We start from the raw sequence: 72,089 nt of genomic DNA on the forward strand, positions 1-72,089 counted from the left end.
CCTTTGTTGTTGTTGTTAGCTGCGAAGTCGTGTCCGACCCATCGCGACCCTATGGACAACATTCCTCCAGGCCTTCCTGTCTTCTACCATCTTCTGGAGTCCATTTAAGCTCACGCCTACTGCTTCAGTGACTCCATCTAGCCACCTCATTCTCTGTCGTCCCCTTCTTCTATTGCCCTCGATCTTTCCCAGCATTAGGCTCTTCTCCAGTGACTCCTTCCTTCTCATTAGGTGGCCAAAGTATTTGAGTTTTAGCTTCAGGATCTGGCCTTCTAAAGAGCAGTCAGGATTGATCTCCTCTAGGACTGACCGGTTTGATCGCCTTGCAGTCCAAGGGACTCGCAGGAGTCTTCTCCAGCACCATAGTTCAAAGGCCTCAATTCTTTGGCGCTCAGCCTTTCTTATGGTCCAACTTTCACTGCCATACATTGCAACTGGGAAGACCATAGCCTTGACTATACGCACTTTTGTTGACAGGGTGATGTCTCTGCTTTTTAGTGTGCTGTCTAGATTTGCCATGGCTTTCCTCCCCAGGAGCAAGCGTCTTTTAATTTCTTGGCTACAGTCCCCATCTGCAGTGATCTTGGAGCCCAGGAAAACAAAATCTGTCACTACCTCCATTTCTTCCCCATCTATTTGCCAGGAATTGAGAGAGCCAGATGCCATGATCTTGGTTTTCTTAATGTTAAGTTTCAACCCAAGTTTTGCACTCTCCTTCTTCACCCGCAACAAGAGGCTCTTTAGTTCTTCTTCACTTTCTGCCATTAGAGTGGTATCATCTGCGTATCTTAGGTTGTTGATATTTCTTCCGGCAATCTTAATTCCAACTTTTGATTCATCTAGCCCTGCCTTTCTCATGATGTGCTCTGCATATAAGTTAAATAGGCAGGGCGACAGTATACAGCCTTGCCGGACTCCTTTCCCAATTTTGAACCAATCAGTGGTTCCATGTCCAGTTCTCACTGTTGCTTCTTGACCCGCATATAGGTTTCTCAAGAGACAAATAAGATGGTCTGGTACTCCCATCTCTTTAAGAACTTGCCACAGTTTGTTATGATCCACACAATCAAAGGCTTTAGCATAGTCAATGAAGCAGAAGTAGATGTTTTTCTGGAACTCCCTAGCTTTCTCCATGATCCAGCGTATGTTGGCAATTTGATCTCTAGTTCCTCTGCCTCTTCGAAATCCTGCCTGTACTTCTGGTAGTTCTCGATCCACATACTGCTGAAGTCTAGCTTGTAGGATTTTAAGCATGACTTTACTAGCATGAGAAATGAGTGCAATGGTGCGATAGTTTGAACATTCTTTGGCACTGCCTTTCTTTGGAATTGGAATGTAAACTGATCTTTTCCAATCCTGTGGCCACTGTTGAGTTTTCCAAATTTGCTGGCAAATTGAGTGTAGCACTTTTACTGCACTGTCTTTTAAGATTTTGAATAGCTCAGCTGGAATACTGTCACCTCCACTAGCTTTGTTGTTGCTCAGCTTTTCTAAGGCCCACTTCACTTCACATTCTAGGATGTCTGGCTCGAGGTCAGTGACTTCTCTCCTTTACAGACCTGCAAAGGTCATAAATATGAAGATTGGTCATAAAGTTATTTTTTCATCACCGTTGTAACTGCAAACAGTCGCTAAATGAGGCAGTTGGTAAAGGACTCCCTGTAAACTAGTATGTTGTGTGAAAACACTATTCCTGTACTATTTCATTTACGGTAGTTCTTCTCTGATGTTTCCGCAAAAATAGGAAAAACATTACTCTGAATTGCATTTGGTTTCTATTCTTGGATGTGATCATGTATATTACTATTTTTATATAGGACATCCAGAGAGTATTGAGCATAAAGCAGACTAATAAGGTTGTGGGATGTAATGGTTGGATTCACACAAGCAGCAGTTATCCTGGTTACTGAATTAACCTGCTTTCTGGGTTCTCTCCGCACAAACAGGCTGAACCTCACATGTTAAGCTCTTAGTTTTAATAATGGATCTGTTTAGGCACATACCGTAATGTGTCAGAATAGTAAGCACATTTAGTCCTTGACTTACGTCCACAACTGAGCCCCAAATTTCTGTTGCTAAATGAGACAGTTGTTCAGTGACTGTTGCCCCATTTTACGGCCTTTTCTTGCCACACGAAGCGAATCACTGCAGTCGTTTCGTTAGTCACACGCCGCTTCAGTGAATCTGGTTTTGACTTTGCTTGTCAGAAGGTCGCAAAAGGGGACACGGTGACTGTCATAAGTGTGAGTCAGTTGCCAAGCGTCGGAATTCTGATCACGCGACCGCAGGGATGTTGCAACAGTCATAAGTGTGAAAAACGGTGCTAAGTCAATTTTTTCAGTGCCATCGTATCTTTGAACGGTCACGAAATAAACGGTTGTAAGTCGAGGATTAAAGGTAAAGGTAAAGGTTCCCCCGCACATGCCTGCTAGTCGTTTCCAACTCTAGGGGCCGGTGCTCATCTCCGTTTCAAAGCTGAAGAGCCAGCGCTTGTCCGAGGACGTCTCCGTGGTCATGTGGCCGGCATGACTAGACGCCAAAGGCGCACGGAACGCTGTTACCTTCCCACCGTAGTGGTCCCTATTTTTCTACTTGCATTTTTACGTGCTTTCGAACTGCTAGGTTGGCAGAAGCTGGGACGAGTAACAGGCGCTCACTCTGTTACGCGGCACTTCGGGATTCGACCCGCCAAACTGCCGACCTTCTGATCGACGAGCTCAGCGTCCTAACCCACTGAGCCACCGCGTCCCATTAAGTCGAGGATTACCTGTACAATATTTTTTTTAAAAAAAACACACACACCCTAATTAAAATCAGATTAAATCACCAAGCCTCAAGGGGTTACCCCAAGATAAGGCCACGGGCTGTTTCCTACATCTGGGCTGCATTCCTTTAGAGAAGTACCAGGAATTCGGATTGCAGAAGTGAAACAGGAGCAGCTGTTTTGGGGGGGTGGGGGAAACCCGGGTTGGCTGCTTCCAACTGGCCAAGATGGTTGAAGCTGCTGAGAAATCACAGATAAGGGAACCGAGTCCTTTTGCTTGTGGTGCGTGACCCCCAGGAGCCCTCTGGATCCAGCTGCAGCTCCGGGAGTTTGGCAAACCGCTTTTCTCTTTTACAAGCAAGTCTCCCGAGTTTCCTCAAACTCTTTACGAGCTGGGGATGTTGAGTGCGAACGGTTTCCTTCTGCAACGGACAGTTGAGGCTGACTTAATTCCTCCCTCCTTCGTTTCTTCCTTTCTCTTGCGCCAGTCTCCTCCTTTCCTTTCTCCTTCCATTCTTCCATTTCCATCCCCTCCCCCTCTCCCCTCCTCCTTCCTCCCTTTCTTCTTCTCTTTTCTTCCTCCCTCCCTTTCTCTATATTTTTTATCTCTCTCACCCCTCCCATCCATTTCTCCCCTTCTTTTCCCCTCTTCCTCCCTCCTTTCCTATTTCCTTCCTCTCATCCCCATCCTCTCCCCTCTCTCTCCTTCCTTCCTTCCTTCCTTCCTTCCTTCCTTCCTTCCTGCCTGCCTGCCTGCCTGCCTACAGAGGACTTGGCAGTCCCATCATCCCCAGCAAGAAAGACCCTGTTGTTGGGCTGGGAGATATAGAACCCAAACCAAGTTGAATAAGTCTTTTCTGACCTAGGTCTGACTTGACATTCTCTTCCTTCCTTCCTTCCTTCCTTCCTTCCTTCCTTCCTTCCTTCATATGTTCTTTTATGGCATAGATTTTAGGATAATAATAATAAAGTTTGAAGGGACCTTGGAGGTCATCTAGTCCAACCCCCTGCTCGGGCAGGAGACCCTAGACCATTTCAGGCAAATGGCTGTCCAATCTCTTCTTAAAAACTTCCAGTGTTGGAGCATTCACAGCTTCTGGAGGCAAGGAGTTCCACCGGTTAATTGTTCCAACTGTCAGGGAAGTTTCTCCTCAGTTCTAGGTTGCTTCTCTCCTTGGTTAGTTTCCATCCGTTGCTTCTTCCACCATTAGAGAATCATTCTTATACTGTACGTTCTTATTATGTTCTTAATTTTTTAATGTACGTATTTGTTCTATATTTCATTAATACGTGATGCATACAGTCTTGTTCCACCCATTTTACATGCAGGGTGACCACGTTCAGTGGTAGGATGACCCAGTGTTCTTATACTTTCTAGTTTTTCTAAACTTATTTTCACGTATTCTTGCCTTTAATTTTGCTTTTTCTTTGCTGCCACCTTGTGGTGAATCTGGTCTCTAAAGGCTCTGAAACTCTGAATTTTATAGCGGATTTATGTCGCAAAAATGCTGGTTGCTTCCTTAATCCTTCCCCTTAACCTCTTTGGTGAGACTGTTATGTGAGGACCCAGCTTCCAGGAGAAGACTCTCATGCTGGAAAAAATGGAAGGAAAGAGAAGGAGAGACACAGCAGCAAGGAATTGGGACTGAGTAACAGTGGTGGTGAGGCAGCTTTGGAAAGACCAAGTTGAGGGCAGAATAACAGAGTTGGGACCTTGGAGGTCTTCTAGTCCAACCCTATACCATCCCAAACAAATGGCTGACCAATCTCTTCTTGAAAACTTCCAGTGTTGGAGCACCTACAACTTCTGGAGGCAAGCTGTTCCGCTGGTTTATTGTTCTCGATGTCAGGAAATTCCTCCTTAATTCTAGATTGCTTCTCTCCTTGATGAGTTTCCATCCGTTGCTTCTTGCCCTGCCTTCTGGTGCTTTGGAGGGTCTTCATGGGGGCTTGAGGGACAAGGTTGGAGACAAACCTTCACGGAGAAAAATCTACCTATGCAATTGCTAAGAGTTGACACCAATTTGATGGCCCCACCATTATATTTTAGATGACTGACAGAGTGCAGATAGAATATAGGGCAGGGGTCTTCAAATTTGGCCCTTTTATGACTTGTGGACTTCAACTCCCAGAATTCCTGGCTGAGGAATTCTGGGAGTTGAAGTCCACAAGTCATAAAAGGGCCAAGCTTGAAGACCCCTGGTGTAGGGTGAAAACAGTAACAACAAACTATTAAAATTGCTCAAACTGGAATAAAAGAATCCCCCAGATCAGTTCCACACCATTTAAACAAAAATCAAATCAGGTCACAATCCTTAAAACGTGAACAATATGATCGTAGAACGAACAGAAGATTAACACGTCTTTTAAGACAAAAGAAGAACAAGTTTCTCTTCCGTCTAAAATCGCAAAATTAAAATGGTCTTGGAGTTCTTGTCCAATCTTGTGTCTTGGTTAGGAACCCAGCACGAGTATAACATTCGTCCTAAAATTCTGTTTAAACTCTTTATTTAAATCTGTCAGTAAATCTGTAAAAACTCCACCAATTTCACCTTTAAAAAAAAACACAAGTACAATCCATCTAATTTGTTCAAAACAGATGAGATTTTAATTTGGGGTTTCTTTTTGCAAAATTGTCAGGTATTTATTCTACAGGGCCATTAATTTAATTTTTCTTTTAACTTCTGTATTATTGTATGTTATTGTTGTTAGCCACCCTGAGTCCTTCGGGAGATAGGGCGGCATATAAATCCCAATAATAATAATAATAATTGCATATTACTAAATGGTTTTGAGGTTTCTTACTCCAGGCTGTCAATGTTGTTACTGGTCAAGCATATTAGAGTCAGTACAGTACATAAAACACATAAAAGTTAGCAAAAACATTCTCCGTGGTTCTGAATTTGTAAACCCACCCCCGAAAAAAATTCTTCTCCCACATACAGATGGATCTCAACTTACAACACTTCATTTAGTAACCGTTCAAAGTAACAGCGGCATTGAAAAAAGTGACTTATGACCATCTGTCACGCTTACAACCTTTGTAGCATCCCCCATGATCAGCTGATCAAAATTCAGATGCTTGGAAATTGACTCCTACTTATGACTGTTGCTGTGTCTCAAGGTCACGTGCTCCCCTTTTGCAAACTTCTGACAAGCAAAGTCAAATGGGGAAAGCCAAATTCACATAACTACCCGGTTACTAACTTATTCATTGCAGTGGTTCACTTCACAACTGTGGCAAGAAAGGTCATAAAACAGGGCAAAACTCACTTGACAAATGCCTCACTTAACAACAGAAATTTTGGGCTCAGTTGTGTGGTCGTAAGTGGGGGACTGTCTGACTTGTTAGTTGAGCTATTCCAACAGGCCAGAGAGGAAAATTAACAGAAATAGATAGTATAAGTCAGGGGTCTTCAAACGTGGCCCTTTTATGACTTGGGGACTTCAACTCCCAGAATTCCTCAGCCAGGCATGCCTGGCTGAGGAATTCTGGGAGTTGGTCCCCAAGTCATAAAAGGGTCACGTTTGAAGACCCCTGGTATAAGTAATCTCTGACTTACGAGCACAACTGGAACCAGAAAGCAGGGTGGTCATTAAGTGAATTGTGCTCGATCTTATGATCTTTTCTGCCATGGTTTTTAAGTGAATCATGGCAGTTGTTAAATGAATCACGCAGCCATTAAGCAAATCTAGCTCCCTCCCCATTAGGTTTGCTTGTCAGAAGGCCGCAAATGGTGATCACATGACCCTGGGACGCTGCAACCATCATAAATATGAGTCAGTTTCCAAGTGCCTGAATTCTGATCATGTGACCATGGGGATGCTGCAACAGTAGTAAGTGCGAGGACCTGTTGTAAATCACTTTTTTCAGTGCTGTTGTAACTTTAAATGGTCAGTAAACGGATGTTTGTATTGAGGACTATCTGAGGCAGGGGTCTTCAAACTTGGCCCTTTTATGACTTGTGGACTTCAACTCCCAGAATTCCTCAGCCAGGCACGCTGACTGAGGAATTCTGGGAGTTGAAGTCCACAAGTCATAAAAGGGCCAAGTTTGAAGACTCCTGATCTGAGGTATAACAAAGTCCTTTCCCAGATTAACAACCAGTTGCCCCAATGGTCAGTTGTCCTTTTAATTGATATAATTCCACTATTTTGCCGCTTGTCTGCAAGGGCCAGTGAAAAGAGACAAGATGGCGGCTGCAACAATTCGATCAAAACCTGAAGTAAAAATTGGATGATGCCATTGCAGCAGCCATCTTGACTCTTTTGACCACTCGGGCCTCTATCCTGTTAAATTTCTTCTGGTTAATCACAGCTTTGTTTAAATGACCAGCAGCCGCTTTTTTTTCCCTCCTTCCCAACAGTACATTTTTAAAAACCAAAGACGCCTTAAAAATAAGACAAAACAACAAACAACGATTAGAGAATCAGTGTTAAAAATCACGAATCCTGGTCAGTGTTTAAGGGTTCACAAGGAACACAGTAGCTCTGTGAACAAGCGACCTTTTCATATCCGGTGAGAAAAGATTTTAGGATTTTAGAACAGGTTAAAAGGAGAAGCGAGTTCAAATTCATCCTCAGCCAAGCAAATTCTTGGAGGTCAGATCAGCCCCTCCAAATCCAGCCTACCTCGCAGGGTGGTTGTTATTGGGGGGGCAGAATCAGATAAATGAGAATCAGGGACGCTCTTGGAGGGAAGAATAGGATATAAAATGGGTGAATAATTAAATGAAAAATAAATATTGCAAAGCAGGGGCACTGTATTCGGTTCCTGATGTTGCAGTCACTGCAATAAGATTCCTTCATGCTGGCTGTGTTCACAACCCAGGTTTAAAATGGTTAAAAACTTAACCAGGTCTCTGAAGCATGTTAACCTCAGATTATGTGCCTCCTATGTCCGAAAATCCAGAGCAGTGCGTGCAAATGACACTAACCCAATGCTGCCTGCATTCACACAACACCTCAAACCCAGGTTAACCAAACAGAATGAATTTCATTCACAGGCTACCTTGTACGAGTCTTATGGGGCAGGCCATTTTTCTTCTGGAAAAAGCCCATCTTCAACTGAACTCGGCTTCACACGCACATGCACGGCTTCAGTTTTTCACCAGGTCTGGTTTTGAAAGCGTTGTGTGAACCCAGCCTGCAAGTTGGGGCAGAAGGTATGGAAACGGCTGCCCTAAGGGGGTCTTTTATGGCTGGGAAAGGATGAAAATGAGAGTTTCCGGCACACCAAAGTTGCCGGAAAGAAAAGAAAAAAAAATCTCCTTGCAGGGTATTTAATAAACTGTTCCTTGGGAAATGGGGTTTTTAATGGCACTTCATTAAGCACTGTGATTTGCAACTTTTCTGCAAGAGTCGGCGCTGTTCAAGGTGAAAAGGAAGAACAGGTGCAAAGGTGAATTACCTGGTTCTACCTGTCCTGCTTATATAAAGCACTTAAATGGCCGGTCTTGGGTGTTTTCACCCGGATTGTAGCTGGCAGTTTGCAAGTGCAGGTGGTCCCTGACTTACGACCACAATAATAATAATAATAATAATAATAATAATAATAATAATAATAATAATAATAATAATAATAATAATAATAATAATAATAAAGTTGGAAGGGACCTTGGAGGTCATCTAGTCCAACCCCCTGCTCAGGCAGGAAACCCTGTACCATTTCAGACAAAGGGCTGACCAGTCTCTTCTTAAAAACTTCTAGTGTTGGAGCACTGAACCGAATGCCTCCTTAAGTAATCGCAGGCAGCTGGTGTTACTCCTTAAGTAATCGCAGGCAGCTGGTGTTACTCCTTAAGTAACACCAGCTGCCTGCGATTAGTGCAGGTTCGCATCCCACCAGGCTCAAGGTTGACTCAGCCTTCCATCCTTCCGAGGTAGGTAAAATGAGGACCCTGATTGTTGGGGGCAATAAGCTGACTTTGTAATAATGCCGCTTGGGGTGTGTGTGAAAGCCCTAATAAGCAGGCATATACATAGAATGAAGGCTACTGCTAAGCTTGTAAGCCGCCCTGAGTCTTTGGAGAAGGGCGGGATATAAATGGAATTAAAATAAATAAAAATAAATAAATCTTTGTTACTAAGCAAGACAGTTGTTAAATGAATTTTGCCCTATTTTAGGACCTTTGTGGCCACAGTCGTTAAGAGAATCTCTGCAGTTGCTCAGTTAGTAACATGGCTGTTAAGTGAATCTGGCTTTTTCCATTGATTTTGCTTCTCAGATGATCACCAAAGGGGATCACGTGACGATCGTAAATACGAGTCGAGCATCTGAATTTTGATCACGTGACCACGGGGATGCTGCAACGGTCGTAAGTGTGGAAAAAAGCCATAAGTCACCTTTTTCAGTGCCATTTTAACTTTGAATGGTCACCAAATGGATGGTTGTAAATCGAGGACTCCCTGTACTGGGCAAACTTTCCTGAATCAAAACTTTCCAGTGAAGTAAAAATTGATGTGAAGGGAGGTTTAGATCTTAAACCTTTAATCAAGGTTTTCTCAAACTTGGTAACATCAGAATAGGTAGACTTTAACTCCCAGAATTCCTTAGCCCACAGGTCGGCAACCTGCGGCTCCGGAGCCGCATGCGGCTCTTTGAGCCGTCTCTTGTGGCTCCCAGCCGCCCGGTGCGCGCGCACCTCTTCCAACGGGCAGTGGTGCGCGCGCACCTCTCCAAATGGAGAGTGGCACCGCCCGTTTGGAGAGGTGCACGCGCACCTCCCCGAATGGGCGGAGGTGCGCGCGCACCTCCCCAAACCTTTGGAGAGGTGCGCGCGTACCTCCGCGCGAATGGGCAGCGGTGCCGCTCTTTCAGGAAGCTGCCGCGGCCCGTCTCTGAAGCTGCCGAAAGCGGCAGCTTAGCAGACGGGCCGCGGCAGCTTCCTCAAAGAGCGGCGCCCCTGCCCATTCCGAGAGGTGCGCGCGCACCTCTCCGAACGACCGGAGTTGCGCGCGCACCTCCCCAAACCTTTGGGGAGTTGCGCGCGCACCTCCCCAAACCTTTGGGGAGGTGCGCGCGTACCTCCGCGCGAAGGGGCAGCGGTGCCGCTCTTTCAGGAAGCTGCCGCGGCCCGTCTCTGAAGCTGCCGAAAGCGGCAGCTTAGCAGACGGGCCGTGGCAGCTTCCTCAAAGAGCGGCACCGCTGCCCATTCGCGCGGAGGTACGCGCGCACCTCCGGTCGTTCGGAGAGGTGCGCGCGCACCTCTCGGAATGGGCAGGGGCGCCGCTCTTTGAGGAAGCTGCCACGGCCCGTCTGCAAAGCTGCCGAAAGCGGCAGCTTTGCAGACCGGCCGTCGCCGTCGGGCAACCGGGAACCGGTTACATCTCATTTTTAAAAAAATGGCAGCCGCGTGCGTCCGCGCATGCGCAAAAAACCTTTTTGCGCATGCGCGTGCATGGACACACACACGCGGCTCCCTCTTTTTTTAATTTGTGATGGAACCGGTTCCCAGTGGCTCTTTTTCTTTTTTAGGTTGCCGACCCCTGCCTTAGCCTGTATCTTGCCTGGGAATTCTGGGAGTTGAAGTCCACACATCTTAAAGTTGCCAAGTTTGAAAAAACTCCTTCTATTTTCCTTTCTACAGCTGCTTGGAAGCTGAAATGTTGCAGCCCATGAAAAAAATAATGCCATTAGTTAAAAATCTTAATTTTATGGACACATCAAGGGGGGGAAAAGTGTGTCTGTTAAAGCCAAATGTCCATTAAATCAGTAGGTAGATAATTAAGTAAATCTTTTCATAATTTGCATAGAGATTTTCTAATTCATATTCAGATTTTATAGAAAACATATGAATGTTGTCCAAGTGGATTTTCTCCTTTGCATTCAAAACCTGCTGCATGAAAGTCCATAAAATTGAGGGTTTAATGAATATCATGTATTATTGGTGCAATGCTTTATCAGTTAGAGTACAATATTAGAAATTCAGGTAACCTGTTAAAATCAAGTTAAGAGAAGTCAGTGACGATGCTCAGATCACATATTACAATGCCACAAATAAATCACATTGCCTGAAATCGACCCCAGAGCTAATTAGAATAATAGAATAGCAGAATTGGAAAGGACCTTAGAGGTCATCTAGTCCAACCCTTGGTTCAGGCAGGAGACCCTGAACCATTTCAGGCAAATGCCTGTCCAATCTCTTCTTGAAAACCTCCAGTGTTGGAGCATTCACCACTTCTGGAGGGAAGCTGTTCCACAGATTAATTGTTCCAACTGTCAGGAAATTTCTCCTTAATTCTAGGTTGCTTCTCTCCTTGATGAGTTTCCATCCGTGGCTTCTTGTCCTGCCTTCTGGTGCTTTGGAGGATAGGTTGACCCCCAACTCTTCTTTGGGGCAGCCCCTCAGATATTGGACGACTGCTATCATGTCACCCCTAGATTAACCTGGTGTAGTAATCTGCTTAGTTTAAGACAACACCTTTGGCTACCGAAAACTCAATCAAGGTTAATGCTAACCAAATTTAGCAAGTTGTATGAAGCTTTCCATTAGGTCTTTTCTTAACCGGGTTAAGCATGTTGTGTAAACTCAGCCCGAATGACTTAGCACGATGGCTTGCTTCACACAACACGTTAACATTGTAGGAGCACAGGCGTGTTTAGTCTATTTTAGCCAAAAATCAGCATCTAGTGGTATTTTTTTTCAGACTAACACATTTTATTTAAGAGGCCTATGCTTCCGTGGTTGAATTGCCACATCACAAACCTCAGAGGGTTACCATTACTGCTATATATTACTGGATTGGTACAACTGTTATTTTTATTCTGTTCCGTTTCTCAGAAGTAAAATCCTTCCAAAGAGTCTCAGAGGCACATTAATATAAGGGAAATTGTCCATAATTGCAAACACAGTGAATATTTACAATATTTAGGAACAAACAAGGGATAAGACCTCGGCGTCAGCTGTTACTGGCCCACCCTGGTCATTTGTCTTGCCAAGCCACATTTTGACCCTGTTTCTGCGTTGTGTGAACCCAGCCAATGTCTGATTTACATTAAAAATTTTTCCAAGAGACAATCTCTTCTAGTTATAGCCACAACTAATCTTCTGTGGTACAAGATACACCTTGGAAATTTAGATAAGTGCTTAAGAGCATTCTGTTCCTGTCTCTCTCTCTCTCTCTCTAAAAAAAAGTTATTTAAATAGTGATTTTTTTCCCCCACACGTTCTGTTGCACCATTTGTACCAACTTTGCTGGGAAACACCTTTGCAGAATTCGAGCAGATCTCTTTCCTCTGTTATCGGCCTCTTCCCATCAGGAAATATTTGCAGGAAATATTTGTCAGACATGAGAACAGGCTACGCTACCGTGTTTTTGGTTTTCATGGCTAAGTTGTTTCTGCCCCGAAAGTGGCAGTGGGGGACGGTGCTCGTCTCTGACTGGGTACCATTTTTCGCCAGGGTCTGAGGGCAAGCAAATTTGACAAACTTTTGCCCGGCCAAAAAGTACAGGATGGGGTCCAGGCAACTGTTGGTGCTGGCCAAAGGGCGGGTGAGCTTGTAGGCCAGGTTGATGGCGTTGAGCGTGGGGCAACTGAGGTCCCAGCTGCGGAAGGAGTAATACAACGTACGGGTGACGTGGAAGGGCAGGAAGCAGATGATGAAGACCACCATGACAATGATGATCATCTTCACCGACTTCTTCTTGGAACTGGACATCCGGCTGATGCCCCGCGTGGGCTGGAGAAGTTTCCGGGCCATCATGCAGTAGCAGATGATGAGAAGGAGAAAAGGGATGCAGAAGAGAAGGACCAGCATGACCGAACTGTAGATGAAGAACTGGTCAAAGAGTTCCTTGGCGGATGTGTCGTGGCAGGTGATGCTGTTGCACCTCTGGCTGGTGGTGACGAAGAAGAGGACCGGAGACTGGCAGGCGATCACCACCAGCCAGACCACGGCGGACACCCAACGGGCGTAGCGGACCTGGCCCCACTCCAAGGACTTCAGAGGGAGGCAGATGCCCATGAAACGGTGGGCGCTGATGCAAAGCAGGAAGAGGATGCTGCAGTAAAGGTTGGTGTAGAAAAGGAAGCGGACAATCTTGCACAAGCCCACGCTGAAGGGCCAGTTGTCCTCCATGGCGTAGTAGTAGACCAGCAAGGGCAAGGAGACCACGTACAGCAAGTCGGACACCGCCAGGTTGAACATGTAGGTGGTGGAGGCGTTCCAGGTCTTGATGCGGAAGAGGAAGATGTAGAGGGCCAGCAGGTTGAGGGTGAGGCCCACCACGAAGACGAGGCTGTAGGACACAGGCAACAGGATGTACTTGAAGTCCTCGTTGAACTTGCACTTGTAGGGGTGTTCCTCCTCGCCGCACTCGCCGTCCGAGGAGTTGGCGCTGGCGTTCATGGAGTACAATAGGGTGACGTTCGCCATCGTCCTTAGAGAGTCCGGAAGAAAAACAGAGGGAGTACAGTTAGCATGGGACAGGGCCAATATAATGCTGCCTCCACACAACAGGCTGCATTCACACAGAATACCTGTCCGGCTTTGGGTGGGCAACGGTCGTACGTACAAGGACCAGTCACAAGTCGCTTTTCCTAGTGCTGTGATAACTTTAGACAGATAGAAAACATATAGGGAGTCCTCAGCTTAAAACTCTTGGTTTAGGGACCACTCCAAGTTAGAACGGTACTAAAAAAAAAGGGACTCATGACCGTTTTTCACACTTACGACCGTGGCGGCTACCCCACGGTCATGGGATCGAAGTTCAGACGCTTGGCAACTGACTCATACTTATGATGGTTGCAGTGTCCTGGCGTCATGTGTGATTTCATTTTATGACCTTCCGACCGGCCAAGTCAATGGAGATGCCAGTCTCACTTAACAACCCTGTTACTTACTTAACAACTGCCACGATCCCCTTAACAACCGTGGCAAGAAAGGTCACGAAACAGGGCAAAACTCAATGCCAGCTGCCACCTTATGCTTGCGGTGCTTCGCTGTTATGGGGTGACTGACTGCCAGGCACTGGTCCTCGTACGTACGACCGTTGCAGCGTCCCCATGGCCACGTGATCAAAATCGGGGTGCTTGGGCCCCAGCATGGGTCCACAAGGGTTGCAGCAACCCGGTGTCCCATAATCCCCCATAGGGGACCTTCCCAGCCGGCTTCCAACAAGCCAAGTCAATATGGGAGGGGAAAGCCAAATTCGTTTAACAACCACGTTACTAACTGAAGAACTGCACTGATTCACGTAACGACGGCGGAAAGAAAGGTCCTGAAATGGGGAAATGGTTAATCCCACAGTCATTAAGTGAGTCCGGATTCCCACTTTGACTTTGCTTGTTGGGACGGTGGCAAATAATGATCACATGACCGGCGGGACGCTGCACTTGTCCTGAATGCCAAGCGCCTGAATTGTGATCACGTGACCAGGGGAACGCTGCAACGGTCCTAAGCACGAGGACCAGTCATTAAGTCACTTTTCCCAGTGCCGTTATCCACTTTATTCAGGCCCAAAGCCAATGGTCGCAAGTCAAGCACTGCCGGTATAAATCTGACAAATAAATAAATGCTGGGAGCTTGCTTAATGCTCTTCCACATTAATTAAGGCAGGGGTCTTCCATCTTGCCCCTTTTATGACTGGTGGACTTCAACTCCCAGAATTCCTCAGCCAGGCACGCGTGCCTGGCTGAGGAATTCTGGGAGTTGAAGTCCACCAGTCATAAAAGGGCCAAGTTGGAAGACCCCTGAATTAAGGTAATCCTCAACCAGTCAAAAATTATGGCGGCGCTGAAAACAGGGGCTTATAACCGTTTTTCACACTTAACGACCGTTGCAGCATCCCCGGGGTCACGTGATCAAAATCCAGCTGGGAACAGACTCATATCTATGATCAAAATTCGGACCCTTGGCCACTGACTCGTTTATACGACGTGGTCGCAGTGTCCCGGGGTCATGTGATCCCCTTTTGCGACCTTCTGACAAGCAAAGACCACGGGGGAAGCCCGATTCATTTAACAACCGTGTGACTGACTTAACAACCGCAGGGATTCCCTTAACAACTGTGCGGGAAGAAAGGTCGCAAAATGGGGCAAAATTCACTTAGCAACTGTCTCATTTAGCCACAGAAATTCTGTGCTCACTTGTCGTAAACGGAGGAGGAAAATTTATTTAAGGGGATACGCTCACTGGAAACATACCTATCGTGACTTTCTGTCCAAATTACTTTTCTCTTCTTTGTTTTGCTTAGAAGGAACTGGGGATCCCGTGGCTGTTGTTCTAAATCAGGATTTTTCAAAGTTGGGCCCTTTAAGACAGGTGGACCTCATCTCCCAGAATTCCCTTTGCTGGCTGGGGAATTCTGGGAGTGGAAGTCCACCTCTATTAAAGTGGCCCACTTGGAAAACCATTGGTGGGAATAAAGGTGCACCTGGTTAATATCTCCAGCTTCTTGGATGTTTCATGAGCAACAAGGAAGTTTGCAGGGAGAGGTCAAAAAAGTCAAGATGGCGGCTGCCACGGTGTGAACAAAGCTCTGTTTTTTGTGTGCATCACATGTAAAAACAGGCCCGGCTCTGATTCTACCAACCAGGGATATTCCCTAACACTTCCCAGTATAGATAAAAATAACGTGAAGGTGGTAGCTTTATTATTTAACCTTCATATTTATCTTTGGATTCATTTCCGTGAGTCAAAAGGCTTGCAAAACTACACAAAACCTATTGGATTACCGTCCCATAGTTGCTTTTGTGATTGTGGTTCTTTTATGTGCGAGGGAGGCCAACTTTACAGGTGGTCCTCGACTTACAAGAGTTCATTTAGTAACCGTTCAAATTTAAAACGGCACTGGGAAAAGGGACCTGTGACCGTTTTTCACACTTACGACCGTTATAGCACCCCCGTGGTCACGTGGTTCAAAATTCAGACGCTTGGGCAATTGACTCGCATTTACGACGGTCGCAGTGTCCCGGGGGTGTGTGTCACGTGATCCCCTTTTGCGACCTTCTGACAAGCAAAGTCAGTGGGGAAGCCAGACCCACTTAAACGACTGTGTGGCTATGTTAACGACTGCAGAGATTCACTTAACAACGGTAGTGAGAAAGGTTGTAGAATGGGGTAAAGTTCGCTTAACGAATGTCTCACTGAACAACGTAAATTTGGGGCTCAGTTATAGTCGTAAATCGAGGACGGCCTGTATTTTGGTAGAGAATTTGGGTTCTCCGGAGCCTTTGCTTTCTGAAATTCGGCAAGATCACAGCAAAACCCAAAATATGTTCAGCTTCTTTTTTGACCGCAGAAACTTCTGGCCTGTGTGTGTGTGTGTGTGTGTGTGTGTGTGTGTGTGTGTGTGTAGACCTCGCTGCCTTTGCACCACACACCAATGGTCACGGCGACAACATGACAAAGTCTCTTGTGCCCTCTAAGCAAGTTGCACAATTCACATTCCTGCAGTGTGTGCCATCCTGCCTTGAAATGCTTCTTTCCGGGTCTTGCGGTTTAATTATTAACTCTCAAAAGATACTTGACAGCTGTTTGCAACCTGTGAGATGATGCTAAAAGCAGAACAAAGGGTGCACGCACCCTCATTCCTGGAAGCAGCAGGCAAGCGGGAAAGGAGAGCAGGAGTAAACTATTTTATTCAATTCAATTCAATTCAATCAGAATAGAGCTGGAAGGGGACCTTGGAGGTCATCTAGTCCAACCCGCGCCCTCAAGCAGGGGACCCTATACCATTTCAGACAAATGGTTGTCCGGTCTCTTCTTAAAAACCTCCAGTGTTGGAGCACCCACAATTTCTGGTGGCAGGCTGTTCCACTGGTTAAATTGTCCTCACTGTTAGGAAGTTTCTCCTTAATTCCAGGTTGCTTCTCTCTTTGTTCAATTTCCATCCGTTGTTTCTTGTCCTTCCCTCTGGTGCTTTGGAGAATAATTTGACCCCCTCTTCTTTGGGGCAGCCCCTCAAATATTGGAATACTGCTACCGTGTCCTTCATTTCTCTAGAGTAGCCATACCCAGTTCTCCGTCTGTTTTAATCTCCAGGCCTTTAATCCTCTTAGTTGCTCTTCTCTGCACTTTTTCCAAAATCTCAACCTCATTTTTGTAGTGTGGTGACCAAAACTGGATGCCGTATTCCAGGTGTGGCCTTACTACGGTTTTATGAAGCACTGCTAATAATAATTTAATTTAATTTTAATTTTAATTTTAATTTATTATCATTTCTATACCGCCCTTCTCCCGAAGGACTCAGGGCGGTGTACAGGGCAAGAATAAAACACAGAAATTTACAAAAATTAAAAGATAATTAAATGCATGCCCGATTAAAATACAATTGATACATAGTAAAAAACCCCAATAAGAATGATAAAAAAACCCCCACCAATCCCCCCTCAGGCCAGGCCGGCTTGCTCGAACAAGTATGTTTTCAGATCGCGGCGAAAGGAGCGCAGATCGGGCGCCGTCCGGAGCTCAACCGGTAACTGGTTCCACAGCTCCGGGGCGCCCACAGAGAAGGATCTCCCCCTGGGGGCCACCAGACGGCATTCTCTGACCGGTGGCACCCTGAGGAGGCCCTCTCTGTGGGAACGCACAGGGCGCAGGGAGCTTGATGCCGGCAGCAGATGTTCCCTGAGGTACTCCGGCCCCATGCCATGGAGGGCTTTGAACACCATTACTAGCACCTTGAATCTCACCCGGAAGACAACTGGCAACCAATGCAGCTCACGGAGCAGAGGTGTCACGTGGGAGTATCGGGAAACTCCCAACACAACTCTCGCGGCTGCATTCTGTACCAGTTGGAGCCTCCGGGTGGTCCTCAAGGGAAGCCCCATGTAGAGAGCGTTGCAGTAGTCTAGACGAGAGGTCACGAGCGCGTGAGTGACCGTGCATAAATCATCCCGGCTTAGATAGGGCCGCAACTGGCGCACCAGGCGAACCTGGGCGAAAGCCCCCCTAGTCACGGCCACCATGTGATCTTCCAAGGTAAGCCGCGAATCTAGGAGGACTCCCAAGTTGCGAGCCCTATCTACGGGGGGTAATAATTCACCCCCCATAGAAAGAGATGGAATATCCGAATAGACCCGGGATGAAGGTATGCAGAGCCACTCGGTCTTGTCGGGGTTGAGTTGAAGTCTGTTCCTCCCCATCCAGACCCGAACCGCCTCCAGGCAACGGGACATCACGTTGAGGGCATCACTGGGGTGGTTTGGGGTAGAAAGGAAAAGCTGGGTATCATCAGCGTACTGATGATACCCAACTCCAAAGCCACGAATGATCTCGCCCAGCGGTTTCATATAGATGTTGAACAGGAGAGGCGAGAGGACCGACCCCTGAGGAACTCCACAAATGAGAGACCTCGCGGTCGACCTCTGCCCTCCTGTCAACACCGACTGCGAACGTCCCTGGAGATAGGAGGAGAACCACTGTAAAACCGTGCCTCCCACTCCCAATCCCCTGAGACGCCGCAGCAGGATACCATGGTCGATGGTATCGAAAGCCGCTGAGAGGTCCAATAGGACTAGAACAGAGGAATGACCCCTGTCCCGAGCCCTCCAGAGATCATTCACCAGCGCGACCAATGCCGTCTCCGTGCTGTGCCCGGGCCTGAAACCCGATTGGTACGGGTCTAGATAATCCGCTTCATCCAGGACCAAAGGGAGCTGATGCGCCACCACACTCTCAACAACCTTCGCAAGAAAGCGAAGGTTGGAGACCGGACGAAAGTTGTTCAATACAGCTGGGTCCAAGGCAGGCTTCTTGAGGAGGGGCCTCACCACCGCCTCTTTCAAGACGGCAGGGAAGCTACCCTCACTCAAAGAAGCTGATATAACTGCCTGGAACCAGCTGCGTGTCCTCTCCCGGGCTGCATAAATCAGCCAGGAAGGGCACGGGTCCAATAAACATGTGGTGGAGCTCAGTCTCCCCATAATCCTGTCCACTTCCTCCGGAGTCACAGAATCAAACTCCTCCCAAGTGATATCGACAAGACCACCCGCGTCCTGATCGCCAGACTCTGCCCAGTCGGAGTCCAGACCGGTCCGAATCCGAGTGATTTTGTCCGACAGATAATTGTTAAACTCCTCGGCACGACCCTGCAAGGGTTCCTCCCTCACCTCCTGATTAAGGAGGGAGCGAGTCACCCTAAACAGAGCGGCCGGGCGATTATCTGCGGACGCGATAAGGGTAGCGAAGTGATTAGACCTCGCCACCCTTATCGCAGCGAGATAAGACCTAATATGGGTTCTTAGTCGCAATCGGTCGGATTCGGATCGGCTGGACCTCCAACCGCTCTCTAGGCCCCGTCTCCGGCGCTTCATCTCCCGGAGCTCCGCGGAGAACCATGGAGCTCGACGGGATCTGCATCGGGTCAGGGGCCGCAAGGGTACAACTCGGTCAAGAGCCTCAGTGGCTGCCCTTTCCCAAGCTTCCACTAAGGCATCTGCCGAGCTGTGAGTGGGGGAGGCAGGTGGGGACCCCAGCGCTGCCTGGAATCTCGCGGAATCCATTAAGCGTCTGGGGCGGTACCATCTAACTGGTTCCACACACCCACGGCGGGGGGTGGCAAAACGGAAGACCAGCCGCAGGAGATGATGATCGGTCCATGACAGGGGCATAATAATTGGGGAGCCCCCACCAAGATCATCTAACCACCGCCCAGATAAGAAAACTAGGTCAAGGGTGTGGCCTCCCTCATGAGTCGGTCCTGAAATTACTTGCGTCAGGTCCATGGCCGTCATGGAAGCCATGAACTCCCGAGCCAACTCAGATGATCCTCCCAGAGATGGTAGATTGAAGTCCCCCAAAACTATAAGTTTCGGGAACTCAACCACCAACCCGGAGAGGACATCGAGAAGCTCAGGCAGGGCTGCTGCTGCGTGACTAGGCGAAAGGTACACCAGCAGCAAGCCCAACTGCGCACCAGGGCCGCATCTCAAGAAGAGAGACTCACACCCGACTATCTGCGGAACGGTGGCCTCCCGCGGAGCTAAGGTCTCCCTCATAACAACAGCCACTCCCCCACCCCTACCCTGAGCCCGAGGCCGGTGTAGCACCCGGAAACCTGGTGGGCAGAGATCAGCCAGAGGAATACCGCCCTCTGGGCCCAACCAAGTCTCCGTGATGCAAGCCAGGTCCGCCTGCTCACCCTCGACCAAGTCACGGACGAGAGGAGCTTTATTAACGACAGACCTGGCATTCAGGTACACCAGCCGGAGCTCAGGAGGCTGCACATCCTCACTCCCGGGACCTCGGGGTAGAACAAGAGGGTCGGAACGCCTCACCGCTTGCAAGTAGCGGAGAGGCCTTCCCTGAGGTCGATACGGCCCTCTGTTCCTGCACCTGCTGCCATTCCCTAACGTCGTGGGAATAGGCATTCCCACGACTTGCCCTGGAGCCCCGGGGGCGACCGACCCCCGCTCCTCCCCTCCGCGATCAATCCCGGCCCTGGCCTGAACAGTGGCTGCTGGACTGCCCCCCATATCCGAACAACCAAAAGAAGTTCCCACCCCCCTCCCTAACCTCCTAAAAAATTTAACCAAAAAACTAACCAGGGGCCTCCTATTTGGCTTATATCGGAGGCCCCTACCCATGCCCAGCCATCTCTCAGGGTCCCAACACTCGGGCCCTTCATCAAGAGGAGGTGTAAAAAGTAAGGCGGGTCGCTCCCAGGATGGGGGGGCCCCCCTGAGAGCGTATAAAGTCGTGCTCGAATAAGTCAGACGCATGATCTTAACAAGTCCGACAAAAAAAACAGCAAGGCAGACCAGATCAACTCAACATGGGAGGATCTCAAAATAAATAAATCGAAGGCAAGTGACCAGAGAGCCAACCCAGCTCCACTGCCACTGGAGCTGGGAAATCCCGGGATAGATCGAATCCCGCCCTCTCACGGCGGTCAAAGCCGGGGGGCAACCTGGTACATACAAACCGGGGGAGCAATACCCCCCAGAGCTCTCACCTCTGGGAGGCAGCAGATGTAAAAACTTAACCACTCTCCCACAGTGGTTACAACCCGGGCCTTCTATTATAGGGGAGGGGGGAGAAGGGGAGGGAGTTAGAGCAAAGAATCTATGAAATACATCAGGATTAATAAGCCGGCATGGTCACAAAATGGTAGGAGAGATTCTGGTTACATAAGTCACTTCCATGTTGCAAAAAAGACTGGATGATAGTCAGTCAAGAAGGGAAACCACAACATGGTCCAATGATTTTCTGGCGGCGCAGAGATTAAGTTTTGCCTCACAAATGTCCGAGGCAACAGCGTCCGCGTTCCACCACCAGGCCAGGTCACCATATCAGAGAGGCCCACTCCCTTCACCGTCAGCCATCTCGGAAACCAGCTAAACGACGTCTCCACCACTCCAGCATTTTCGCGCCCCCGCCGCTCCAAGCCGCGATTCATAGTCATTCCAGCAGCACGCGGCTCCCCAAGCAGCAGGAAGGCGTTCCGGAGCATCACCGAGCTGTAACAATTAATCCGGGCGTCACAGATCTCAGGAACACCACCAGGCTCCGTGGAAGGGGTCTCGGGACCTCCGATGCACAAACGGTCAGCCGGTCGGAGCCACGCTGAGCGGAGCTTCAGCAAAAAATCAAGGTCTTTCCAGGCGCCTCAGCAGCCTCCGCAGTCTCCCTCGGGGCTCCGCCCAGCTCCTCCGCCTCCAACAGCCTCCATCGGAGTTCACCGGGTCCCTGCGGCACCGATAAACAGCTGATCGGCGCCACACAACACGGGGCTCTGTTCAGCTCCTCCACGTCCACCAAGCCGTCCAGAAACTCCCGAAACTCCCCCGGGCTCCTCTAGGCTCCTCCGGGCTCAACTGGCAGTCCTCAGAAAGTCCTCAGAGAGTCCTCGGAGTCCTCGGAGCCCTCGGTGAGTCCAGGCTCCCAGAGCCAGGCAAACCATGTAGGCGTTCTTAAGGCAGGCACCAAAGCTCAGCTCCCTCGTCCTCGTCCTCCTCCTCCTCACCCGAAACCTTCACAGGACCCAAATATCACTGTGAAGCTCCCCAGGGTCGCCACATTGCTAAAATTGCCGAAGCTCCTAACGGAGCTCAGCCATGCACGTCCGCCATCTTGGGCATGCTCAGAAAAAAAAAAAAAAAATACTTCACGCGATTTTGATTCTGCGCCTCGGTTTATACAACCGTGGTAGGCAGAATTACAGGTAGCCCCTGACACCTGGGACCGGAATTTCCATGGTTAAGCAAAGCGGTTGTTAACTGAAATCGCGCCTGATCTTAACAGCTTGACATGAAGTGAGTTTTGCCCCATTTTACGACCTTCCTTGCCACTGTCGTTAACTGAATCCTGCCGCTGTTCAGTTCGTAACACGACCGATAAGGGAATCTGGCTTTTCCCACTGTCAGAAGGTCGCCAAAGGGGGAATCACGTGACCTTGGGACACGGCAGTGGTCGTAAGTATGAACCGGTTTCCCAGGCTCTGAATTCAGATCACGTGATCGCAGGGATGCTGCAAGGCTCGCCAAGGTGAAAAACGATTTTCCGGCGCCGTTGTAACTTTGAATGGACACTAAACGAACTGCTTTAAGTCAAGGACTACCTGCGTTTTAGTCTTTCCCAAGTTGTTATTATTTTTTTCTCCCACCCTTCCTGCTATGACATCATCATCATCATCATCATCATCATCATAATTTAATTTCTATACCGCCCTTCTCCCGAAGGACTCAGGGCGGTGTACAGGGCAAATACAATAAAAATACAGTATACAAAAGTTAAGAAAGAATTAAATAATAAATAATCCCGAGTCTGGTGCAAGATATATTTCCCGGGAGACTTTGAAGCTTCCCAAAGGCGAAACAATGAATAAAGAAAGCAAGAGTTGGAATCGGCAAAAGGCCGTTTCTTGGCCAGAGGCCGCCGTATTCCTCTCCTCCGCAGGAATTCTACGGTTTGCAAGTTTCCTCGCTTGCAACAAGGCCAGCATTGTTCCTCCACAGCCCCAGAGAGGCTTGGATTGTGGATTGTTGTTGACTTCACAATCCGCCACTGTTTTGATAGCTCAGAGATGGCCTTCCCCGTTTCTCAAGGCTGCCTTTCCGGGGGTGAAGGGGTGGGCGAGGGTTGGCATCGGCATGCCCGGCTTCTGCAAATTCTGCCAGGGGTGCATAATTCACCAAACTGGGGAGGAAGCCGTGGGTCTCGGCGCGGGGGCAAAAGAGAAGGCCACTGGGCCTTCCGGGGACATTTTCCAGCGGACTGTGGGAGTGCGATAATAAGAATATTTGTGGTGGGGTTCATGAGCTGCCTGTCTCCTACTGCAGCCGAGGAGCAGAACAGGAAAACGGGGCAGAGTGGAAGCCTTTGCTGCTCCTTACGACCTATTTTACCACCTTTCTCGCCACCGTCGTTCAGCAAATCACTGCAGCCGTTAAGTTAGTAACACGGTTGTTAAGTGAATCCGGCTTGGCTTTGCCTGTCAGAAGGTGGCAAAAAGGGGACCACGTGACCGTCATCAATGTGAGTCGGTCAGAATTCTGATCGCGTGAATATTGGGACACGGCCACGTTTTTAAGGGTGAAAAGGGGTCGTAAGTCGCTTTGTCAGGGCTGCTGTCACTAAACGAGTGTCACAAGTTAAGGAGTACCTGTGTTTTCAAATTCACCTCAATATCCTGCCTTGGTTGTGAAACCTTCACGTTCTAGACAAATTTGCAGCCCCTCAAACTGCATGGGACTACCATTCCCATCGTCCCAGACCAGTGAGGCTGAAAAAAGTCAAGGCAATGGCTTGCAGACCACACCTTTGCTTAACCTTGTATATAAGACGGCTGGACTTCAACTCCCAGAGTTCCTTGCTGGCTAGGGAATTCTGGGAGTTGTAGTCTACCCCTTCCTAAGGTTGCCACATTTGAGAAACATGGTTATAGGTATGAGCCCAAATTTTCCATCGCTAAGGGAGACAGTTGTTAAGTGAGTTTTGCCCCATTTTAACGACCTTCCTTGTCATGGTTGTTAAGCGAATCACTGCGGTTGTTCAAGTTAGTCACACGGTGGTGACGTGCATCTGGCTTCCCCGTTGACTTCGCTCGTCAGAAGGTCACAAAAACGGTTCACGTGACCCCGGGACGCTGCGACCGTCGTTAAGTACAAGCCAGTGGCCAAGCATCTGAATGTTGATCACGTGACCACGGGGAGGCTGCAACGGTTTAAAGTGTGAAAAACGGTCGTAAGTCACTTTTTTCTCAGTGCCGTTGTAACTTCAAGCGGTCTGAAATGGTATAGGGTTTCCTGCCTGAGCAGGGGGTTGGACTAGATGACCTCCAAGGTCCCTTCCAACTTTATTATTATTATTATTATTATTATTATTATTATTATTATTATTATTATTATTATTATTATTATTATTATTATTATTAAATGATCTATTGTAAATCGAGGACTACTTGGAACAAATTGGATGAGGAGGATGGGATTGTTCCCGAATTTATTTGCTGCTGATCATTAAAACATTGCCCTGAGTTTTCCAGAGCCTGGGAAGCCAGAAAACTGGCACGTTGGAGGGTCTACATACAAACAGATTCCCCCAGCCCTTCTTCTGAAGAAGACCCTTCCCCCACCAAGACTTGAAGTAGGCAACCACAAATCTGCCAGAACAGCACAACGGCTGTGGGTCTGTGTGTGGTATCTTGACACCTCCAGCTTCCACCCAGCAGCTAAGATGAATAGGAGTCCCTAAGGGCACAGCGGTTAGAGACATTATTTTTATTCCCACGCTGGATCTCACAGTCGTTTTGGCAGGCGTTTCATTGACCCTTCTCCCCTGCGGGCATGCTCCAGATATCCTGGGACTACACCTCCCTGGCTGGCCTCGGGCTGGGAATTTTGGATTTTGGAATCCCGGTGCATAAACAGGAAAGGTTTTGCAAGGCTGTCCAAGGTACATGTGAAAGGATGAAGGTTGCACTGGGTGCACAGGATAAGGCAGAGCTGCTCAATGTGCTCCATTCTGCTTCACAATTGCTAAATGATACAAGGCGATCAAACCGGTCAGTCCTAGAGGAGATCAACCCTGACTGCTCTTTAGAAGGCCAGATCCTGAAGTGGAAACTCAAATCCTTTGGCCACCTAATGAGAAGGAAGGACTCACTGGAGAAGAGCCTAATGCTGGGAAAGGTTGAGGGCAAGAGGGGACGACGGAGAATGAGGTGGCTGGATGGAGTCACTGAAGCAGTAGGCGTGAGCTTAAATGGACTCCAGAAGATGGGAGAGGACAGGAAGGCCTGGAGGAACGTTGTCCATGGGGTCGCGATGGGTCGGACTCGACTTCGCAGCTAACAACAACAACAACAAATGATAGGGAGTCCTCGACGTACAACTGCAAACGAGCCTCAAATTTCCATTGCTAAGCAAGATTTTTTGAGGTTAAGGGAGTGTCAATATCTGCAGAAGACCATGACTGCTGTATGCATGTATTTAAGAAGAGATTGGACAACAATTTGTCTGAAATGGTATAGGCTTCCTGTTTGAGGAGGGGGTTGGTCTAGAGGACCTCCAAGGTCCCTTCCACCTCTGTTGTTATTCTATTCTATTCTGTTCTGTTCTGTTCTGTTCTGTTCTGTTCCGTTCCATATTTTCTATTCTATTCTATTCTATTCTATTCTATTCTATTCTATTCTATTCTATTCTATTCTATTCTATTCTATTCTATATTTTCTATTCTATTCTATTCTGTTCTGTTCTGTTCTGTTCCGTTCCATTCCATATTTTCTATTCTATTCTATTCTATTCTATTCTATTCTATTCTATTCTATTCTATTCTATTCTATTCTATTCTATTCTATTCTATTCTATTCTATTCTATTCTATATTTTCTATTCTATTCTGTTCTGTTCCGTTCCGTTCCGTTCCGTTCCATATATTCTATTCTATTCTATTCTATTCTATTCTATTCTATTCTATTCTATTCTATTCTATTCTATTCTATTCTATTCTATTCTATTCTATTCTATCCTATTCTATTCTATTCTACAGAAAAACTTTGCAGCGAGCGGGAGAGCAAACAGATTCCTAACCAACCTAGCCGACAACTTTGTCATCCAAAAGGTTGAGAAGGGAACTAGACGTAAAGCTATACTGGACTTAATTCTTACTAATAAAGAAGAAGCGATAGAGGGAGTTGAAGTTGCCGGAACCTGGGGCGAAAGCGACCACATCATAATGGAATTTAATATAATGCAAACACTAGCAAGAGAAAACAATCCAACCAGGGTCTTAAACTTCAAAAGAGCTGACTCAGAGAGAACCTAGGAAAGATCCCGTGGATGAAAATCCTAAAGGGAGAGAACAACCCAAGAAGCGTGGGAAACTTTGAAAAATGCAATCATAAAAGCCCAGACCAGCACAATACCACTGAAAAAGAAAAAAAACACAAGAAATTCAAGAAGAAACCAGCACGGCTGCACAAAGATCTCGCTGACAAACTGAAAGACAAAAAAAGGACAAATGCAAAAAAAAATGGAAAGAGGGTCACATAACTTAAGGCCGATGATCAGCAGACAGCCAGAACTTGCAAAGACGAAGTCAGGAAAGCAAAGGCTCAGAACGAACAAAGACTTGTAACGGAAACCAAGGATAATAACAAAAAAGTTTCTTCCAACATATTAATGAGCCTTGGTGGAGCAGTGGGCTAATGCCTCCTTAAGTAACACCAGCTGCCTGCAATTAGTGCAGGTTCGCATCCCACCAGGCTCAAGGTTGACTCAGCCTTCCATCCTTCCCAGGTAGGTAAAATGAGGACCCTGATTGTTGGGGGCAATAAGCTGACTTTGTAATAATGCCGCTTGGGGGGGGTGAAAGCCCTAATAAGCAGGCATATACATAGAATGAAGGCTACTGCTAAGCTTGTAAGCCGCCCTGAGTCTTCGGAGAAGGGCGGGATATAAATGGAATTAAAAAATAAAATAAAATAAAATAATAAGAAAAAAGGAACTGTAGGTCCACTAAAGAGAGACGATGGCAAGGAAGTAACAAGCAAATTTATTTATTTATTTATTTATTTATTTATTTATTTATTTATTTATTTATTTATTTATTTATTAGTTGAATTTATATACCGCCCTATTCCCGAAGGACTCAGGGCGGTTCACCGGGCAGTTAAAACAGTACAAAAAGAGAATAAAATGAAATTAAATCAGTACAAGCCCACAATTCATAATAACAGTAAAAATTAAAATTTTAAAATTAATCTAATTTAATTTAAGTTGATTTCATTAATAAAAATTTAAAATTTAAAATCCCTCAGTCCAAGCCAGACAATTCAAACAACCAGGTTTTTAAGTCCCGGCGAAACGAGCGAAGGTCGTTTAGGGAGAATAGGGAGAAAGCAAACCTGCGTAACTCATTCTTTGCACCCGTCTTCACACCAAAAGAAACCATAGCCTAACGTGACCCCAAAAAAAAAACCCACTGCAAAAGAGAAACTAGAAACAAAAATTAAAATAAGCAGAAAAATGGAAAGAGAACACCTACCCCACCTTGACGAATATAAATCACCGGGACCTGAGAGATTACAACCCAGAGTTCTGAAGGAGATGGCAGATGTTATCTCAGAACCGTTGCACCATATCTTTCAAAAATCCTGGAGCACCGGGGAAATACTTGAGGATTGGAAAAGGGCTGACGTGGTCCCCATTTTCAAGAAAGGGGGGAAAAAAAAACCCAGAGCCAGGAAACTACAGACCGATCAGTCTGACATCAATTACGGTACCTGGGAAGATCCTGGAAAAGATCTTCAAAAAACAGATCTTCAAAAAACAGATCTGCAAACAACGAGAAGCAAATAAAGGTATAACTAGTAGCCAGCACGGGTTTGTAAAAAAACAGATCGTGCCAAACCAAACTTACCTCATTCTTCAACAAAGTGACTAAACTAATAGACCAGCGAAACGAAGTGGACGTGGTATACTTGTTTATTTATTTATTTATTATTTTATTAAATTTATATACCGCCCTTTCCCGAAGGACTCAGGGTATTTTACAGGGTATTTTAAAATCAAACCAAAAGTTAAAAAACAATTTAAAAAGATTAAATTATCCCTAAAAATAAAAACCCCACTTAAAATTCAGTAAGACATTTGATAAAGTAGACCACAACCTACTCCTTAGTAAGCTAGGAAAAGGTGGAATTGACACCATCACCATCAGATAGATCTGTAGCTGGCTGGCTGGCAAACTGTACTCAACGAGTAGTCCTCAATGGTACTACATCCACATGGAGAGGAGTAAGCAGTGGGGTATCACAAGGTTCTGTCTTAGGCCCAGGACTCTTCAATATCTTCATCAATACCAGGGGTAGGCAAACTTGGCTCTTTTATGACTCGTGGACTTCAACTCCCAGAATTCCTGAGCCAGCCATGCTGCTCAGGAATTCTGGGAGTTGAAGTCCACCAGGCATGAAGAGGCCATAGTTCCCCCATGCTGGCTGAGGAATTCTGGGAGTTGAAGTCCACGAGTCATGAAGGAGCCATAGTTCCCCCATGCTGGCTGAGGAATTCTGGGAGTTGAAGTCCACAAGTCATGAAGGGGCCATAGTTTCCCCATGTTGTCTCAGGAATTCTGGAAGTTGAAGTCCACCAGTCATGAAGGGGCCACAGTTCCCCCATGCTGGCTGAGGAATTCTGGGAGTTGAAGTCCACCAGTCATGAAGGGGCCGTAGTTCCCCCATGCTGGCTCAGGAATTCTGGGAGATGAAATGCATGAATCATAAAACAGCCAAGGTTGCCTACCCCTGGTCTATACAGTTCCAGACAAATGGCTTTCCTTAAAAACCTCTACTGATGGAGCACTCACAACTTCTGGAGGCAAGTTTTTCAGAATAACAATATAACTGAGTTGGAGGGGACCTCAGAGGTCTTCTAGTCCAGCCCCCTGCTCAAGCAGGAGACCCTCTACCATTTCAGACAAATGGCTGTCCAGTCTCTTCTTAAAAAAACCCCCAGTGTTGAGATTGTTCCATTGGTTAATTGTCCTCACTGTCTGGAAGTTTCTCCTTATTTCTAGGTTGCTTCTCTCCTTGATGAGTTTCCATCCGTCGCTTCTTCTCCTGCCTTCTGGTGCTATGGAGAATAGCTTGACTCCCTCTCTTCTTTGGGGCGGCCCCTCAGATACCACAACACTGCTATCATGTCACCCCACATTCCTTGTTTGCATTAAACTGGACGTGACAGGAGGGGACACACCCAAATCGACTGATTGTCACTTTGACATTGTCCTCACCTTTCGCGAGATCGTAAAAAATAACATCCGAACGCCTAGTGGTGGTCTGTGTGATTTGGTTCCTCCTTCTGCACACAGACACGGAGAGGCCTCGGTGCACACCTTCCTCGTAAAATGACTGGCAATCACACTTTCTTACACAACATCCATCTTGTGTTTTTTCCGAGGACGAAAGCTGAACTTTGGCGAGGGGAGTTTACCGCACTGGCGGATGGGGACAATTTGCAAGTTTGCTCTGTCCTTTAATAGAACTTCCCAAAATCGGATCGGTACCTGCTGGGACGTCAACTCCCAGACGTCTCGACTAGGAAAATATTACAGGTAGTCCTCGACTTACAACTACTCATTGAGCAACCATTGAAACTTACAAAAAAAGGGACCTTTCCATGGAGATTCTCAGTCCTCCAGCTCAGGGTTGTCCCAAAGGTGCTTATTTTTTTCAGGAGGCAACTGGACTTTCTTGTTTTTTCTCTGAAGACGTTTCGCTTCTCGTCCCAGAAGCTTCTTCTGCTCTGGCTGGATGGTGGAGGAAGGGAAGGATTTATACTCCTTGCAGAAAAACTGGTCATTTGCATTCTTTTAGAGAGCCGTTGAGGCCACTGGGAGGCTTACCTGGGTCCTCAGGGTCACCCGAGTGGTGCAAATGAGTGATCTACCTATCTCCAGTCTACAACACAATCCGTTCAGCAGTTCCAAGAAGGCTCCACGCCCATTTGCACCACTCAGGTGACCCTGAGGACACAGACAAACTTCCAAGTGGCCTCAATGACTCTCTAAAAGAAGGCAAATGACCAACTGTCTGCAAGGAATATAAATATAAACGACATCATCCATCTCCAATCTATAACACAGTCCTTTCTGCAGTTTCAAGAAGGCTCCATGCCCATTTGCATCACTCAGGTGACCCTGAGGACACAGGTAGGCCTCCCAGTGGCCTCAATGACTCTCTAAAAGAAGGCAAATGACCAGCTATCTGCAAGGAATATAAATATAAACGACATCATCCAGTCTATAACACAGTCCTTTCTGCAGTTCAAAGAAGGCTCCTCGCCCATTTCCACCACTCAGGTGACCCTGAGGACACAGGTAAGCCTCCCAGTGGCCTCAATGACTCTCTCAAAGTTGAAGAAGCTTCTTGGCATGAGAGGCGAAATGTCTTCAAAGAAAAAACAAGAAAGTTTGCCTCCTGAAAAAAAGCACCTTTGGGGAAAAAAGGTACTTATGACCGATACTCGTCGTTACGACTGTCGCAGCCTCCCCATGGTCACATGATCCAAATTCAGACACTTGGCAATCACAATGTATTTACGACGGTTGCGGCATCCCGGGATCGTGTGATTGTCATTTGCGACCTTCCCAGCCGGCTTCCCACAAGCGAAGTCAATGGGGGAAAGGGGACACCCTTAACGACCATGCGATCCACTTAACAACTTGAATAATTTGCTTAATTTCTTCTTTATTTCCTCTTTGACGGCTTCGGGTGTCGAGGGCTTCGTTTAACAACCATGGGGAAAAGGTTCATAAAGTTGGCTGCGAGCTACGTAACAACAGCCTTGCTAAGCTACGGAAATTCTTGTATCAGATGTGGTTATAAGTTGAGGACTACGATATGCTATTCAAATTCTCCTTGTCAAGAACGCTGCTGGTCACTTCCAATATAACCATCCCAGCCGTGTGCCCTGCAGATGAATGGATGGTTGGGGGGTCTTCAGTGCATTGGCACCCCAACATCTGGAGGGCACCAAGTTGGAGAAAAAGGGCTTTAAAAGGGCATCAACGTTATCTGATGCCAAGGCTCACCAGCTGAACTTTACACCGTTGTAAAGGTGGGAGGCAGAGCAGGGTATGAAAGCCAGAACAGGTGTGTTTACAGCACACCTTTGCTGATTTATTCTACTCTTTACAGCTACCTATTAAGAGGGTACATGTCAACCAAAGGATCAGATTGCTCCATAAATTTGCTGTGTAAATTTGACCAGCAAATAAATCAATTAAAAAAAAGCGATTCACCATTTTATTTATTTATTTTATTTATTTTATTTTAATTCCATTTATATCCCGCCCTTCTCCGAAGACTCAGGGCGGCTTACAAGCTTAGCAGTAGCCTTCATTCTATGTATATGCCTGCTTATTAGGGCTTTCACACACACCACAGCGGCATTATTACAAAGTCAGCTTAATTGCCCCCAACAATCTGGGTCCTCATTTTACCTACCTCGGACGGATGGAAGGCTGAGTCAACCTTGAGCCTGGTGGGACTCGAACCTGCACTAATTGCAGGCAGCTGGTGTTACTTAAGGAGGCATTAGCCCACTGCTCCACCAAGGCTCTTTTAAGCAGTTGAGTTGGACTCACAGCTTGGGGTGCATTTGAGAATTACCCTCCTATTTGCAGCCATGGCTAACTGTGAATATGATGATGATGATGATGATGATGATGATGATGCCTTCAGGTGCTTTGGAGAAGAGCTTGACTCCCTCTTCTTTGGGGCAGCCCCTGAGATATTGGAAGACTGCCATCATGTCTCTTTGTTGAGTAACAGAATAACAGAGTTGGAAGGGACCTAGGAGGTCATCTAGTCCAACCCCCTGCTCAAGCAGGAGACCTATACCATTCCAGACAAATAGTTGTCCAGTCTCTTCTTAAAAACTTCCCATGTTGGAGCATTCACAACTTCTGGAGACAAGTTGTTCCCCTGGTTAATTGTTCTCCCTGTCAGGAAATTTCTCCTTAGCTCCAGGTTGCTTCTCTCCTTGATTGGATTCCGTCCGTTGCTTCTCCTCCTGCCTTCAGGGGCTTTATATTGACAGCTCCTTACCTAATACAGAGGATCCTTGACGTACACCCACCGTGGAGCCCAATATTTTCGGTCGCTAAGCGAGACAAATGCTAAGTGTCAGATCAGTGCACAGCAACCGTTCGCCGCATAACAGCGAAGGAACAGCAAGCATAAGTTGGCAGCTGAAATCAGGTGAGTTTTGCCCCCCCTGTTATGACCTTTCTTGCCACAGTTGTTAAGTGAATCACTGCAGTTGTTAAGATAGTAACACGGTTGTTAAACGAAGCTGGCTTCCCCATTGACTTTGCTTGTCAGAAGGTCGCGAAAGGGGATCCCGTCACCCCGGGGCGACCGTCATAAATATAAACCAGTCGCCAAGTGTCTGAATTCTGATCATGTGACCAGAGGGATGCTGCAACGGTCGTAGGTGTGAACAACGGTCACTTTTTTCAGTGCCGCTGTAACTTCAGACGGTCACCAAACAAACTGTTGTAAGATGAGACGAGATGAGACGAGACGAGACGAGACGAGACAAGACAAGACAAGACAAGACAAGACAAGACAAGACAAGACAAGACAAGACAAGACAAGACAAGATAAGATAATCTTTCTTGTCATTTTTTACTGTGGGCACAATGGCACATATCAAAAATGAAATTTAGTTGCCCACTCTCAAAGTGAAACACATACATGACACACACCTAAAACATACTATATACAACATATGTATAGACCCACACCCCTACATATACATAACAATAAAATATTAAATACTGTCCATCTTGAACATATAACGGAAGGAGGAAGCTTAAGAGTTCACAAAGTTAATGCTGTGTGGAATGAAACGATGGCTGAATCTGGATGTTCTGCTTTGGATACCACGAAGTCCCCTCCTCCCGGAAGGGAACAAAGAAAACAGGCCGTGAAGAGGGTGTGTAGTGTCCCAGACAATCTTGCAGACCCTGCTCAAGCAACGCTTCTGTGCCACGTCCTGGATGGAGGGGAGGGAACTGCCAAGGATCTGTTCTTACTGTCCTCACCACTCTCTGCACCGCCTTCCTGTCTGAAGCAGGGATACTTCCAAACCGGACTGTGATGCCGTATGACAGGATGCTCTCGATCGTCCCTCCGTAGAAAGTGGTCAGGACAGGGGAAGGAAGATGTGCTTTTCTCATGCGACGCAGAAAATGCAGGCGCTTCTGTACCATGTCCTGTATGGAGGGGAGGGAACTGCCAAGGATCTGTTCTTACTGTCCTCACCACTCTCTGCACCGCCTTCCTGTCCGAAGCGGTGATGCTTCCAAACCGGACTGTGGTGCCATATGACGGGATGCTCTCGATCGTCCCCCCCGTAGAAAGTGGTGAGGACAGGGGAAGGAAGATGTGCTTTTCTCATGCGACGCAGAAAATGCAGGCGCTTCTGTGCCATGTCCTGGATGGAGGGGAGGGAACTACCAAGGATCTGTTCTTACTGTCCTCACCACTCTCTGCACCACCTTTCCTGTCCGAAGCAGGGATGCTTCCAAACCGGACTGTGATGCCATATGACAGGATGCTCTCGATCGTCCCTCTGCGGAAAGTGGTCAGGACAGGGGGAGGAAGACAGGGAAGTAAGTCGAGGATTACCCGTTTATCACGTTATTTAACATTTAAGTGTCCAAAGCTACCCTGTTTAGCCTAGTTCCCTTTCAGCTCTGATTGCAAACTTCCTGCTTGCTGCCTTTTGTGCTAATTGATCCCTGTTTGGGATGGCCGCTACAACTTTACTAATGAACTACCTAAAGGAAGAAGACTTAAGAGTGATCATTTGCAAAGCTACCAAGTTAATATCATGAGGGCTAGAAGAAAAGGGGGGGTTGGGGGTCTTTGTTCACATAGAAATGGCTTCCCTCATCCAAGTTGGTAGGAACGTTCTTGCTGGCGCCTTGGTTAGCTTGTTTACTGCTGGAGTGTCAGTCTGAGTTGGGGTGTTGTTTACTGTTGACGGGGGTGTTGTTTGCTGCTGGATTGTTGGTCCACTGTCAATCCTGCTTATCGGTGTGTTCATTGCTGGCCGGGGGAGGCTGCCTTCTTTTAGATTCTTAAATGTGTCTTTTGAATGATATGTCGACGTTCATCTCTATGTGTCTGTTGATGGCAGATCTGTCTGCGTGCCAAACTTGCAGGAATCCTCTGGCGTTTTGGGACTGGGCTTGCTCTACAGCAGCGGCCAAAACTGTGGGAACCTTTTGGGAAAAGTGTAGAGTAGAAATGCCCCCTTTGGTTAAGTTTCCACCCATTTTTCTTCTAATTTCTTTATCACCGTAGCCTGGTTCACTTAATAATACTATTTTGCATCGCTTTCTGGGCGACCGCTCAACTCTTTGCACCATTACTTGAATTTTATTACGTTTTACAAGCTCACTAAATGAAAGAACACAAAAACACCCAACCAACTCGATAGCGATCACACAACACACCAACAAATGTCCTCCTCTCGGCTTCAATACACAACAACAATAACCGGATCCGACTGTAATCTGATTGGCTCATTGCCAAAACAAGATGACACCCGATTGGCTCTCTAAACGCTCGTGCTCATTGGCTACAATCAGGTGAAGGAAAGCTACCGGAGATCAACCGAAGCAAGTTGCGTTTCCTTTCTCTGGTTATTTGGCTATAGAATACAGTACAGATAATTGAACCAATTATGCCGCATGACATTCTTGAAGCAACTATCTTCCCATCGATATATAATTTTACGGTACTACTCCAAAAAAAAAAAACAGTGGTGTTATTAGCCACCAAACCTCAAAAATAAACTTTTCCCAGAAAGTTCCCACAATTCTGGCCACTACTGTAGGATGGTCACCGTTTCCCGGTCGAAGCTGTAAGTGAGTTTTTAATCACGTCTTCCGGCTGTTAGTTGATATTCATAAGATCTGCCCAGTTAGTCTTCTGCCTGTTTGTCGTACGTTGTGGCTGTTGCAGTCCTGACGTTGCATGTTGTAGATCAGAGGTCCCCAACCTTTTCGGCGCCAGGGACCGGTTCCATGGAGAAAGGTTTTTCCCGCGGACCGGAGGGTGCGTGGTTTTGGGTGCTGCCTGCATCTTGCGGATGGGTTTTGCTTGTTTGTGCGGACCGGTTGCTGGCATGACGCGGCCCGGTAGGTGTCCACAGACCAGGGTTGGGGACCCCTGTTGTACACGACTCCTGCGTTTTCTTCTGGAGCTGGTGGGTCTTTCGGTTGGCTTGGGTGGTTTTGGACGGCTTCAATTGGTTTGCTTGCAACGTGGTCATAAAGGTAAAGGTAAAGGTTCCCCCGCACATGCGTGCTAGTCGTTTCCAACTCTAGGGGCCGGTGCTCATCTCCGTTTCAAAGCCGAAGAGCCAGCGCTTGTCCGAGGACGTCTCCGCGGTCATGTGGCCGGCATGACTAGACGCCAAAGGCGCACGGAACGCTGTTACCTTCCCACCGGAGCGGTCCCTATTTTTCTACTTGCATTTTTACGTGCTTTCGAACTGCTAGGTTGGCAGAAGCTGGGACGGGTCACAGGCGCTCACTCTGCTACGCGGCACTCGGGATTCGACCTGCCAAACTGCCGACCTTCTTGATCGACAAGCTCAGCGTCCTAACCCACTGAGCCACCGCGTCATAACCGTCAGTTATTTCTGAGACGTTTTTTGCTATAGGGTAGCGCTAGCCTTTGTTATCTCTTTACTATTGGGGTTGTTATCCAACAAGACGCAGCTCTGATTCTATTCCTCAACTATCTGAGGCGGGGGTGAGGGGGGAAGAGAATAACCACACCATATTTGTCAAATGCCTGTTTTGACTTCCAAGTAGCGAAAATATTTTTCAAGCTATTCCCAAGGCTGATGAGAGCGGAAAGGGTGGGGGGTGGCGGGTGTATTTGGATTGGTTTTAAGCTGGCAAACCAGAAGAATTGGGGCCATTCCAGTTCTTTGCTCTTTTTAACAGTAAATATCCTCCCCTAGGATTTTTTTTTTGGGGGGGGGGGTTTGCGGGAGATAGGAGACACACACATACAGACACATACACACACGTGTATGGACTGTGATCTTGGAAGATGGTTTATTTCGAACCTCATTTGCATTGATTATTTGCACTGTAGAGTATGGTCAGCTGTTGTAACAACATGTGGCAAAGACTGAACAGAACAGAATCAGAATAGAGCTGGAAGGGACCTTGGAGGTCATCTAGTCCAGCCCCCTGCTTGAGCAAGAGAACTTATATACCTTTTCAGACAACTGGCTGTCCAGCCTCTTCTTAAAAACTTCCAGTCATGGAGCGCCCACAACTTCTGGTGGCAAGCTGTTCCAATGGTTGATTGTCCTCACTGTCAGGAAGTTTCTCCTTAGTTCCAGGTTGCTTCTCTCCTTGATTAGTTTCCATCCGTTGCTTCTTGTCCTGCCTTCAGGTTTCTTTGGAGAAGAGCTTGACTCCCTCTTCTTTGGGGCAGCCCCTGAGATACTGGAGCACTGCTATCATGTCACCCCTTGTCCTTTTCTCTAGAACAGGGCTTTTCAGCCTTTTCACCCATTGTACCACTTTTGGGATATGGCAGCATCCGAGTACCACCAGTCGCCTAGCAAAGGGTCAAAAACTTGATGACCAAAAATAAAGGAAAAAAGTGATGAAGTACAGGTAGTCCTCACCTTACAACAGTTTGCTTAGTGACTGTTCAAAGTTACAATGGCACTGAAAAAAGTGCCCCCCAAGCCACAGCCGAGCAAGACACCTGCCTGCCCGCCCAGCGGCGCTCTTCCTCCTGTCCGAGGTTTTCATGGTTGTGAGCATTTCTGTTGAGGATTGGCAGCAGGGGTGGGGTGGGGGGTGTTCGATTTTTATTTCCCGCCCCCCATCTGCTGGGTGGTTGCAGCAGGTTTTGCTCACTTCACATGACCCTGGGACGCTGTGACCGTCCTAAATATGAATCAGTTGCCAAGCATCTGAATGTAAGTCACAAGACCCTGGAGATGCTGCAACATTCCAGCTGATCGGCGCTTCTTCTGGGCTCAGAAGCGCCAGGATCGGTGCTGAGCTCCAGCTGGATCCTGGCGCTGATCCTGGCGCTTCCGCTGAGCCCCGACAGCCCTGCAGCTCCAGCCATCTCTCGCTCGGGCTTGTGCAGTGCTGCCACCAGTTCAGCTCATTCCCCTCCCCGCTGCCACTTTCCTAGGATGGTCGCGTACCACCTGCCAGGTGCCAACGTACCACAGGTGGTACCCGTACCGCTGGTTGAAAAGCCCTGGGCTACACTGGCCATACCCAATTCCTGCAGCCGTTCTTCATATGTTTCATGAAAGCCAGCTGGGTGACTTTGAGCCAGTCCGTCTCTCTGAGCTGAACCGACCTCACAGGGTTGTTGTTGTTGTGGGGAAATCGAAGGAGGGAGGTGTGTTGTGGATATGTTTTCCGCCTTCAATTACTTGTAAAAATGTTAATGGCGGGATACAAATAAATAAATAAATATAATTAACAAGTAAATAACTAAATCAGTAACCCTCTCCTGAGCAATAAATCCATGGACCTGACTATTTTCTAGGTCAGCCAGAGCTGCTGATCGAGGGAGCTTCGGGGAAGTGTGAGGTGGGAATGGGGTCCAAAGTCTGGATTTTTTTCCTAGCTCAGAATGCCAAGAGTTATTCAGTGAACAAAGGGCACCTGGCCAGGCCCTGGCGAGCGGCGTGAACTTTATCACAAGGTGGTCCTCGAGTTACGACCAAAACTGAGCCCAAAATGTCTGTTGCTAAGCACATTATTAGCTAAGTGAATTTTGCTCCATTTTAGGACCCCTTTCCCTCACAATTGTTAAGTGAATCACTTCAGCTCTTCATTTAGTAACACGGCAGTTAAAGGAATCGGGCTTCCCCAAAGTCCCCTAGCTCGCTTTCATGCCTAAGGCGGGACTAGAACTCACCGCCTCCTGGTGATTGGCCCAAAGTCACCCAGTTGACTTTCATGCCTAAGGCGGCACTAGAACTCACCGTCTCCTGGTCATTGGCCCAAAGTCACTCAGCCGGCTTTCATGCCTAAGGCGGGACTAGAACTCACCGCCTCCTGGTGATTGGCCCAAAGTCACCCAGCCGGCTTTCATGCCTAAGGCGCGACTAGAACTCACCGCCTCCTGGTGATTGGCCCAAAGTCACTCAGCCGGCTTTCATGCCTAAGGCGCGACTAGAACTCACCGTCTCCTGGTGATTGGCCCAAAGTCACTCAGCGGGCTTTCATGCCTAAGGCGGGACTAGAACTCACTGTCTCCTGGTGATTGGCCCAAAGTCACTCAGCCGGCTTTCATGCCTAAGGCGGGACTAGAACTCACCGCCTCCTGGTGATTGGCCCAAAGTCACTCAGCCGGCTTTCATGCCTAAGGCGGGACTAGAACTCACCGTCTCCTGGTGATTGGCCCAAAGTCACTCAGCCGGCTTTCATGCCTAAGGCGGGACTAGAACTCACCGTCTCCTGGTGATTGGCCCAAAGTCACTCAGCCGGCTTTCATGCGTAAGGCGGGACTAGAACTCACCGTCTCCTGGTGATTGGCCCAAAGTCACTCAGCCGGCTTTCATGCCTAAGGCGGGACTAGAACTCACCGCCTCCTGGTGATTGGCCCAAAGTCACCCAGCTACCACGCCTAAGGTAGGACTAGAACTCAGACTCGCCTGGTGTCTAGGCCAGCTCTTTAACCACTAGGCCAAACTGGCTTCATGCAAGGACCACCCCAAGGTTCAGGCACACAAGACAGCCGCGAATGCAACACACACATCCAAAAACACACACATCCTAAACAAACAACACTGCACACACACAGACACCCCTGCAAAAAAAAAAACAAAAAAAAATGAGGAAAAGAAAGATGGCGACCACGTTAAGGGTTTCAGGAGTCTTGAAAGGGAAAACACGCAACATTGGGAAAGTTTTCCAGCAAAGTTTTTTTTTCTTTCCTTCTGCGGGATCCCAGTTGTGTATCCAGAGAGGGAGGGCGGCAAGTGGATCACGGCAGGGACACAACAAATGTCGGATTAGGCTATTTTGAGGCACCTCCCTCCCTCGCCAATGGCCTCGGAAATCGGACGTCGGAAATCGGAAACCAAATCAGCGGGAGGGGCACCTCTTGGTGTGTGTGTGTGTGTGTGGGTGGGAAACAGCAGGTGCAGGTTGCAAAGTCTGTCCGTTCTGGCTACACAAAGCTGGACTCAGCCCCCCTCCCTCCCCGGTCATTTTCCAGAGAGAGGGATTAGATGCCCACATTCTACGTTTCAGGAGCCTGGTTTCCAGTTTCCTTTCTTCCTCTTTGATTCATGGCAACAACTCGAATGCCAGTCCAGGAGGTTATCTGGGGACATGGGAGGGAAGGGGTGAGGATTTGAGGACAAGGCAGGGGTCATCGCCACCCCCTCCCCTCCCCTAGGGTCAAGCATCCGAGGTCTCAGGACACCGAGTGGTTTTTACACAGGAGTCATCGCAACATAAAACTTCTTAAACAGGCTTTAAATTCAGCTTCCTTTCCCCTCAATCTCCAGACCCGGCTGCAGGTAGTAGGAACAGCATGACAGAGTTGAAAGGGACCTTGGAGGTCATCTAGTCCAACCCGCTGCTCAAGCATGAGAAGACCCTATGGCAGGGGTAGGCGACCTTGGCCCCTTCATGACTTGTGGACTTCAACTCCCAGAATTCCTGAGTCAGCATGGGGAAAAGGTTGGCCCCTTCATGAGCCGTGGACTTCAACTCCCAGAATTCCTCAGCCAACATGGCTCAGCTTAGAAACCTCTCCCTTTTCCCTCAGGGTGGCTGGCTGAGGAATTCTGGGAGTTGAAGTCCACGACTCATAAAAGAGCCAAGGTTGCCTACCCCTGTGACATTTCAGTCACTTGGCAACTGACTCATATTTATGACGATTGCAGCATCCCGGCGGGAGGGTTCATGCGATCCCCTTTGGTGGCCTTCTGACAAGCAAAGCCAACGGGGGAAGCCGGGTTCGCTTAACAACCGGGTTACAAAGATCGTAAAATGCGGCAAAAGTCACTTAACAGCTGTCTTGCTTAGCAAATGGAAGTTTTTGGCCCAGTTCTGGTTATAAGCCGAGGACTCAACACATTTGCAGGCCTCCTTGCAAGCCGATGTACAGTTTTGACATTTTCTGCAAGCAGACACTGAAGGAGGCTGGGTACACAACATAAGCTTAAGCCTGAATTAAGCAAAATACAATGGCTGCCTTCACACAGAGGGCTGCTGTGGGCAGATCGAATGCCCCTTTTCATGAAGCTTAAGGAGATTCCTGAAACAATGGCTGAGATGCTTAAAACATCACAAGACGTTGGCTGGGTTACCAGAACACAGGGACACACAAACTCAGTTAGGGGCCATAGAGTGAAACACATACGGGGGATTGCCTGGGTTTCAGTTAGCCTCTGACACCATCTCAGACTTCCGTCTGTCTGTCTATCTGCCTGTCTGTGTCCATCTCCATCTCTCTCTCTCTCTCTCTCTCCATCCCTCCATCTCTCTATCATCTGTCTTCTATTTTTTTCTAATCAATCTATCTATCTATCTATCTATCTATCTATCTATCTATCTATCTATCTATCTATCTATCTCATTTATCTCATCTATCTATCTATCATCTATCATCTATCTATCTATCTCATCTCATCTCATTTATCTCATCTATCTATCTATCATCCATCTATCTATCATCTATCTCATCTATCTATCTCACTCATCTATCCATCTATCTCATCTGTCTGTCTGTCTGTCTGTCTGTCTGTCTGTCTATCTATCTATCTATCTATCTATCTATCTATCTATCTATCTATCTATCTATCTATCTATCCAGTGCTTTTCTTGTAAACAAAAAAGGTGCCGGAACTCACACACGTCATACAACCTGCCTTGCCTACTCTACAAGGTTCCATCCCAAAAAGGTGTTGGAACTCCGTTCTGGGCGTTCTATGACAAAAAAAAGGCCCTGTATCTATCTATCTATCGCCTCCATCCCATGGTGAGACTATCCATCTATCATTTATTATCATCTCTATCTATCTATCTATCTATCTATCTATCTATCTATATCTATCTATCACCTCCATCTCATGGTGAGACAGCCCTGGGTGGTTTGCAACATCATACAAGCAGAGATAGAAATATTTAAACATTAAAATTAACTATTAAACTACACAGCGTATTACAGTCTACTACCCTAACATATTGTGTGAACCCAGCCATGGAGAATTTTCTCCATTCCCATCAGATTAAACTCATCTGCACCAGTTCCTTGGTCTATAAAATTAAATCTAGCATGACTTATTATTCTTCACTGTGTTTAAGCTGGACGCGTTACGGACCTCCTGCTAGTTCATCTTAGGCTGCCTCCTTATATGCTTTATTAAAAACAGGGGTTCTGCTTTCCCAGCTCTGCTGTTCCATAGGACATGCTCGGCCCTCCGTGGTTCTCAGATCTCCAATAAGTTCTGCAAAGTCCATGGATTTTAGGTTTTGTGACATAACAACTGGGGTATTTCTCAAGCGCTAACTAAAGAAATGCTCATTTTTCTGCACTGTTCCAGTTTGGCTTGGGAAGACCAAATCCTTCCGCGTTTTTTGCCATTCTCCCAACTTTGAAGCCAACAAATACTCCAATTTATTTTCAAGCGCTTCAAAGTTTGGAGGAATACAGGAAGTCTTTGACTTTCAACTAACTTAGTTCAAAGTTACAACACCGCTGAAAAAAAAGTGACTTAGAACCAGTTTTACACGCTTACGGCCGTCGCACCATCCCCACGTCATGTGATCAAGATTCGGACGCTCGGCAACTGACTCATATTTATGATGGTCGTGGTATCCAGGGGTCACGTGATCCCCTTTTTCCACCTTCTGACAAGCAAAAGCCAATGGAGAAGCCGGATCCACTTAACAACCCCGTCACTAACTTAACAACTGCAGAGATTCACTTCATAGCGGGATGAAAGCTCGTCAAATTGTGCAACTCACTTAACAACTGCCTTGCTTAGCAAAAGAAATTTTGGGCTCAGCTGTGGTCGTACGTTGAGGACTACAAGTGGGGTGGCGTGCAAAAATTTGGGAGCAAGATTAATCAGTAAATCCAAGTTAATCTTGGTGCAGTTTCCGAGCCGTTACGGGCCGCTGCTTCGGGCTGACTAACCAGCTACTTTTTCAAAGAATTTTTGAAATGAGAACTTACGAAAGGAAGCAAAGAATGATGTAAGGAAAATGAAAAGCAAATTACTCACAGCCCATTGCAAGAGGAAGGGAGGGATCATTTATGAATCAGTGTGGCTGCAACGTCCACCCAACTAGAGAATACTTATTCTGCTTTAAAGCCGAGGGCTGCATTTCTGCAGAGAAGGACTTTTGCAATTTTTTGCAAACTTGAAATGAGGGAGGTAGCCCAACGCAAGAGCCGTGGAGGCTGGAACGGAAAGTTGTGAGAATAGCGGAGCTGAAAAATGCCTCAAGGTTATGAGGTTCACCCGCTGATGCTTCAGGGTCCCAATCAACTATTTGTGGGGGGGGGGGAAACACATTTCTTCATTTATATAACCAAGATCACAGGTCTAAACTTTTCTCTGTTTACTTGAGTAAGGTTGATTTTTTAAAAAAAATAATCCTGCTTTTATTACTGTAGTAGTGACTTAATGTAACAAGCATGGCTAATACTCTTTCCCCCTCCTATTTTCCCCACAACAACAACCCTGTGAGGTAAGTTGGGCTGAAAGTAACTGGCCCAAAGTCACCCAGATAGCTTTCTTGGCTAAGGCGGGACTAGAACTCACCGTCTCCTGGTGATTGGCTCAAAGTCACCCAGTCGACTTTCTTGGCTAAGGCGGGACTAGAACTCACCGTCTCCTGGTGATTGGCTCGAAGTCACCCAGATGGCTTTCATGCCGAAGGCGGGACTAGAACTCACTGTCTCCTGGTGATTGGCTCAAAGTCACCCAGATGGCTTTTATGGCCAAGGCAGGACTAGAACTCACTGTCTCCTGTTGATTGGCTCAAAGTCACCCAGCTGGATTCAGGACTAAGGCGGGACTAGAACTCACCGTCTCCTGGTGATTGGCCCAAAGTCAGCCAGGCAGCTCTCATGTCTAACATGGGACTGGAACTCACTGTCTCCTGATGATTGGTCCAAGTTTGTCTAGCTGGCTTTCGTGTCTAAGGCAAAACTAGAATTCACCATCTCCTAGTTTATTGTTATTAAGTTATTACGGCCTGATGCCTTAATAACTATACCAAACTGGCTCTAGGTTCAAATTCACAAAACTGGCTGTAGGTTTTCAGTTTCACAGTGGGTAACTTCACCCAACCCACTTACTCAACCCACCAATCAGAAACTAGTCATATACAGATTTGTGCTATGTGTCCCACCACCCATAAACTCCACAGTCCAAACTAATCACAATTGAATGACGCTACTCCAATATCTCAGGGGCTGCCACAAAGAAGAGGGAGTCAAGCTATTCTCCAAAGCGCCTGAAGGCAGGAGGAGAAGCAACAGATGGAAACTCACCAAGGAGAGAAGCAACCTAGAACTAAGGAGAAACTTCCTGACAGTTCGAACAATTAACCAGTGGAACAACCTGCCTCCAGAAGTGGTGAATGCTCCAACACTGGAAGTTTTTAAGAAGAGACTGGACACTCATTTGTCTGAAATAGTATAAGGTTTCCTGCCTGAGCAGGGGGTTGGACTAGATTTTATTTTTATTTTATTTTTTTATTTTAATCCCATTTATATCCCACCCTTCTCCGAAGACTCAGGGCGGCTTACAATTTAAGCACAAACCAATGTGCTTAGCAATAGCCTTCATTCTATGTATATGCCTGCTTATTAGGGCTTTCCCTCCCCCAAGCGGCATTATTACAAAGTCAGCTTAATTGCCCCCAACAATCTGGGTCCTCATTTTACCTACCTGGGAAGGATGGAAGGCTGAGTCAACCTTGAGCCTGGTGGGACTCGAACCTGCACTAATTGCAGGCAGCTGGTGTTACTTAGGGAGGCATTAGTCCACTGCTCCACCAAGGCTCTGCAAGGTCCCTCCAAGGTCCCTTCCAACCTCCAAGGTCCCTTCCAACTTATTATTATTATTATTATTATTATTATTATTATTATTATTATTATTATTATTATTATTATTACTTGATCTTTAACTGACCTCCTCAAATGTCTTACGCATGGTCACCTAGGGTCTGCCAGGAGCCAGAAGGGGGAATAGAAGGGAGGGACAGAAGATATGATCCGGGTTTCAAATGGCAGAGAAAAAAAAGCAGCCCAATCTCAGAGTCCCAGAAGACAATCCCTTCAATAGGAGCCAGCCGTGTGCTGCAGCTGCCAAAAAAGCCAACACAGTGCTGGGCTGCATTAACAGAGAGAAAGAATCGAGATCACGTGAAGTGTTAATACCACTTTACAAGGCCTTGGCAAGGCCACCCTTGGAAAAAGGCATCCAGTTTTGGTCACCACCATGTAAAAAAGATGTCGAGACTCTAGAAAGAGGGCAGAGAAGAGCAACAAAGATGATCAGGGGACTGGAGGCTAAAACATATAAGGAACAGCTGCTGGAATTGGGTATGTGTAGTTTAATGAAGAGAAGGACGAGGGGGGACAGGATAGCAGCGTTCCAGTATCTCAGGGGCTGCCCCAAAGAAGAGGGAGTCAAGCTCTTCTCCAAAGCGCCCAAAGGCAGGATAAGAAGCAATGGATGGAAACTGATCAAGGAGAGAAGCAACCTGGAACTAAGGAGAAATTTCCTAACAGTGAGGACAATTAGCCAGTGGAACAGCTTGCCACCAGAAGTTATGGCTGCTCCAACAGTAGAAGTTTTAAAGAGGAGGTTGGTCAACCATTTGTCTGAAATTTTATAGGGTTTCCTAGCTGAGCAAGGGGTTGGACTAGAAGACCTCCAAGGTCCCTTCCAACTCTGTTATTCTGTATCCTGCTTTTACCAATAAAAAGCCGAGCAGAATAAAATTCCCTGGCAGACGGAAATCTAGCAGGTTACAGGGCTGGGCTGGATTTTTCCTCCCTCGCCTGGGTGGTTTCTATTTAAGGAGAGGCCGTGGGGATGGGTGCTCTTTTAAAAAAAAAAGGGAACATGTTTGAACATCGTGCGCTTAATACCGTTTACGCGGCACAATCCGTTCTGCCGGATCATCAGTTTTCTAAATCCTTCACGCCCATCTTCCCTTCAGGTACTGGAGAGATGCAAAACACCAGGGCCTTCAAAGAGCCCAGCGTTGACACTACAGGTTGCCCTCAACTTACGACTGCAGTTTTGGAGCAGAACTCCCGTTGCTAAGCAAGGCGGTTGTTAAGTAAGCCGTGCTCAATTTTATGACATTTTTGCCACGGTTATTAATCACATTCGTGCAGTTGTTAAGAGGATCTGGCTTCCCCCCTTGTTTTTTGCTGGTCAGAAGCCAGTTGGGAAGATCACCATGTGGAGATCACAGTGACCATCATAAACACACATGCTGCTTGCCCAGCATCCATTTTGTGACTGTGGGGGAATGCTGGGAAATTCTGGGAGTTGAAGTCCACCCAGTTTATTTATTTAATTTATGTTATTTATTTAATTTAATTTCTATACCGCCCTTCTCCCGAAGGACTCAGGGCAGTGTACAGGGCGATAAAAATACAACATAGAAAAATTAAAAATAAGATTAAATTAATCTAGTCCTAACAATAAAGAATTACAAATTACAAATTAAAATACCCCAAACCCATTAGTTTAAACCAAGGATGCTTTTTTTCAGGAGGCAACTGGACTGTCTTGTTTTTCTTTGAAGACATTTTGCTTCTCATCCAAGAAGCTTCTTCAGCTCTGACTGGATGGTGAAGGATAGAAGGATTTATACTCCTTGCAGAAAAACTGGTCATTTGCATCCTTTTTAGATGGTCGTTGAGGCCACCTGGAGGTTTGTCTGTGTCCTCAGGGTCACCCGAGTGGTGCAAACGGGGGATCTCTCTATCTCGGTGCAAACGGGGGATCTCTCTATCTCCAGTCTACAACACCGTCCTTTCCGCAGTTCCAAGAAGGCTCCACCCCCATTTGCACCACTCGGGTGACCCTGAGGATACAGACAAACCTCCAGGTGGCCTCAACGACCCTCTAAAAAGGATGCAAATGACCAGTTTTTCTGCAAGGAGTATAAATCCTTCTATCCTTCACCATCCAGTCAGAGCTGAAGAAGCTTCTTGGATGAGAAGCAAAATATCTTCAAAGAAAAACAAGACAGTCCAGTTGCCTCCTGAAAAAAAGCATCCTTGGTTTTTAATTTGTAATTTGTAATTCTTTATTGTTAGGGCTAGATTAATTTAATCTTATTTTTAATCGTCTTCAAAGAAAAACAAGAAAAGTCCAATTCCCTCCTGAAAAAGCATCTTCGGGACAACCCGGACCTTGGAGGACGGAGAATCTCCATAAAGACCCAACTTAAAACTGCCAAAGCTGAGAAAAACACTTCTTCCGTTTGAAACCGCTTGTAAGGATCAGCCAGGAGGAATGCAAGTCAGACGCTCGTTCTGGTGAAAGGTGAGAAGGCCCAGTTCCAAAGAGCGATTGTCATTGTTTATTCCAGAGCTATTGTTCCACAGCCCAGCTCCGAAACTCCGAGAACAAAGGCCTCTGGCTGTTGGAAAAGGTCAGGCCTCGCCACCCCCTCGGACGTCAGTCAGTCGAAGCGGGGGGGGGGGAAACAGGTGGATCAAACGGCTCAAAGGCCAGACAGGCTTGAAGGGGGGGGAAAAAAGTGGGGCAGCCGGAGTTCAAATTTCGACGCAATTCTCTGCTTTCCAAACCAAAATTTCTGCATTTTCTCCCCTTTACAGAATCGGCAAAGATTCGCTACCGCTCCAAACGAGAAATAAAACTCTACGAGTTAAGGGAAAAGCATACAGTAGTCCTTGACTTAAGGGCCACAATTTGAGCCCGGATTTCTATTAAAAGCGGGACGCTTGTTAAGTGAGTTATGTCCAATTTTACGACGTTTTGGCACGATTGTTAAGCAAAGTTCTAGTCCCACCTTAGGCACGAAAGTCGGCTGGATGACTTTGGGCTAATGATCAGGAGACTGTGAAGTCTAGTCCCATCTTAGGCACGAAAACCGGTTGGGTGACTTTGGGCCCATCACCAGGAGATGGTGAGTTCTAGTCCCTCCTTAGACATGAAAGCCATCTGGGTGACTTTGGCCCAACCAGCTGGAGACAGTGAGTTCTAGTCCTGCCTTAGCCATGAAAGCCAGCTGGGTGACTTTGGGCCAATCACCAGGAGATGGCGAATTCTAGTCCTGCCTTAGATATGAAAGCTGGGCTGGGTTGACCAATCACTAGGAGGTTGTGAGTTCTAGTCCCGACTTAGGCACGAAAGCCAGCTGGGCAATTAGTGCCAATCACTAGGAGACGGTGAATTCTAGTCCTGCCTTAGCCATGAAAGCCAGCGGGGTGATTTTAGGCCAATCACCAGAAGACGGTGAGTTCTAATCGTGCCTTAGACATGAAAACTGGGCTGGGTTGACCCATCACTAGGAAGTTGTGAGTTCCAGTCCCGCCTTAGGCACAAAAGACAGCTAGGTGACTTTGGGCCAATTACCAGGAGACGGTGAATTCTAGTCCCACCTTAGGCATGTAAACCAGCTGGATCACTTGGGGCCAATCACTAAAAGATGGTGAGTTCTACTCCCGCCTTAGCCATGAAAGCCAGCTGGAGGACTTTGGGCCAATCACCAGGAGACGGTGACTTCCTGAATGCCTCAACCAGCACGTGTGGACTTCAACTCCCAGAATTCCCCAGCCTGAATGCAAGTTGAAGTCCCCACATCTTAAAGCTGCTGAGATGGAGAAACACCGGTGTAGGTCTGGCAGGAATGGATTCAGGTTACAGAAAAGCAAATCCTGATGAAGTCCTAGAAAAATTTGCTCCACATAAAAAACAGTTTGAACAGTGGAATCCTATGATCTAAGGAGGCGGGACCCTGCCGTGAAAAAGGGGTCAGAGTCAGACTAGATGACCTCAAAGATTTTTTAAAAAAAATAAAATAAAAAATAAAATAGATGATTAAAGCAGCTCTTCCAATTCTAGAAGCCTGTTCAAAAACGCCATACACACACACACACACACACACACACACACACACACACACACAGGGACACGGTGGCTCAGTGGGTTAGGACGCTGAGCTTGTCGATCAGAAGGTCGGCAGTTTGGCGGGTCGAATCCCGAGTGCCACGTAACAGAGTGAGCGCCTGTTACGCGTCCCAGCTTCTGCCAACCTAGCAGTTCGAAAGCACGTAAAAAATGCAAGTAGAAAAATAGGGACCACTCCGGTGGGAAGGTAACGGCGTTCCGTGCGCCTTTGGCATCTAGTCATGCCAGCCACATGACCACGGAGACGTCCTCGGACAAGCGCCGGCTCTTCAGCTTTGAAACGGAGATGAGCACTGGCCCCTAGAGTCGGAAATGACTAGCACAAATGTGCGGGGGAACCTTTACATTTAATATATATATATATACATACATACACACACACACACACACACACACACAGAAATCTTGTGGTTTTGCAGTTTGTTGTTTCTTTTAGATGTGTTGATTGATTGGAATTGGAGTCCTGTGACCATGACAGTCCTCAAGTTTGCAAGAAACAATTGAAGTTCCCGTAATTCCCCCTTTTTTTGCACAACATCCTGCCCATTTACTGCTTTCTTCAGAAACCAACAATTATGCACAGGACGGCTGAGAAAGACACCTATGTTAATTTCCACCCGTTCCGTTCATATTTATCACTATAATGCTTTATATATGTTCATTTCCATCTGATAAGGCACCCAGAGTTGCTTGGTTAGCGAGATGAATGGCATATACATTTAATTAAAAAAAAGAACACCTTTCACGCAATCAAACAATCACATTTGCCAGGTCCTTGAGAAGGACTTGATAAGTGGACAAAATGCCAAATCCAGTCTACATAATCTGGCCGACCACGTGACGAACCATAATAAATATGTATTTTCTAAAAAAAACAAACCAACAAATTTGCTTTGGGCCATTCTAGCATTGCATCAAGGGAGATTTCATCCCACATGGAAATAAAATGCGGGCAAGGTTAATAATAATAATAATATTGGAAGGGACCTTGGAGATCATCTAGTCGAACCCCCCCTGCTCAGGCAGGAAACCCTATACCATTTCAGACAAATGGCTGTCCAGTCTCTTCTTCAAAACTTCCAGTGTTGGAGCATTCACAACTTCTGGAGGCAGGTTGTTCCACTGGTTAATTGTTCTAACTGTCAGGATAATTCCTCCTTAGTTCCAGGTTGCTTCTCTCCTTGATGAGTTTCCATCCGTGGCTTCTTGTCCTGCCTTCAGGCGCTTTGGAGAATAGCTTGACTCCCTCTTCTTTGGGGCAGCCCCTCAGATACTGGAAGGCTGCTATCCTGTCCCCCCTCGTCCTTCTCTTCAATAAACTAGACACACCCAATTCCAGCAACCGCGTTCCTTATATGTTTTAGCCTCCAGTCCCCTGATCATCTTTGTTGCTCTTCTCTGTACCCTTTCTAGAGTCTCGACATCTTTTTTACATCGTGGCGACCAAAACTGGATGCAGTATTCCAAGTGTGGCTGCTATCCATGGAGTTGTACCAAATTTTTTGGCAGGATCAGATGGCCAGACCATCAAAATATGTTATTTCCCAAATCGCTAAAATAGATGACCATTAGGGGTCACCGAAGAGCTGGGATTTTCTGTGTGTTTCTTTACCGCTATCCTGAGGACATCTGGTTATTGCAGCTTCCTATATATATATATATATATATATATATATATATATATATATATATATATATATATATATATATATATATATATATATATATATATATATATATATATATATATATATATATATATATATATATATATATATATATATATATATATATATATATATATATATATATATATATATATATATATATATATATATATACATACATATATATATATATATATATATATATATATATATATATATATATATATATATATATATATATATATATATATATATATATATATATATATATATATATATATATATATATATATATATATATATATATATATATATATATATATATATATATATATATATATATATATATATATATATATATATATATAAACTTTGTGCAGGTCGTCCTAGATTTACAACCACAATTGAGCCAAAAATTTCTGTTGCTAAGTGAAACATTTTTAAAAGTGAATTTTGCCCCTTTATACGACCTTTCATGCCACTGTTGTTAAGTGAATTGTTGCCGTTGTTAAGTTAGTAACACGATTGTTAAGTGAATCCGGCTTCCCCCATTGTCTTTGCTGGTGAGTAGGTCACAAAAGGGGTTCACATGACCCCAAGGACACTGACTGTCATAAGAATGAGTCATTTGCCAAGTGTCCGAGTTTGGCAGGGATGCTACCAGGGTCATAAGTGAGAAAAATGGTCGTAAGTCACTGTCTTCAGTCCTCTTGTAACTTCAAATGGTCACTAAAGGAACTGTTGAAAGTTAAGGACTACCTCTACCAAAATGGATGGCCACAAGGGGTGAGCAAAGAGTTGAGATTTTCTGTGTGTCTCTTTACCGCCATCTTGAGGAAATCTGGATATTGCAGCTGCCATATTTTTTTTTCTTTTGACTTTATATAGGCTCAGCAACATGGACTCTTAATTGTTCGGAAAATTCAACCTTGGTGTGCTACTTTTGCAGAGCGATAATAATAATAATAAAGTTGGAAGGGACCTTGGAGGTCATCTAGTCCAACCCCCTGCTCAGGCAGGAAACATTATACCATTTCAGGCAAATGGCTGTCCAGTCTCTTCTTAAAAACCTCCAGTGTTGGAGCATTCACCACTTCTGGAGGTAGGTTGTTCCACTGGTTAGTTGTTCTAACTGTCAGGAAGTTTCTCCTTAGTTCTAGGTTGCTTCTCTCCTTGACTAGTTTCCATCCATTGCTTCTTGTCCTGCTTTCAAGTGCTTTGGAGAATAGCTTGACTCCCTCTTCTTTGGGGCAGCCCCTGAGATATTGGAACACTGCTATCATGTCACCCCTCACCCTTCTCTTCATTGGTGGAGCAGTGGACTAATGCCTCCTTAAGTAACACCAGCTGCCTGCAATTAGTGCAGGTTCGCATCCCACCAGGCTCAAGGTTGACTCAGCCTTCCATCCTTCCGAGGTAGGTAAAATGAGGACCCAGATTGTTGGGGGCAATTAAGCTGATTTTGTAATAATGCCGCTTGGGGGGGGGCGAAAGCCCTAATAAGCAGGCATTTACATAGAATGAAGGCTACTGCTAAGCTTGTAAGCCGCCCTGAGTCTTCGGAGAAGGGCGGGATATAAATGGGATTAAAATAAAAATAAATAAAATAAATAAATTAAAGTAGACATGCCCAATTCCAGCAACCGTTCCCGATATGTTTTAGCCTCCAGGCCCCTGATCATCTTTGTTGCTCTTCTCTGTACCCTTTCTAGAGTCTCGACATCTTTTTTACATCGTGGTGACCAAAACTGGATGCAGTATTCCAGGTGTGGCCTTACCAAAGCATTGTAAAGTGGTATTAGTACTTCACGTGATCTTGATTCTATCCCTCTGTTAATGCAGCCTAGCACTGTGTTGGCTTTTTTGGCAGCTGCAGCACACGGCTGGCTCATATTGAAGTGATTGTCTACTAAGACTCCGAGATCCCTCTCACAGTTACTACTATTGAGCAAGGTACCACCTATACTATACCTATGCATTTGATTTTTCCTGCAAATGCAAAACGCTGTTGGTAAAGTTTTTCCAGGCTGGTTACGTGATTCAAAGGATCACCCACTACTTCCTGGGATCTCAGCGACTGCATCCTGTTGGAACACGCTTGCAAACGTCCGTGTGCTGCTACTGCTAAACTCCTAAACTGTTGGTACCATGTTAAGCAAACAGGCCAATTAAATCTAAATTTAAATAGTCAGAGAGGGCGGGAACCCAGTCCCTGTCACCCCGTAAGGATGCAACCTTCACACCACTGAGAAACCCCTTGGGGTGTGGGTGTGTGCGTGCGCTACATCTCGGGTGTTAGCAAACGTTGTGTGAATATTACTTTGGATTCTGCCTAGGCTCCAATCGCTCAAAAAGTCTTTGCCTAATTGTTTGTTATTTATTATTATTATTATTATTATTATTATTATTATTATTATTATTATTATTATTATTATTAATATTAATATTTTGTTATATTTATAATTTATTATATATTTATTATATACTTATTTTATTTATTTTATATTTATTTTATATTTATTATAATTTATAATAAATAGACCTAGAAGACTGGAAGACCTCCAAGGTCCTTCTAACTCTGTTATTCTATTCTGTTCTGTTCTGTTCTGTTCTATAATTATTCTATTATTCTATTCTATTCTGTTCTGTTCTATAACTATTCTATTATTCTGTTCTGTTCTATAACTATTCTATTGTTCTATTTTGTTCTGTTCTGTTCTATAACTATTCTATTATTCTATTCTGTAACTATTCTATTATTCTATTCTATTCTGTTCTATAACTATTCTATTATTCTGTTCTGTTCTATAACTATTCTATTATTCTGTTCTATTCTATTCTGTTCTATATTCTATTATTCTATTCTGTTCTGTTCTGTAACTATTCTATTCTATATTTTCTATTCTATTCTATTCTATTCTACATTTTCTATTCTATTCTATTCTATTCTATTCTATTCTATTCTATTCTATTCTATTCTATTCTATTCTATTCTATTCTATTCTATTCTATTCTATTCTATTCTATTATTATTATTCTATTCTATTATTCTCCCATGGATCTCGGTGTGTCTGTTCCAGAATTTTACAAGCTGGCGCTATTCAGTCCTTTGGCTTTTACTGTTCATGGGGATTATGGGTTAAGTGATGAAACTCAACACCATCTGAATGATGCTGGGTAGGAGAAGCGGCTTAATTTAGTTAGGACTAATATTAGATTTCGCTCATTGAAATATTCGGCTATTGAAACCTTCACCCTGTCAGCCAACAGTTACATACTGAATGGAGATTTCTGTGAAATCAACCAAATCCCCACATAGTTATATATACCCATAATTAGAATACCATTTAAAAATGCTTTGAAAATTGGGGAAGTTCTTAAAATTGTCCAGGAAGACTGAATATTCTTAAAATTCTAGAAGTTGACTTCGAAGAATAAAAAATGGTTAGTAAGCATTGACTTTGCTTGTCAGAAGGTAGCACAAAAAGGGATCAAATGACCTTGGGATACTGCAACCGTCGTAAGTACATGTCAGTTGCCAAGCATCTGAATTTTGATCCAATGACCAGGGGGATGCTACAACGGTTGTAAGCGTGGAAAACGGTCATAAATCATATAACTGTCATAAGCCACATCCTAACAAAGATAATTAGGGGACTGGAGCCGAAACCATATGAAGAACAGTTGCAGGAATTGGGCATGTCTCGTTTAAGGAAGAGAAGGACGAGGGGGGACAGGATAGCAAATCTTCCAGTATCTCAGGGGCTGCCCCAAAGAAGAGGGAGTCAAGCTATTCTCCAAAGGACCCGAAGGCAGGAGAAGAAGCAACGGATGGAAACTAGTCAAGGAGAGAAGCAACCTGGAACTAAGGAGAAACTTCCTGACAGTTAGAACAACTAACCAGTGGAACCACCTGCCTCCAGAAGTGGTGAATGCTCCAACACTGGAAGTTTTTAAGAAGAGACTGGACAGCCATTTGCCTGAAATGGTATAGGGTTTCCTGCCTGAGCAGGGGGTTGGACTAGATGACCTCCAAGGTCCCTTCCAACTCTTCCGTTATTCTGTTATTGGAATTGTAGTCTCCAGGCCATGTTGGAATGTTGCCTGGGTAGCATTTATTTTAGAGACATTTGCAATGCTTAATATCATAGATCAACATTGGGAAGGTCCCAAACTATTTAAAGTCAGAGGTGAGAAAACGGTGGCTAAAAATAGTACCGGGGGGGGGGGAGAGTGGGAAGGCGGTGAGTGGGAAGCAGGCAAGGGAAGAGGGGAGTGACCCAAAACTCGGGGAGGATAAAATCTAGAACGGATAATAGAGTAGAAGAAGTAGCGGAGTCGGAAGGGACCCCTCGGAGGTCTTCTAGTCCAACCCTCCCCCCCCTGTGCCATTCCAGACAAGTGGCAGGCCAAGCTTCCCTTGGAACTCTTCCAGTGACGAAGCACCCACAACAGAAAAAACAAATAACAACAACAGAATAATAACAGAGTTGGTTGGAAGGGACCTCGGAGGTCATCTAGTCCAACCCCCTGGGAAGAGTGGGTGGAGAAGAGGGCGGGGCAAAATGGACAGCTCTGATTAGGGAAAAGATAAATTGGATGCTGATTGGAAGGTGGTGGTGGTGGGGGGGGGTTGGACTTTTTTTTTTGCATGAAAGAGGGGAAAAAAAGAAAGAACGCGGAATTAGGATATGTGGGTGTGATGATTGGAGAGTAGATTAGAGGAAAAAAACGAAAGTTGTATAGCCACCCTAGAGCAAGTGTTTGCATTTATATTTTTGTCTTTTGTTCCGCACTTTTGCCTTCTTTCCTTCCTTCCTTCAGCGCCCTCTTTCTCCTCCCTTTCCCTTCTTTCTTTCTTTCTTTCCTTCCTTCTACCTCCCTCCCTCCCTCCCTCCTTCCTTCTTTCCTTCGTTTTCTTCCTTCTCCCCCTTTCCTCCTTTCTTTTTCCTTTTCTGCCCCCGCCCTCCTTCCTTCCTTTCCTTTCTGTCATTCCTTCTTTCTTCTCTTCCTCTCCCCTTCTCCTTCCTTCTTTCCTTTCTTCCTTCCTTCTTCTCCCTCCCTCCCTCCCTCCCTTTCTTTTCTTTCTTTCCTTCTTTCTCCTCGCTCTGTCTCTGCCTTCTTTCTCTTTCTCTCTCTTTGCCTTCTTTCTTTCTTTCTTTTTCTTTCTTTCTTTCTCTCTCTCTCTCTCTTTCTTTCTTTCTTTCTCTCTTTCTTCCCTTCCCTTCTTTCTCTTTCTTTCTCTTTGCCTTTTCTTTCTTTCTTTCTTTCTTTCTTTCTTTCTTTCTTTCTTTCTTTCTTCTTTCTTTCTTTCTTCTCTTTCTTTCTTTCTCTCTCTCTCTCTCTCTCTCTCTCTTTCTTTCTTTCTCTTTCTTCCCTTCCCTTCCCTTCTTTCTCTTTGCCTTTTCTTTCTTTCTTTCTTTCTTTCTTTCTTTCTTTCTTTCTTTCTTTCTTTCTTTCTTTCTTTCTTTCTTTCTTTCTTTCTTTCTTTCTTTCTTTCTTTCTTTCCCTTTCTTCCCATTCCTTTCCCCCTTTCCCTTACTTTAAGCATCAGCTCCTGTGAGTTTTCACCCTTCGTGCCTGAAAGTTTAATAAAGTTACCATAAAGGATTTCACTCTGCCCCGAGCGTGCCGGAATGCGCCCAGAAGCAATCTTGAAACGCGTCGCACCCGATTTGGTTCAGCAATCTGTATACACACACACACACAACCCGTGTTTCCCCCCCCCTCCCTCTCTCTCCAAGGTACCCCTGAGTTGACTTACCCTTCCAGGAATCCCGGGGTGCCTCTCACGGCTGCCGGCTGCCTTTGGGGTCCATCCTCAGCCGCCCCCCCAAGCGGGCTGCCTTCATCGCCCTCCTCCGGTCCTTCCTCGCCTCCTTCTCGAGATGTTGCTCCAGCCGAGCCCGCCTGGGAACAGCAGCCTCCAGCGCAAGAGCGGCGGGGAAAGAGGAGAAGAAGCGGAAGAGGGAGGCGGGCCCGGGGGGGGGGCTGGCTGGGCCAACCCTTGCCTGGATGGCCGTGGGGGGGGGAAGGAAAGGGCACGGCTTCTCGGCCGCTCTCCCCCGGGCGCGGCGCCACAGCGAAGCCCGGGCCAAACTTTGGGCAAGTTTTCACCCTTGGCCAGAGAAAGCCGGGACACCCTCGCCCCCGGGGAGAGCAAAAGCCGCTCCTCGACGCCCCCGGGTGTCCGAGCCCGGAATCGACCCTCTCGCTCAAGGCTTCTCAACTTGGGCCGGTGGGAAACAAGTTTGTTAGACTGGGTCGTTTCCCTGGGTCGTGTGTGTGTGCGTTATTGTTGTTGTTGTTGTCATCGTCATCGTCATCATGCAGTGTATATTGGAAGTAGTTACCCTTTGAGAGCTACATGCAATGAAAACTCACTTTAATGTATTAATGTACATTTAAAGTGACAATAAAGTTATTGTTCTGTTCTGTTCTACTCTATTCTATTCCACTCTACTCTATTATTCTATTGTATTCTACTCTGCTCTATTCTATTCTATTCTATTCTACTCTACTCTACTCTACTCTACTCTACTCTACTCTACTCTACTCTACTCTTCTCTATTCCCCTATTCTATTCTATTCTATTCTATTCTATTCTATTCTATTCTATTCTATTCTATTCTATTCTATTCTATTCCCTATTCTATTCCCTATTCTATTCTATTCTATTCTATTCTATTCTATTCTTATTCTATTCTATTCTATTCTATTCTACTCTACTCTTCTCTACTCTTCTCTATTCCCTTATTCTATTCTATTCTATTCTATTCTATTCTATTCTATTCTATTCTATTCTATTCTATTCTATTCTATTCTATTCTATTCTATTCTATTCTACTCTACTCTACTCTTCTCTTCTCTATTCTTCTCTATTCCCTTATTCTATTCTATTCTATTCTATTCTATTCTATTCTATTCTATTCTATTCTATTCTATTCTATTCTATTCTATTCTATTCTATTCTATTCTATTCTATTCTATTCCCATTCCCTATTTTCTCTATTCTGTTCTATTCTATTCTATTCTATTCTATTCTATTCTATTCTATTCTATTCTATTCTATTCTACTCTACTCTACTCTACTCTACTCTACTCTACTACTCTACTCTTCTATTCTATTCTATTCTATTCTATTCTACTCTACTATTCTGTTCTGTTCTGTTCTGTTCTGCTCTGCTCTGCTCTATTCTATTCTATTCTACTCTGTTCTGTTCTGTTCTGCTCTGCTTTAGTCTGCTCTTCTCTACTACTCTTCTACTCTACTCTATTCTACTGTTCTGTTCTGTTCTATTCTATTTGGACTTCAACTCCCAGAATTCCCCAGCCAGTTACGCTTCAACTGTTTAAGACTTGTGGACTCCCCCTGGATGGCTGAGGAGTTCTGGGGGTTGAGGTCCACGCAGTTCAAAGTGGCCAAAATTGAGAAACTGTGCTCTTGTTCAAGAGGGCAACCCCACCCCCTGACTTTTGTAAGTTAAAAAAAAACCCGCCCAAAATGAAATTTTCACTCCTTTTTTGGCTGAAATGCTTTTGGAAATCCTCCTGCAATTTTTGCCCAACTGAGAAAGGAATACGGTTAGTCCTCGACGTACGACCATCATTGGATCCAAAATTTCTGCTGCTAAGTGTTTGCCACACCTGATCTTATGACCCTTTTTGCCATGGATGTTGAGTGAGTTACTGCGGTTCTTAAGCGAGCCACACCGTTGTTAAGTGAATCCAGCTTCCTCCATTGATTTGGCTTGTGGGAAGCTGACAAAACGGCCATCCCTTGATCGCCAGAAGCCGCAACCATTGTCAATTCACGCTGGTTCCTCCCAGCCTCCGAATTTTTATCCTGCGAGAGTGGGAAGCACAGTGACGGTCATAAAGGCGAGGACTGATCCTAAGTCCCTTTTTCAAGGGTCGTCGTAACTTGGTACGGGTAGCTCAATGGATCGTCGTAAGTCTAGTACTCCCTAGACTGAGTGGACTCTGAAGTTTCCAGGAATGTCTGTTTATTTATGAAATAAAACTGGAAGTCCTTGACTTAGAAGCACCCCTGAGCTTAAAATTTCCGTTGCTAAGTGGTTTAAGTGAGTGACGGCTTTTTTTTTGCCATTGTTATTAAGCAAATCCCTGCTTACACCCCCCCCTTTAAGTGAGTCAGGTGGTTGTAAAGTAAATTAAAAACACCAACTTTGGCAACCACTTGGAGGCTTCAACTGGTGCAGAATGCAGCCGCGCGGGTTGTGATGGGGGTTTCCCGATACTCCCATGTAACACCTCTACTCCGCGAGCTGCATTGGCTTCCGGTTGCCCTCCGGGTGAAATTCAAGGTGCTGGTGATGACCTATAAAGCCCTAAATGGCTTGGGTCCGGGATATTTAAGGGAACACCTGCTGCCGGCATCAAGCTCCCTTCGTCCAGTGCGCTCCCACAGGGAGGGTCTTCTCAGGGTACCGCCGGTAAAAGATTGCTGGCGGATAATACCCAGGGGGAGGGCCTTTTCTGTGGGTGTGCCAGCCCTTTGGAACCAGCTGCCTGTAGAGCTTAGGAATGCCCCCCCCCCTGACCTCCGTTCATTCTGCCGGGACCTGAAGACCTGGCTCTTTGAGCTTTCCAGCCCAGGCTGAGAGTTTTTAATTGGTGTTTTATATTTGTTCAGGGATTAAATTTAATTATTTTAACTCTCTTTAACTTTTGTATTGTATTGACATTTTTAAATACTTTGTAAACCGCCCTGAGTCCTATGGGAAAAGGGCGGTATATAAATTCACTAAACTAAACTAAACTAAACTTTTAAGGCCTGTGGACTTCAACTCCCAGAATTCTATGCTGTGCTGGCTGGGGAATTCTGGGAGTTGAAGTCCACAGGTTGCCAAAGTTGGATACCTCTGCCATATGAATATTGAGGTTGAGCGGAGTCTCACTTTTTTTCCTCCTTTCTTGCCATTTGAACAAGGCCAAGCTCACCCCGACTACACAGGACGGAACGATTTGCAAATCGCTTTTAGACGTTTATCTCACTCAGGAAAGAAACGCTGCAGTTTGTACAGCTTGATTACTTCAGTCTCAAAGTTCCCAGATTTGGACACCATCCCAAACAAAGAGTCTCTTCTTAAAATCCTCCAGAGATGGAGCACCCACAACCTCTGGAGGGAAGGAGTTCCACTAGCTAATGGTTCTGACTGCCAGGAAATTTCCCCTTAAGTTACAGGTTAGATCTCTCCTTGATTAGTTTCCATCCGTTGCTTCTTGTCCTGCCTTCAGGTGCTTGGGAGAATAGAAATATAGAGTAACAGAGTTGGAAGGGACCTTGGAGGTCTTCTAGTCCAACCCCCTGCTCAGGCAGGAAACCCTGTACCATTTCAGACAAGTGGCTGGCCAGTCTCTTCTTAAAAACCTCCAGTGTTGGAGCCTTCACAACTTCTGGAGGCAAGTAGTTCCACTGACCTGTCAGGAAATTCCCCCTGGTTGTATAATTCCATCATTATAATAATTCCATATATTTACAATAATACTCTGTATATTATATTGATTTACAACAATTCTATATTTATTCAATCTGATAGTAATTTGATCATTTTGAGATTTGTAGAATCTGTCTCCTTCTTACTTGCTTATATTTTGACCGTACTGACATAGAGGTCATCCTTGACTTACAACGATTTATGTAGTGACCGTTCAACCGTTCCGATGTGACTGAAAAAAAAGGGACTTCTGACCGTTTTTCACACTTACGACCTTTGTAGCAGCCCCATGGTCACGCGATCAAAATTCAGACTGGCTCACATTTATGACGCTTGCAATGTCGTGGGATCACGTGATCCACTTTTATGATCTTCTGACAATCAAAGTCAACGGGTAAAGCCAGACCCACGTAACAACCGTGTTTCTAACTTAACAACTGGAGTGATTCACTAAACAACAAGAAAGGTCGTAAAGAATGAAATTCACTTAACAAATTTCTCACTTAACAATGGAAATATTGGGCTGAATCCTGGCCGTATGTCGAGGACTCCCTGTATTCCTCTCTCTCTCTCTCTCTCTCTCTCTCTCTCTCTCTCTCTCTCTCTCTCTCTCTCTCTCTCTCTCTCTCTCTCTCTCTCTCTCTCTCTCTCTCTCTGTCTCTCTCTCATTCTCTCTTGAACATTCACACTTGAAATGCAGAATGGTGCTTTGGACATGTGCACCTAACATTAATCTGGCATCTGTAGCTTCTACAAAATCATGATACAAGCACTTACCACCCAAAACTGAGCACAAAATTTGTCACTGCGTGTTTTTTTTTAGTTTTGCCAGCTTCGCTCATTTCTAATTGTACATCTCTTTCTGCTCTGCACTGTGTATTATCTTATCTTGTAACCATAGTGACTCCAGCTATGCCCAGCCAATGTTTTGGTTTTAAACTGTTTTGTCCGCAGGCCTAAACAAGTTCTCGCCGTTTCTGTTTTACTTTCTCCTTCTGCCCGATGAGAAAATGTAGTTAGTCTAGGTTTTTTGTTTTCTCATTAAAAGTTTTACTATAGAACAGACATGTCAAACACAAGGCCCGGGGGCCAGATCCGGCCCGCGAAGTGGTTTTATGCGGCCCGCGAAGCCATCCTGGAAACAGTGAGGGAACGGCCCCCGCTGCCTTGGCCCTGGCCCAGAGACCCTCCTTCTGCCAGAGACCCCCAGATCTGTCCCACTCCTGCCCAGGCCCCCATAGGCACCCTTGATGCCAACGATGGAGAGCTGGCCACGCCCACCCAGTAGGCCATACACACTCTAGCCACTCCCACCCAGTAGGCCATACGCACTCTAGCCACGCCCACCCAGTAGGCCACACCCACCCTGGCCATACCCACCCGGCCCCCTGAGGGCAACCGCAATGCTGATGCGGCCCTCAATGAAATTGAGTTTGACACCCCTGCTATAGAATATGCCTTGGATTTCTTTTCTTCAATATTGACCATGCAAATGAACCACGGTCCATCCACCTCTGGTCGGACTGTTATTTGTTCCGCGACAAAATTTCCATTGCTAAGTGAGAGATTTGTTAAGTGAATTTTGCCCCCTTTTAACGACCTTTCTCGCCACGAGTGTGATGTGAATTGCCACAGTTGCTAAGTTAATAACACGGTCGTTAAGTGACTCTGGCTTCCCCCATTGACTTTGCATGTCAAAAGGTCGTCATGTGACCCCGGGACACGTCATAAATATGAATCAGTTGCCAAGCATCCAAATTTTGACCATGTGACCCTGGGGATACTCCAACGGTAGTAAGATTAGGGGACTGGAGGCTAAAACTTACAAGGAACGTTTGCTGGAATTGGGTATGTCTGGTTTAATGAAGAGAAGGACGAGGGGGGACATGATAGCAGCCTTCCAATCTCTCAGGGGCTGCCCCAAAGAAGAGGGAGTCAAGCTATTCTCCAAAGCACCTGAGGGCAGGACAAGAAGCAACGGATGGAAACTAGTCAAGGAGAGAAGCAACCTAGAACTAAGGAGGAATTTCCTGACAGTGAGGACAATTAACCAGTGGAACAAGTTACAACAATTAACCGGTGGAACTACCTGCCTCCAGAAGCGGTGAATGCTCCAACACTGGAAGTTTTTAAGAAGAGACTGGACAGCCATTTGTCTGAAATGGTATAGGGTTTCCTGCCTGAGCAGGCGGTTGGACTAGATGACCTCCAAGGTCCCTTCCAACTTTATTATTATTATTATCATCATCATCATCATCATCATCATCATCACACAGTCAGCCAGATGTTTAGACTGGATTTGGCATTTTTGTCTACCTATTGAGTCCTTACCAAGGACCTCAGATGATGATGATGATATTATTATTATTATTATTATTATTATTATTATTATTATTATTATTATTATTGAGAAACGGTCGTAAGTCTCTTTTTTCAGTGCCATTGTAACTTTGAACGGTCACTAAACGAGCTGTTGTACGTTGAGGACTACAGACAAACATAATAAAGGTGGAATGGCAAAACCCTAACCCTTTATATTCCCGAACCTGGTTTTGGATTATATTAAGGACTCAGGTGGATTCTCTGCCACTCAAGCTCCATTTCTGGAACAAGCCCTGGAAAAACTGGTTTTGAGAATCCTTCAGCCTCAACGGAGACCGGTCTGATGTAGGCTTGAAATAGGTTACCTCAGCTGTGGGATTACCTGAAACGTATCCGACCCAGCCCAGTGTTTGGAATTGTAATTGTGGAACAATTAATTCTAGAGGAGTGGAAAACAGATTGTTTTTGGCATCACGAAGGCTAAAGCATTATAAGTTCAAAGAATAAAGCTGTCTAAAAATAGCAAATCTTCTGTTTCTTAGTAGTTGGTGTCCTTAAAATCGGCAGCGAGACCTTGACTAAGCAATGACAGGGTGTTGTTCCATCCCTGAGATTAATTTTGCTTAGGATCCATATCGCTATTTTCCAACCTTGCCGTTTTAAGATGGGTGGACTTCCAACTCCCAGAATTCCCTAGCCGGCTGGGGCATTCTGGGAACTGAAGTCCACCCGTCTTAAACTGGCCAAGGTTGAGAAACCATGACATTGGAGGTCTCCAAACTTGTGAACTTCAACTCCCAGAATGGATGGCTGAGGAATTCTGGGAACCGAAGTCCACACGTGTTAAAGTTGTCAAGTTTGGAGACTCCTGGTCTTAGGGTGCCAGGATGAATAATTAGCCAGTGGAACCACCTGCCTCCAGAAGCGGTGAATGCTCCAACACTGGAAGTTTTTAAGAAGAGACTGGACAGCCATTTGTCTGAAATGGTATAGGGGGTTGGACTAGATGACCTCCAAGGTCCCTTCCAACTTTATTATTATTATTATTATGAAGAGTTTCTGATTTTTCCAAGCATTTTAAGTTCTCCATTCCTCCGTAGAGCAACAAGAGATGTGAATTTTCTTTGATTCCTTTGGGGAAAAAAAATCAATTTCCTTTGCTGTTCAAAGACATCTGGAAGCAGTTGACAACTAAAATAGCCTGCATTTTATAGAACTGTGCCTGGGGTTGGTTTTTTTGAGCCACGTTTCTCAACGTAGGGGTTGATGTGGTCAAGATATTCTCTGTTTCTTATAGCACTTAGCAATAACAATAGCCCTTAGACTTATAAACCGCTTCACCGTGCTTTCCCAGCCCTCTCTAAGCGGTTTACAGAGTTTACATATTTGGCCCCAACCATCTGGGTCCTCATTTTACTGACCTCAGAAGGACGGAAGGCTGAGTCAACCTTGAGTCGGCCAGGATTGAACTCGTGGCAGGCGGCAGAGTCAGCCTGCAATGTTGGATTCCAGCCACTGCCTCACCACCTCTCATGTATTTTTTTGCAAGGCATTTTGATGATCAAAGTCTCCAGAGAATGCCTGTTAAGCGCACAAAGAGCCCGTGGATCAGGTGAAAAGAAGCAAGAAATAAAAGCAGAAAGTCATAGGAGGATATTTGTAGCTCAGGGTTGAAATGTGGGGTCCTCGGCCCTCTCCGACAATGGTTGTTTTCTTGCAGACGCTTCATTAACCAGCTAGGTAACATCATCAGTGCTAGAAGGGAGGAGGCTTAGCAGTGAGGAGGAGGAGGAGGAGGAGGAGGAGGAGGACGACGACTGTGGGGTCCTTGATGCTCTCTGAGTTTGGTGCTTTTCTTGCAGACGTTTCTTGACCCAACTAGGAAACATCATCAGTGCCAGAAGGGAGGAGGATTAGCAGTGAGGAGGAGGAGGAGGAGAAGGAGGAGGAGGAGGAGGAGGAGGAGGAGGAGGAGGAGGAGGAGGAGGTGGATGACGACTCTGGGGTCCTTGGTGCTCTCTGAGTTTGGTGCTTTTCTTGCAGACGTTTCTTGACCCAACTAGGAAACATCATCAGTGCTAGAAGGGAGTGGGGTTGGAGGAGGAGGAAGAGGAGGAGGAGGAGGAGGAGGAGGAGGAGGAGGAGGAGGAGGACGACGACGACGACGACGACTGTGAGGTCCTTGGTGCTCTCTGAACTTGGTTGCTTTCTTGCAGACGTTTTCAAAGTGGATTTATTACGTTTTTATTACTCCACTAGGTGACATCATCAGTGCTGTGATGTTACCTAGATGAGTAAGGAAACGTCTGCAAGGAAACGTCCAAGCTCAGAGAGTGCCAAGGATCCTGCAGAAACTCACTGGATGCCCAGGGAAAAGCAACATGGAATAACCATGTGGTGTTTTTTTTCTTCCAATAGGCTGCCAGGTGTGATGGTTATCATCCACAAAGCCGGCATGGCAGAGTCCCAACCTCCTCCCAGGACTGTCCGACACCTGGTTGCTGCTTTTCTGGTCAGAATTGAGAAATGATCTGGGTCACTTCCATTAAGCAAGGTTATCTTGCTGGATCTGGGAGCCACGCCTTCTCTGTTGCAGTACTGAACCGGTGGAACAGCATGCCTCTGGAAAGCCTTTTAGCTAACCCCGTCGGCTTTTCCTAAAGCTTGAAGAACCGGATACAGGCAGTCCTCGACTTACAGCAATTCGTTTAGTGACCACTCAACGTGACACTGAAAACAAGGGACTGGAACGAAGGAGAAACTTCCTGACAGTGAGGACCATTAACCAGTGGAACAGCTGGCCACCAGAAATTGTGGGCGCTCCCATCCTTGGAGGCTTTTAAGAAGAGACTGGACAGCCACTTGTCTGGAATGGTTTAGGGTCTCCAGCCTGAGCAGGGGGTTGGACTAGAAGACCTCCAAGGTCCCTTCCAGCTCCATTCTGATTTATTTAATAATAATAATTTAATAATTTGATTTCTATACCGCCCTTCTTTATTGACTTACATGCCAACTGGCATATAAATTTATGCCAGTTGGCACGGATCCAAATTTAGATCACGTGACCATAGGCTGCCGCAACGGTCGTAAGTGTGAAAAACTGTCACAACTCACTGTTTTCAGGTCGCAAAAGGTGATTACATGACTCTGGGACCCGGCATTGTCATAAATAGGAACCAGTTGCCAAGCATCGAAATTTTGATCATGTGACCTTGGGGATGCTGCAATGGTCGTAAAGGTGAAAAACGTTTATATAAGTCCCTTTTTTTTAGTGCCGTTGTAACTTTGAAAGGTCACTAAATGAACGGCTGTAAATTTGTGGACTACGTGTAACAGAACAACAGAATAGCAGAGTTGGAAGGGGCCTTGGAGGTCATCTAGTCCAACCCCCTGCTCAGGCAGGAAACCTTATACCATTTCAGACAAATGGCTGTCCAATCTCTCTTTAAAAGCCTCCAGTGATGGAGCACCCACAACTTCTGGAGGCAAGTTGTTCCACCGGTTAGTTGTTCTAACTGTCAGGAAGTTTCTCCTTAGTTCCAGGTTGCTTCTCTCCTTGATTCGTTTCCATCCGTTGCTTCTTGTCCTGCCTTCTTCAGGGCCTTTGGAGAATAGCTTGACTCCCTCTTCTTTGGGGCAGCCCCTGAGATATTGTAAGGTTGCTCTCCTGTCACCCCTTGTCCTTCTTTGCACCAGACTAGATATATCCAATTCAATTCAATTCAGAATCAAGCTGGAAGGGACCTTGGAGGTCATCTAGCCCAACCCCCTGCTCAGGCAGGAAACCCTACACCATTTCAGACAAATGGCTGTCCAGTCTCTTCTTAGAAACCTCCAGTGTTGGAGCATTCACCGCTTCTGGAGGCAGGTGGTTCCACTGGTTAATTGTTCTCACTGTCGGGAAATTCCTCCTTAGTTCTAGGTTCAATCCATCAATCCATCCATCCATCAAATCAATCATTCAGTCAATCAGTCGGGCAGCCCATAATGATACAGGAGGCCAAATCCAGCATTCCACCATTGTGGAAGTTATAAGGTTATGAAAGCATTCAGCTTCTTGATATTTTTGAAAACAAAACTGTTGAAGAGGACTTTTGATTTATCCCTGGTGCCATCTGGGGAAACCAGATCAGGGGTGTCAAACTCAATTTCATGGAGGGCCGCATCAGCATTGCGGTTGCCCTCGGGGGTGTGTGTGGCCTGGGTGGGCGTGGCCTACTGGGTGGGTGTGGCTAGAGTGTGTGTGTGGCCTGGGTGGGCGTGGCCTACTGGGTGGGCGTGGCTAGAGTGTGTATGGCCTACTGGGTGGGCGTGGCTAGAGTGCGTATGGCCTACTGGGTGGGCGTGGCCAGCTCTCCATCGTTGGCATCAAGGGTGCCTATGGGGGCCTGGGCAGGAGTGGGACAGATCTGGGGGTCTCTGGCAGGAGGAGGGTCTCTGGGCCAGGGCCAAGGCAGTGGGGGCCGGTCCCTCTTTCCAGGATGGCTTCGCGGGCCGCATGAAACCACTTCACGGGCTGGATCCGGCCCCTGGGCCTTGTGTTCGACAGGTCTGCGCTAGAGCTTCCATCGCATGGTGGCACCTGCCGTTTTTACTTTCTTTTCTTTTTTTTGACCCCCAACATGGAGCAAAATGCCTTCTTCACAACCCCAGAAGCATGCAGGCTACTTGTGCTTTTTACATAAATCAAAGAGAGAGCCAACTTGGAAAGAAGAATTTTCCTGGCAAGCGAGAACAATTTATTTAGGTTCCTGAAAGTGGAGGGGGCTCATCGCTGTTTTTTTTGTTTTTTTCAAAAAATAGATTGGCCAATTACAGCTAGTCCTCCAGTTACGACCCCGACGGAGCCCAAACGTTCTGTTGCTAAGCGAAACGTTTTGTTAAGTGAGCTCCGTCCCATTTTTACAACTTTGCTTGCCACAGTTGTAAAAGTAAATCCTTGCGGAAGTTAAGTTAGGAACGCGGCGGTGAAGTGGAGCCGGCTTTTCCCCCCATGGACTTCGCTTGTCGGAAGGTCGCAAAAGGGGAATCACGTGATCCCGGGGCACTGCGACCGTCGTAAATATGAGCCAGTTGCCCAGTGGCCGAATTTTGGTCACGTGACCGCGGGGACGCTGCAACAGTTGTGTGAAAAACGGCCATAAGTCACTTGTAATTTTGAACAGTCGCTAAATGAACCGTTGTAAGTCGAGTGTATTTGAGTCGGATGGTATAAGGATTCCTGCCTTGGCTGGGGGGGGTCAGACTGGAAGACCTCGGAGGTCCCTTCCAGCGCTAGGATTTTATTTCATTTATTTCATTTAGTTATTTTGGAAAATGTAGACTGCCGCCAACTCGCGGATGGAGACTCAAGGTGGCTTACGCAGATGTAAAAACACCGTATAAAAAGAATAAAAAAATAACAGCATAATAGTGACGACATTTCTATAATATTGTGATTTTTTTTGTATCCGCTTTGATGGCTCTTAGTGAGTGGGATATTTCCCTGCCACCCATCCCTCCCTATTATCAAATAAAGGCAAACTTTGCAAAACTTTGTTCCCTTCTTCACGTTCCACCCAACGGGAAAAGCAAAACAAAAAAAAATATATCTCCCAGTTGATGGAGGAACTGTGTGGAAAATCCTTAAAAACAGGGATGCAGAGCAAGGAAGGAATTCTTTTCCACATCTGGAGGGCTGCATTTTTTTTTGTTCTTGTGCAACAACAGGCAAAAGACACAGGGGGTCCCAAGACAGCAAGAAATAGGTGTGAGGAACAAAACAAAAAAAACAACAAAACCCCACTTTGCAACAGCGGCCACAAAATTAGGTGGAAGAAGCCTGCAGAAGTGAAAGCCAGAGTGCGAACATTGTTGTTTCTTTGTGAGGGTGTGAAGATGATCGTTTCTTCAAAGAAAAGGGAAGTATCCCTTCCTTTTGTGACCACGGTTTAAAAAGGATTGCGGTTTTGAAGAAAGGGTTTCTTCTCAACCGTCAAGAGCAGTTCATTCGTGGCCTCCATTACTTGCTAGATGAATAAAAAGTAGGCTGACAATGGTTCGTTTAGCGACCGTGCAAAGTTACGAGGTCCCTGAAAAAAGGGACTTGTGACCGTTTTTCACGCTTACGACCTTTGCAGCACGCGATCAAAATTTCGGCGCTTGGCAACTGACTCATATTTATGACGGTCACAAAAGAAGAGGGGGTCAGCCCCTTCTCCAAAGAAACCTGAAGGCAGGAGAAGAAGCCACGGATGGAAACTAACCAAGGAGAGAAGCAACCTGGAACTAAGGAGAAACTTCCCGACATTGAGAACAATTAACCAGGGGAACAGCCTGCCACCGGAAGCTGTGAATTGCTCCAACACTGGAAGTTTTTAAGAAGAGACTGGACAGCCATTTGTCTGAAATGGTATAGGGTTTCCTGCCTGAGCAGGGGGTTGGAGTAGATGACCTCCCAGGTCCCCTCCACCAGCTCTGTTCCGATTGGTTGAGCGCTGGCAGTTCCCAGGTGAGAGTTGGTCAATTATGTAAACAAAGGAGAGAGGTTTGGCCCGGTGCCTGGACTGAGAGTGTTAAAAGTGTGAGAAAGGAGAATAAAGGAGAAATAAATTTAACTTTCTGTGTGTGTATAAGAGGCACTTGCACATTGACTCATTCAGAGTCAGGTGGACTGGAAATTTATTTATTTCAAGGCAAAAGTTTCCCCTGTCCAATTGTGTCCACGTCTTGGCCGAGGGTGCTCGCGTCGTCTGAAGAATTCACCCGATAACTTAACATCCACGATACTAACTTAACAACTGCAGTGATTCCTTTAGCTAGCGTAGCGAGAAAGGTCGTGAAACGGGGCAAAACTCACTTAAGAACCCACTCCATTGTGGTCGTACGTCGAGGACTACCTACGCAGAGGCAAATAAGGGCGGGATGGTCAGATTCCTCATTCGGCTTCAACAGTCAGGGGTTTGGCCACATGGCCAGCAATTTCCTCATGTTGCATTAGGAACTATTTACTGATAGTGCAATATCCTGTCTTGGAAAAGCCGGTCTGCACACACGTTACTCATGATTACATTAAGGAGTGGCAGAGCAATGCAAAAGTGGCTTTTCCCAGCTTGCAGTTTAAGATCACGTCTGGTGTCTGTTCTCATCAGCTGAGAAATTTCTTGCGTTGTGGCTGGCGTGCTCTGTGGATGCCTTAATGGGCACGATGGGGGTTGTAGTCCTCTCAATGGGTGGGCAAGGATGTTCTAGGAAATGAAATTATTCTACAGGCCCAGCTGTAGTGCACGATATATATACACACCCACACCCACACCATGAAACGTCTGTAAGAAAGCAACCAAGCTTGGAGAACACCAAGGACCCCACTGTTGTTGTTGTTGTTGTTCTTCTTCTTCTTCTTCTTCTTCTTCCTCTTCTTCTTCTTCTTCTTCTTCTTCTTCTTCTTCTTCTTCTTCTTCTTCTTCTTCTTCTTCTTCTTCCTCCCCCTCCTCCTCCTCCTCCTCCTCTTCTTCTTCTTCTTCATAATAATAATAATAATAATAATAATAATAATAATAATAATAATAATAATAATAATAATAATAATAATAATAATAAAGTTGGAAGGGACCTTGGAGGTCATCTAGTCCAACCCCCTGCTCAGGCAGGAAACCTTATACCATTTTAGGCAAATGGCTGTCCAGTCTCTTCTTAAAAACCTCCAGTGTTGGAGCGTTCACCACCTCTGGAGGCAGGTTGTTCCACTGGTTAATTGTTCTAACTGTCAGGAAGTTTCTCCTTAGTTCTAGGTTGCTTCTCTCCTTGATGAGTTTCCATCCGTGGCTTCTTATCCTGCCTTCGGGCACTTTGAAGAATAGCTTGACTCCCTCTTCTTTGGGGCAGCCCCTGAGAGATTGGAACACTGCTATCGTCACCCCTCAGCCTTCTCTTCATTAAACTACACATCCCCAATTCCAGCAACCGTTCCCTATATGTTTTAGCCTCCAGCCCCCCGATTATCTTTGTTGCTCTTCTCTGCACTCTTTCCAGAGTCTCGACATCTTTTTTACATCATGGTGACCAAAACTGGATGCAGTATTCCAGGTGTGGCCTTACCAAAGCATTGTAAAGTGGTATTATTACTTCACTTGATCTTGATTCTATCCCTCTGTTAATGCTTCTTCTTCTTCTTCTTCTTCTTCTTCTTCTTCTTCTTCTTCTTCTTCTTCTTCTTCTTCTTCTTCTCCTCCTCCTCCTCCTCCTCCTCCTCCTCCTCCTCCTCCTCCTCCTCTCCACAAACCCCCCTCCCTTCTAGAACTCATGATGTTAGCCAGTTGGGTCATGAAACACCTGTAAGAAAAGCACCCAGCTCGCAGAGCACCAAGGACCCCACCGTTAACTCTCTTCCCCCTCCTCCTGTTTGTGCTGGGTGGCACAAGGTCTCCTGGCCTGGCCAAAGGGTTGGACTAGAAGCGTCCAAGGTCCCTTCCAGCTGGAGGATTGCGTGATTCTCTTCCATATTGTTCTACAGGTGCATTCCTAAAGCGGAGGAAGGCCACTTCTAAACTCGTTGAGAGATGCCAGCTGGCCTCTTGGTGACTGTCTCGATCTTTCCTCTCCATGGCAACGCTAGCATCAGTGGTTTGCCCTGCTGGCCTTCTTTCAGGTTGTGTTTTTGGACCTCACAATGGAAACCCACAAGCTTTGACGCTAATCGGACCTGAGGGTTTTAATCCAGCATCAGCCAAACACCTGTGAGGTGCTGCCATCTAGTGGAAACCTGGTGATTCTACCGACGGCGTTCTTAAAAAGATTTTTCTCTGCAGCAGCAGCCCCTTTATTTACATCAGGGGTCTTCAAACTTGGCCCTTTTATGACTTATTTATTTATTTATTTATTTAGTTGCATTTATATACCGCCCTTTCCCTGAGGACTCAGGGCGGTTTACAGGGAATTAAAAATCAAAACATACAAAAGTTAAAACCAGTTAAAAAGCATTAAATTCACCCTGTACACTAAAAACCCCAGTTAAAATTTTCTCCTCAGCCTGGGCCCGAGAGCTCAAAGAGCCAGGTCTTCAGGCCCCGGCGGAATGATCGGAGGTCGGGGGCAGTCCTCAGCTCCACCGGCAGCTGGTTCCACAGGGCAGGCGCACCCACTGAGAAGGCCCTATCCCTGGGTGTCACCCGCCGGCAATCTCTCACCGGCGGCACCCTGAGCAGACCCTCCCTGTGGGAGCGCACTGGGCGAAGGGCATTTGATGCCGGCAGCAGGTGTTCCCTCAAATAACCCGGACCCATGCCATGTAGGGCTTTATAGGTAATGACCAGCACCTTGAATTTCACCCGGAGGGCAACCGGAAGCCAATGCAGCTCGCAGAGTAGAGGTGTTACATGGGAGTATCGGGAAACCCCCATTACAACTCGCGCGGCTGCATTCTGCACCAGTTGAAGCCTCCGTGTGGTCTTCAAGGGCAGCCCCATGTAGAGAGCGTTACAGTAGTCCAAACGGGAGGTCACAAGCGCATGAGTAACTGTGCGTAGGGCGTCTCGGTCCAGATAGGGACGCAACTGGCGCACCAGGCGAACCTGTGCAAAAGCCCCCCTGGTCACGGCTCCTATATGGTCTTCAAAATTGAGCTGTGAATCCAGGAGGACGCCCAAGTTGCGAGCCCTATCAACGGGGGGTAACACCTCACCCCCCATCATTAGAGGTGGAATAACTTGGTTAACCCGAGATGCCGATATGCACAGCCACTCAGTCTTGGCGGGATTGAGACGAAGCCTGTTTCTCCCCATCCAGACCTGAACCGCCTCCAGGCACTGGGACATCACGGAGAGGGCATCACTGGGTTGGTTCGGGGTGGAAAGAAAAAGTTGGGTATCATCAGCGTACTGGTGATACCCCACCCCAAAACCACGAATGATCTCACCCAGCGGCTTCATATAGATGTTGAACAGGAGGGGCGAGAGAACCGACCCCTGAGGAACTCCACAAATGAGAGACCTCGGGGCGGATCTCTGCCCTCCTGTCAACACCGACTGCAAGCGGCCCTGGAGGTAGGAGGAGAACCACCGTAAAACGGTGCCTCCCACTCCCAGCCCCCTGAGACGTCGCAGCAAGATACCATGGTCGATGGTATCGAACGCCGCTGAGAGATCTAATAGGACCAGGACAGAGGAGCAACCCCTGTCCCTTGCCCTCCAGAGATCATTCACCAGCGCGACCAATGCCGTCTCCGTGCTGTGTCCGGGCCTGAAGCCCGATTGGTACGGGTCCAGATAATCAGTTTCCTCCAGGAACAGAGGGAGCTGATGCGCCACCACACTCTCAACAACCTTCGCCAGAAAGCGAAGGTTGGAGACTGGACGATAGTTGTTTAAAACAGCCGGGTCCAAAGCAGGCTTCTTGAGAAGGGGTCTCACCACCGCCTCCTTCAAGGCGGCAGGGAAGACACCCTCCTTCAGAGAAGCAGTTATTACTGCATGGAACCAGCCTCGTGTTCCCTCCCGAGCCGCATAAGCTAGCCAGGAGGGGCACGGATCCAACAAACAGGTGGTGGTGCTCAGTCTCCCCATGATCCTGACTTGTGGACTTCAACTCCCAGAATTCCTTAGCCAGTGTGCCTGGCTGAGGAATTCTGGGAGTTGAAGTCCACAAATCATAAAAGGGCCAAGTTTGAAGACCCCTGTTTATTTATTAAGACTTTTTACATCTCACCTGTATTATTTGTATAAATAATTCAAGGCAGCGAATATATCTGATGCTACTCCCTCCTCCTCTTTTCCCCACAAT

General features: G+C 46.3%; 1 protein-coding gene across 1 annotated transcript; it reads right to left on the reverse strand.

Moving 5' to 3' along the window:
* Window positions 1-10,634: 10,634 nt before the first annotated feature.
* Window positions 10,635-55,470, reverse strand: P2RY2 (purinergic receptor P2Y2). Its single transcript, XM_081326577.1, has 2 exons — window positions 55,316-55,470; window positions 10,635-13,147 (listed from the first exon to the last, which is right to left on the reverse strand). Exon 2 carries the CDS (start codon window positions 13,141-13,143, stop codon window positions 12,067-12,069), a length of 1,077 nt encoding a protein of 358 aa, XP_081182703.1. The 5' UTR covers window positions 13,144-13,147; window positions 55,316-55,470; the 3' UTR covers window positions 10,635-12,066.
* Between the last annotated feature and the right edge of the window lie 16,619 nt (window positions 55,471-72,089).

This window comes from Vipera berus (genome assembly GCF_964194415.1).
Source record: "Vipera berus genome assembly, chromosome: 4".
Taxonomy (NCBI): domain Eukaryota; kingdom Metazoa; phylum Chordata; class Lepidosauria; order Squamata; family Viperidae; genus Vipera; species Vipera berus.

Bases quoted from the DNA above. Each gene is read 5' to 3' on its own strand.
- P2RY2 (XM_081326577.1), bottom strand. From the start codon at position 13,143: ATGGCGAACGTCACCCTATTGTACTCCATGAACGCCAGCGCCAACTCC.